General features: G+C 46.1%; 3 protein-coding genes across 12 annotated transcripts in view; 2 read left to right on the forward strand and 1 right to left on the reverse strand.

Annotated features, from left to right (window-relative positions):
- Positions 1–5240: 5240 nt before the first annotated feature.
- On the reverse strand, positions 5241–7768 carry CRYAA (crystallin alpha A). Its single transcript, XM_009959760.2, has 3 exons — positions 7580–7768; positions 6522–6644; positions 5241–5450 (listed from the first exon to the last, which is right to left on the reverse strand). The coding sequence occupies exons 1-3, from the start codon at positions 7766–7768 to the stop codon at positions 5241–5243; spliced, it is 522 nt and encodes a 173-aa protein (XP_009958062.1).
- Positions 7769–33257: 25489 nt separating this feature from the next.
- On the forward strand, positions 33258–48270 carry U2AF1 (U2 small nuclear RNA auxiliary factor 1). 8 transcript variants are annotated; one of them, XM_086477510.1, is made up of 9 exons: positions 35880–35961; positions 36174–36230; positions 37760–37808; positions 38746–38812; positions 43034–43083; positions 43703–43801; positions 45007–45140; positions 45497–45589; positions 48015–48270. In XM_086477510.1, the coding sequence occupies exons 1-9, from the start codon at positions 35915–35917 to the stop codon at positions 48151–48153; spliced, it is 735 nt and encodes a 244-aa protein (XP_086333636.1). In that variant the 5' UTR covers positions 35880–35914; the 3' UTR covers positions 48154–48270. The 8 variants fall into 8 exon arrangements, with proteins under 8 accessions (XP_086333650.1, XP_086333642.1, XP_086333673.1 ...); XM_086477524.1 differs by lacking the exons at positions 36174–36230; positions 37760–37808 and adding an exon at positions 33258–33341 and having other exon boundaries at positions 35874–35961; XM_086477516.1 differs by lacking the exons at positions 36174–36230; positions 37760–37808; positions 38746–38812 and adding exons at positions 33258–33341; positions 39618–39684 and having other exon boundaries at positions 35874–35961.
- A 17321-nt stretch (positions 48271–65591) lies between these two features.
- The window catches only part of LOC104351141 (cystathionine beta-synthase), a 19556-nt gene continuing 15193 nt past the window's right edge, over positions 65592–69954 (forward strand). Inside the window, exons 1-4 of one of the 3 annotated variants that reach the window (XM_086476896.1) lie at positions 65592–65680; positions 66722–66933; positions 67511–67617; positions 68591–68725. In XM_086476896.1, the coding sequence (XP_086333022.1) occupies positions 65639–65680; positions 66722–66933; positions 67511–67617; positions 68591–68725 (496 nt within the window). In that variant the 5' untranslated portion in view covers positions 65592–65638. Of the gene's footprint in view, positions 65681–66721; positions 66934–67507; positions 67618–68590; positions 68726–69954 lie in introns of those variants that run through there. The other 2 variants (XM_086476754.1, XM_086476824.1) reach the window with 2 other exon arrangements.

The raw sequence follows: 69954 nt of genomic DNA on the forward strand, positions 1-69954 counted from the left end.
GTGCCAGGGTTTGCCAAGCCCCTGCCCATCTGCCGTCACCTCTGCTGAGGCAGGGAAACTTCTCCAGGCTGGGCTGAGCCCACCCTTCCCGAGCAGAAAGAACAATTTCTGAAGAGTTCAGGGCCCTCATAGCGTGTGGTAGGTCTCTGCAAGAGAGCTGGAGGATGGCCTTTGAGGCAGGGACAAGGATCCTGAGTTCTGGTCAACTTACATCACTCCATCATCTCGCCTCAGCCCCTCTGACTGAGACTTCATTTTATCTGCTTATGTTACACTCTAAGATACGTCACAAAACCCTGCACCATGTCCCAACCTCACATTTTTCCTTAAAGGTGACAATTAATTGCAAGTTTAGCGCCAGCTACGTAACCCTGCTCCAGCCCTGCTACATGGGCTGTACCTGACTGTACTTCCCCGGCAAAAAGCCCCGCGGCCAGATCAGGAGCCGGGAAACGAGGGACTCTGCAGTTACCTGCTCCTCTCACACGAGCTGGTGGTTTTCCAAGCCAGCCCTGACAGGAAGTCACACTGGAGGGACAAAGTCTGGGTTAGGGAGGGCAGAGCCACGTCATCGCAGTCTCCTCTGGCTGCGTCTCCCAAATCTATGTGCCTGACACAACAGTGATAAACTTCAGAGGTGTGCTACATGTGTCAGTGTTACATGCCTTTGAGAGAATACTGGGGGGGTTTGGACGTGTTTAGAGCCCTTTTTGTTGCCAATGGAGGCAGTTACTGCTTTTTTAACCTCAAATCATAGAGATGCGTGTGGCAGAGCCCAGATCTTAATGACGCTGCCAAGGAGATGAGGGGTCATAGTGGTTTCATGTAACAGAATTTGCTTTAAAGAAAAAAACAAAGGGGGCTTGTAAACTTTCAGACTACTCCCGATCTTTATGTAATGCTGGCTAACTTGCAAATCAGTCAGAAACCAAGAAATGCCAGAGTTGTGCAACCCTCGTTGGTCCATGTGCCTGCTTGCCCTGTGCCCTGGGTTCCCACCTCCCTGTGGAGATGCTGAAACCTGGGGAGGGGGCAAAGGGAGCCCTTCAGTGTGCCAAAGCGTGGGCAAAGCTGACACCCTGCGGGGATCCGGCTTTGCCGGGAAATCCCTCCCTCTCCCCAAGGCTGTCCTTCTGCCAGAAGCCACGGGACAAAAGTCCAAAACTAATGGATAAACCAGGGGCAAGGGGGGAGGGGGGGGGGGGGAATAAGGCATCTGCTGATTGCCCGAGCCCTTGCAGAGAGAGCTGTGTGAACACTGTGTGCCTTCTCCCAAAAAAAGGATGAGGGAGGTCCTCCTTAACCCACTGTCAAGAGAGGCAACAAAGGGAGAGCCCTGGCCCGAGATGCTCAAGGACAGGTTCCCGTCAGGTTGGATCCTGCCAGCCCTTGCTCCCAGCTTTCTCTTGGAGAAAATGGGATACCAGGGTACCTTGCCCAAGCAGTGCAACGCCAAGCAGGGGAGGGGGCAGGTACAGCAGCAGGAGCTGCTGCTGTCCCCCACATCACTGCCACCACCACTGGGTCACTGGGGCCTGTGGAGGGGGGGGAATTGCTTGGAGGAGGATGCATGCCCGTGGACCACTGTCTGGTGCATCCCTCTCAGGACCATTTAACAATTTCTCTGGAGGGGAAGCTCCAGTCATTTCTGCTTTGCTATAGGCAAGCAAGTTTAGCACTCTGACTGGAAACGGACAGCAGGTAATAAAAATGTAGAGCAATAAGGATGAACAGTCACGCTGAGCAGAAACCCCTGGTTACAGGCCACCCTATATCAAACTGCCCAGACACTGGAAGGTGCCTTCAGTGCCCCGTAGGCAGGGTCCTTCGCTGACTTTCTCTCTGTGATAAAATCATCAACTGAGTTTCTAACCAAAAAACTTCCAAGAAATTTTGTTAATCCTTGAACAGTGTTAGCAACATTTTATTAACAGGTGAATTTGCATAGAAAGCTGCGGTGAAGAGCTCCTCTTTGAAACCGTGATCATAGACAAGACTTTCTCTAAAGAAAAATTAATCTTAGCAAAGGGAAACAATAATTTTTGCAGAGCCAAGTGCACAGAAGAGGAGTAGTATCTCAGAATATGTGACTAGGAAGACTTTGGGCTTGAGAAATGTGAAGTATTTTGCGTGACATAGACACTAATAAGCAGGGAGGTGTTATGGCCTATGCTCAAGCTCTTCCGTGGGCAGACAAATCCCTCAGGACCAAGGAAGCTCTGGGCATGGGGACAGGCAGGGGAGTCTTCAGCAACTTATTTCCCCCTGCCCTACTCTAAACAACACCAGCTGCTCGGCGGGTGCTCACACAGAGGCTTTTAACAGCCGCTCATGTTTTTAATTAGCTGATGGATTGCAAAGGGCTTCAAAATCAGCCCTTCTCAGAGCAGTGGGACAGTCGAGGGCTAGTGTCCCCAGGATTTGCCCCAAAAGCAAGGGGCTGCACTGGTCCTTCAGCACCCGCTGCATTGCAGCACCAGAGCCACTGCAAGAATCGCTGCCCCCTCTGCACTGCTCCCAGCTTGCCCCGGACCTCCCTTGCTTTCCTACCATCCAGACAGAAAAAGGGACCTAAAACTGGTTCAACTGTCATTTCGTCAGACAGACAGACAGACACACTGCTCAGACACCTGCAGGTAACGTCTGCATGCAGACGACGCTCCAAATATGTTTCCCTATTTTTATGTCTCTGAGAGGTTTGATTGGGATCTAAATGTTTGTGTCTGGGTTTGGGGTTTTTTTCCTCCTGGCTTTGCTGAGTTTGTGCCAAGGAGAAGACGGATGTCAGCACACAGAGGGTAGATGCCTCTGAGGGGAAAGGAGCGGAGGCCGGGGGCCATTAGCACCAGGCAAAGCAGCAAGAGGCAGCTTCTGTTAAAATGCCTTTTCCCCGCTGGTAGTAATGGCTCGCTCCTGGTATGAAATTGCCCTTTCCCCCAAACGCGCTCCTTCACGCCTCTCCCCTGGAGATGAAAATGCAACAGGCTGCACATTTATTGGTAGAAAGCTTTGGAATTGCCTAATAATTAATCTCAGTAAAAAATAGCTTTGAAATAGTGTCAGATGCCGAGGGGATCCCTTGCTTTCTAATTACCAGAGAGTAATCTCCCTCCTTTACCTCTCACCCCTGCTTCTGCAGCACTTCCCCCCTCCTGCAGCCTTACCCTTCTCCCTGGCTTTCCCCCAGCCACCCTGTTCCTGGCAGACACGGCCACAGATGCTGTGATGTTGGTCCCAGTAACAGTCCCAGCACCCCTGGCCTCAGGGGGTTCAGGCTGGGGACAGGGCTGAGCCCCGGGGCACACTCACTTTCTCCAGATAAGGGGCAATGTCCTCACTCCTGAATCCCAGCTTTCCCTGGGTTTTGGCCTAGATGTGGCAGAAGAAAGTGCTTTTTAATTTAAATAGGCCCAGAGCTTCTGTGTTTATGGCTGACATTAATATTTAAACCCACGCCATGTGAAAAAAACCCTGCACGTATTTTCTCTCTCTTTCACAGCTAATCATCAGCAAAGGGGAGGAGGTTGGCGGGCTCATGTTTTTGGCAGAGCAAACACTCTTTCTCCAGCTGTCCTCACTTCCCAGTGAGGGCATGGAGCTGTGCTCTTTCCTGGGAAAGATGTGATTGTTTTGTTGTTGCTCTGCCTTGTTTTGTAGGCGTGATCCGGGAGCACCCAGAGACATGTTGATTGAGACAAACTTGTCTGCTCCCAGGGAAGCAGTGACTTTCTCTTCTTAGGACCCAAGGTGGACCTCAGAAGCTTCACCTCACATTGCATGTCTTGGATGTGAAGTTCTCTACCGAGAGGAAAAGCAGTCACTGTCCAAGCTGATTTTACCTATGGGCTTAATTATGGGAATGAGGCGTTATCAGTGATGATACGCCTGTCCTAAACACCCCAGATTTCCATCTGTGTGGAAAGCTATTTGAGCCAAGTATGACTGCTGAAACCTCCAGTCTCGATCGCTCACATCTATGCGGGTTTGGGAGCCATGGGTTTCATGCATGGTAATTGCAGGGGGAGCTAGTACCTACACCCCACCCCCTCTGCCATCAAACAGCTTTAATCATTCATTTCAGATGAATCCTTCACATTGTACCATGCAAATGAGGTCTGCATTGCCATCTTTACTGACACAGTGAACTCAAGAAACGGCATGGTTGTTGAGCTGTTGAATCTTTTTCTTTTTTTGATCCTTTTGTTTTGCTTGCATGGAGGATAACAGGAACATGAAAGAAAGGGCAAGTCATCATCACGAAATGTACTTCCCGCAGTGGAAAGCACGTCCTCCAAGCGGTGTTAGGCACCACGCTAACCTTTCAACTTCAAAAGCCTCAGAAAGGAACAAATGAAACCCCCAAAGCCAATTGCGTGTTTCCTATATCTCTTTATTCACCGCCACTGACCGCGTTCTCAGATTGAGTGCCAGATACCAGTGGAAGAGGTGGAGCTACCCTAGAATTACAGCGAGAGCAAGGAAGATGGTGTGTTACGCACAGGCTGGGGAGAGCTGGCTGGGGATGTGAAGCCTCTGCACAGCGGTGAGCCCCCCTCTCTCCCTCGAGGGCCTACTGAGACAGTGGAAAGACATGCTTGTCCTGCTGTCAGTTGTCCCTAAGGGAAACGACAGGGTAGTGGTGTGAACAGATACACTTAAACACTTTGCTGAAGAAAAAATCTATGTTGCAACCCCCGAAGGAAAGATGATGTTATTTCTTCTGCGGTTGCAAGGAACTCGTGGCACGTTCATCACATGTATGCAGGATCTCAGGTGTGGGGCTTGGCTCTGTCGGTTGTTTTTTTTAAGAGTAACCAGTTTAACTCTGCCTGGGGCAGAGCAAGTCTGCAGGGCTTTTTGCCTGCTCCAAGCCTCGCCTCAAGACTTGGTGCACCAGGAGTCAGTGTTACTTGTGCACTCCCTCCTACCTGATGGTGGTCATGGACTACAGCACCGGACGAAGACCCTTTCAGCAAGTACAACAGTGTGGCAGCACGCGCCATCCATGCCATCCCCACAGCACAGCTTGCAGGTTTAAGCTTCAAAGTCCACCAGCCGCTCACCCAGCCCCTCGTCCCATCCAAGGGAAAGGGAAAAAAAAAACCAACAAACCAAAACAACAAAGGGGGGGGGGAACCAACAAAATAAACCCCTCTAGATATTCACTGATATCTATGCAATGGCTCTGGGAATGAGACCTGCAGACGGTGTCAGCCTGCGTACCGCAGCAGCAGGCAGGCTTAGGAGGAAGGCGCAGAGGTGGGCTTCTCCTCGCGGGACACGGGGATGGGCCGCTCGCCGTGGCTGGCGTCCATGTTGGAGGGGACCTTGGGACCCGAGAAGGTCAGCATGCCATCGTTGGACAGGGAGCAGGTGATGGCAGCCTGGTCCACATTGGCGGGCAGGCGGTACCGGCGGTGAAATTCGCGGGAGATGTAGCCGTGGTCATCCTGAGAGGCAGTGGGGAAAGGGGGGAAGGCCCGTCAGAAACCCCCTGGGCACCACGTTGTGCCTCCCTCCACCCAACCCCACAGCTCCACTGGAGGGGGTCCACGTTCGCTCTGGCTTATCGTGACACTGTATCACCAGGCACATCTTTGCTTTTTATTCTATATTACAGGTTTGTAGGGGCAGGTGTCCCCCTCTGATGTCCCTGAAGCTGCAAGAGCTGAGAAGAGCAGCAGGGTGTGATTTTGGCCGTATTATAGATTGGATTTGATTTGGACAGGGGCCCTCAGATTTCAAAGGATGCTTGGAGACAAAGTCTGTGGTTCTGGGAAGGTAAAAGCAATGCGCGTGTGTGCGCCCATGTATTTCCTTACTAGGCAGCAATGCTGTGTCAGCCAAAGTACACAATCCTGGCCCCCTTTTTTTTTTTGGCCAAAAGAATGAGAAATGATTTTTTTTTTTAAGTCGTCCATGAAAATATCTGCTCTCTTCCTCTGGAAAAAATAACTATATTAAAAAATGCATACTGTTTCCAGGCTAGAGCTTTGTCTGGCCAAAAAAGTATATGAGAAGAATTAAACCCCTGCTGGTATAATTCACTTTTCGACCCCCACAGATATTTCCATGACATACGTGTTAAAAGTTTCCAAGCCTGAGGCATTCAGTTGTTTTTCTTTTGTTTTGTTTGCTCTTGCTTTTCTCTCCCAGATCAGCATATGAAAACTCTGTTTTCACTAACGGTTCTGGCTTATGAAAACTCAGCCATGCTTCGGCAGCGCCAGATGATGTTCTTTGTCTGGTCCAGTGTTATTAGTGAACAATGGACATCGTCATCTGACGGTTATGGAAGATGATGATTGAAAATAAACAAAAGAGGAGTGGATTAGCTCGTTATTGTCAGATATCGCGTTAGGGCTCTATGGGAAAAGGCCATGCCAATAATGGAATCAATAAATAACTCCTTCTTCTGGCATATTCTTTTTTTTTTTTTCCTTCAGCTGAGGACCGTTGGAAAGAAAGAAAATGAAGCTCGACTCCCCAGTTGCTCCACCATCACCGTTACTTCCACTTACCTGTCTTTCACTGTGCTTGCCATGGATTTCCACAAAGTCATCGATAATCTTCACACTCAGGTCTTCAGGAGAGAAGTGTTTTACATCCAGCATGATTGTAAACTTGTCCCGGTCAGACCTCACCTGAAACAAACATTGTTACACAGTAAGACCCAAGCTCTAAGTGCAGAGGCAGTGCCAGTGTCGTGGCAGCTTAAAAGCCGGAGAGGGAGTGGTCTGGCAGCGGCACAGTTTCTCCTGTAACCATGGGTCTTCTTCCCATTGCAGGGACCAAGGCACACCAGCAGCATCTGCGCCATTGCTACTGCTCTGGGGAGAGGCATTTCTTCTCACCACTACTCTTGTGCCGGGGACCCCTTTGCACTCAGTGATCTGTCAGATGCACTGGGCATCTGTGCTCAGCAGCAAGAGGGGATGGAAACCAGTGTAACATTCTCTGATAGCACGCATCTCGTCCTTTCAGCAATTTATAGTTTCTTTATGGTCTTAGCTTTGGGAGGAAACCAGCAAGAGAGGTCTAGAGAGAGCAGTGGTGTCCCTGAGCTTCGGACCACAGCCCCCACAGCTACACATTCCTCCTACACACTGCCTTTGGAAAATTGCTCCTGGGTCCTCCAGAACAGGCTTGCAAAAACCACCAAGCTCCTGCGGCAGAGGAGGGGGCTGGAGAAAGCTCCTGCTTGGCAGGATCCTCTCCCATGCCGAGCTGCCCTTGCAGGCTCTTACTCTGGGAGCAGCCTAGCTCTTCCCTCGCCATACAGCCAGTGGGTGCGAGGGCAGCAAAGACAGCCTTTTATGTGTCAGAAACAACCTTCAGGAGCCAAAAGGGTTTCTGTTTCTCGAAGGGAAGCCTTCTCCCCAGCAAGGGTTTCCCTCCATGCCCAAGAAGGGGCGGGTAGGCTGTGCTTGGCGGTGGGATGGAGGTCCTCCTCGCCCCTTGCACCCCAGTACGGGGCTACGGCTGCCAGCCCCTGCCAGTGAGCCGCAGGTGGGGACAAGCAGGCAGAGGCATAAGGGGGCAGAAGAAGGAAAAGGAGAGGAAGCCAAAGGGCCCTTACCTCTGAAATGCCCGACTCCAGCACGCTGCGGAAGAGGGACTGCCTGTAGTAGGGGCTGATAGTGGAAGAGAACAAAGGCAGGAGATCATACTCGAGAAGACCCTCTCCGAAAAACTGGTCGAACAAACGGCTTGGAATGAGGGGTCCCAGAGCACGCTTGAACCAGGGGTGCTGGATGGTAATGTCCATGCTTGCTGCTGCTGCGACCTGTGGCTGCAAGGGGAGAACAGTGGAGACAGTGCAGCTGCTGGGGAGACAGCGATGCCTTGGCTGGACTGCGCAGTGCAGCCCCAGGGAAGCTCCCCCTATATATACCGGTCTCGCAGAATGAAGGCATTAGTGGGATTTCTCTGGAAAGACATGATCTCATGATGGAGGCAACATGGTCAGCAGAAATGCGGAGACTGACCTGGAAATGACAGTCTGGTTGGAATCAGTGCCAGATCTCCCGGAGGGACAATGCCAGGCAGCAGGCTGAGAGACACGGGATGCCCAGGAGTACTGGCAGGTCCTCTACAGGATCAATCAGGCTAAACAGGACACCCTGGTGGGCATCTCAAGGATGCTTGTGAAGGGGGTCTGCTCTGCGGGTCTTTGTAACCCACCCTCAGCTTTTCATTAATTTGCTTCTCTTTCTGCCCCTCCTTGAAACAGAGACACAAGGTCTCTTCCAAATAAATGAAACGGCTTTCTTCCAAGTGAGGAAGAAGCATTTGATTCAGGTTGAAGAAAGGGAAACTTTTTTGTGACATGCTATAAAGTGTCTCTGCCACTTGAGAAGGGCCTGATGTGGAGATCCTGGCAGGGCTGGCAAGGAGGCAGGACTAAAGCACGATGCAGAGCATGAACATGGGTTTGAAAAAACATAAACTTACAACAAGAAAATACTTTGGCAAAAGAAAGAAGAAAAAATAAGTTTAGTCACTGACCATAACAGCAGTCCCAAAGATGTTCTTGAGAGTGTCCTTGTTTTGACTTAGGAGCGTTGCAGGAGATTCCTTTATCTCCCAGTGTCACAACACAGATCCTTCTTAACACACATTTCTGGTTAAGGCTATTTTGCATTTCTATTTCACTCAAAGCCGCCTCGAAGGGTTTGTCCACCATCCTGGACGGACTGGGAAATGGGCACACGGACAGCCCACTGCGGGTGAAGCAAGCTCTGCCAGAGAGCTGAGGTGGCTGGGCAGCAAAAGGGCAGCGAGGCTGCCCGGCTCCAAAGCAAGGCTCAGCACGAGGCCATGGCAACAGCCAAAACTCCATTTCTGCTGGAGCCAGCGATGTAGGAACTGCATCCTAGAGGCCTTCTGGACAGCAGAAGCACCTATGTCAGGAGACTTCTGTTTCTCAGCACCTTTTGCAGTCAGTGAAGAGTGAGGGGGAGAGAGGAGAGGGCACCTCCAAAATGCACTTCAGAGCTGAGGAGCTGAATCATCCTCTCATGGTGCCAGAGACTAAAGAAACTTAGGGTGGCTGAGATCCTGGCATCAGTGCTTCGGGAGAAATGGGATCAACCCAGGCCAGAAAAGCTAAATTCAGAAAAGCACTGAGGCAAAGTGACATTCAGTTGAGCATTGCCTGGCATCTAGGCACCACGTGGTCTTGGAAAGTCCTTGGCCTTGTCTCCTACACATGACCCCTCCACATGCAGTGCATGGAGGCAGGCAAGGAAAAGAGGGAACCAGAGGATCCCGCTTCTGTTACAGAGACTTTCCTTCATGGAAAGCAAAAGGTTGAGTTGAAAAAACACCTAAAAGGGCAGTACAGACTGCTAAGGAGACAGACAAGAGTTTAGGTTCAATCTCACATAGTGCCAGCAAGAAAAGGCCCTGTGGTCTGCTCATGGCTCTCAGGCATAAAGGCTTTTCTAAAATTAGGTGTCAAAATGAGATCAATCCCTCCTCAAGACATGGAAAAAAACCACAACAGACAGACCTAACCCCCTATTCAGTCCCATTGTCCCAAATCTGTCATTTTGCTCGAGAAAATAAAGGGAAGGCAAACAAGAGTCATAAAGCGCTACCAAGATTTTTCTTCAAGAGCTCTATGAGATTTGAGCCTTTGCACCAGTAGAGAAGAAAATCCCTCCTCAGCCACCCAGTACCAGAGACCTCCTAACCTGTATTTAACCAAATGGCAGCAGTGTCCTGATACATGCAGAATGAAAGGAGATACAAATCCCAAGGCACTCACTGGAGCACACAAAGCAAATGATTTATTTGTCTGATAGAGGAGGTGGGAACTGTGCCCTGACACAGAAAGTGAGACAGATTTGGGGGTCTGACACACCATTTGGGCCCCAGCCATGCATGAGGGGTGGATGCAATCCCTGCAGTGTCTTGGGAACATCACCTTCGTGTTTCCCAGAGCAGGGGTTATGCCAGGAGCACTGGGAGCAATGCATACAATGGCAGGCTCCTCTCTGGGCACCTTTCAGTCTTTAAGACACTGCCAAAACCTTGAGGTCTGACCTCCAGCGTGTTCCCCAAGAAGGAACAGGGGTGGATTATTGCGGTGGAGAGGAAGAAGGGAGCCCAAGCAGGCTGTACCTTTCTCAGCAACACTGACAAGCAGCACATTGGTGCTCTTATTTAGGTCCCAGGAATGCAGCTGCTTGCCTACACACCACCACTTATCTCACAGGGAAGCCCGACAAAATCCATCATCTACCCACGGCCTGAAGCTTGCTCCAGGATCGGAGCATGTGTATGTTCATCATGTGATCAGAGCACCCCATATGTTCATCAGGATGATGGGAATGGGCTGTTGAGAGAAAAGTGACAAATACGTCTTCATCTAATTTTCATCTAAGATTATGTATATTACCACACACTGAAATACTTGAAAAGCAAAAGCCAACATTATTGTTTTATGTCTTTAGTTTCTTCTGGACCAATATTTTCATGGCTCTCCCTAGAAATAACCACATCCATGTTTTGTCTTTGACCAACATTTTTGTCTTTTACGGGCAAAATATTTCACTGATATACAAATTTCATTTACAGAAGTTTTTTTCTGATACAGATTTGCACTGCCTGCAAGCCTCTGGGCAACAAGTAATCTCCTGAGACTCACCACATCTAACTTCTGATGGTCTAAAACCTAGGTGTCCGGTCCAAATGAGTTGTCCAGGCTCCCTGTCCAGTCAGTGGAGACAGCCAGATGCCTCCAGATGGCTCACATTATAAGGTAGGTGGGTAGGAAAGGTGAAATGAGACACCTTTCAGCAGCGCCTGTATCTTGACTGACTACGGAGGGAGCCTGGACAGCTGCCTTAGAAGAGGCAATTCTAATTCTAATCTCCTTCTGGACAAGCAGAGCTGGGGAGATGAATCCCATCCAGTGGGAATTCGGTATTAAGAGAAGAAAGCAATCATTTTGTACCTGTTCAGGGGACCAGACTTCTCACAGGATGCACAACATTTGTGCATCATTATCGCCTACTGAGCAAAAGCAGTGAGATTTGTTGGTGCTCCTATAAAAGGAAGAAAAACAACTGCATATGCTCATGAACGCACCCAAAAGCAATGCATTGAAGGCAGGTTTTCCCAAAGCCTCATTGCAAATTTAGAATGCAAGCCCAACTCAAAAGGTCTTCCAGTAGGATCTCCTGCCTGGCTTACCTTTAAAAGAATCCCTTCCTAAACTATCATGCATAATTGACAGAACATGAGACATTTAGTAAAGGATGTTGCCCAGGACAAGCTGCAGAAATCCTAGATCATGTTTCTGAGTAAAGCAGACATCAGTGATCAAGCATAGCCCTTGCTTGTATTTAGCTGCTATTAGTTTGTCCGCATGACTGACTCTCATCTGCCAATTTCTAGGTGAGTCCAGCACTGTTTCCAATGCCCCTGCCAAGCTCTGTACAATCCCAATGTGAAAAGAAAAGCAAGTATTTAAGTGACTGGTCAGGTGTAACTTTGGAGGGTTTGTATGTGATTCTGAAGTGCTAATATAACTGAGATTACTGTTTCCAACTGGCGTGTTGCAGCCCCAGGAGAGCCAAGAAAGGCAACCCCTCTGCTCTGATCTGCTTGTCCTCTCGAGTCGAGTTGCACCCTGCAGAGGGTGGAACTCTTCACATAGTTTGTATAGAAAACAGGAATGAGTTCCAGTGCTTTTTCTTTTGAATAGACCTGAAAAACCAAAAAGGTATGACTGTACTCATTTAGATGATCCTCTGCATTTAGATGCAAGCTGCTTGGTGACAATATAAGGGAGTGAATAATCTCTGCCAATATTTAATGATAAAACCATTGCAGCATGCCAATCAAACTAAATTTTCGCTTTGGAGGAACATTTCTATGAGGTGCAAAAAGGAGTTCATGACAGCCACACTGAGCTAGGGCAGGTAATAATGTGATTTTGTTGCAAGTTTTCTTCCTAGTAATCTTGCAGTGGTGGAAAATACTACATAATGTGCGTGAGGGAGCTGGTGAGTGGGAAAAAATGATCATGCTTTTCTTAATCTTACATAGACCTAGCTTTGGAAAGGATGCAAGAAATCGACAGAAATCAGTATGCAAGCAGTCAAGCTAGAAGGGCAGGCTCACTAGGGAGCCAGCATTACCAGTTCTGGCACCTGAGCTGCTATAAGAACTTACTAAAAGCTCTCCCTAGAAATGAACAGAGAGCATTTATTTCTTTCTTTTTAAGGGAAGAGTCCTTTCTTTAGAGGACTCATTTCCTGCTCCTCCAAACACCCAGGGCAGTGCCATGGTCAGGAGCTCCAAACCTTTCTAACATGTCTGACCTGGGATGCTGCTGGAGGAAGGAGCAACTATAACTGCAGATAGACTCATTTTCCTCTGCACTCAACCCCCACCAAATACCATGGAAAGCACTAAAGTAGTGATTTCTGTCTGAATGCTGTTGATATCTTGCTAAAGTTTATAATGGATGGGAGGAGGCGAGGCCATGTTGTCAGTGTAGTTTGCGCACCATGCTTAACTGTGGTTGGGGCTGCAGGGCTAACGCAACGGGAGGGCTGATATGAGAGAAGGCAGGTGTTATATTCTTTTTTTATTAGATGAAGAAGTATCTCTTGTTAAAAGCCAAGAGAACACTTCAAAACCCCTATTTGAGGATAGTTCATAGCAAGAAAGAAGCCAGTTAGTGGGAGGGTTGCTACATGCTGAGCACCTTTGAAAATCAGGCCATGTATTAAGAAGTTTAAATAGACATCTAGGAGCCTAAATTTCAGCAAGTGTATTAAAAACAAACAAACAAATAACCCAACCTTGGCTTGCCTTTTCTTTTAAGAGAGATCAGCATGTCCCTAGAGAGCTCTGCAAATTCCCATGCCTCCCAAACAGCCACCAGCGGCTCAGCTGGGAGCAGATGAGCAACCCCCTGCGCTCCAGCAGCTCATCATAGCTCTCCCTTCCCTCACCTCTGCACCTCTTGCTTAACGAACGGTCAACCGCTGTACCACCAGTTTTGTCCCAGGTTGTCCCCACTCTTGCTCACAATAGTTTTTGTCCCACAGGGACCATGGTTGCAAAGTTGCTGAAGACTGGAGCCAGGGAGAGAGCGATCACAGAGAGGACAAGTTGTGGAAGTGGCATTTCTAGTTTTCTACCTAAAACATAATCTTTGCCCCACTGTTTTGAGGCACAATCCTGTTTTATTGCTGGCCTTTGGGATTCTTTTCCTACTCCAACATCTCCATCCCTACTTTAGAGGGATGTGGCAATTTTTATTTTCTGGCTTATAGCGATCCACAATCAGATTTACTATTCATCTCTATACTGGAAAAGTTAAATATCCACTCTCCTTATACAAAGACTGATATTTATTTTATCTAAAGAATTAATATAATACCAACAGTCTGCCTTGGTGCAGCCAAAGAGGCTTAAAAAATTACTAGCAATCCCTTTTTTCCACCTCAGAGCCCACATCCTAAACACTGAACAAATCCTATCAGTGTTTAGGGCACATAACATCATTGTTGTCAAATCAATGGTGAATTTACGTGCTGTTAATCCTTGGCATTGATTCAAACAAGCTCAGCAAGTTTTAGCAGCACAATGCATTTTATGTTTTCATCAATGGATTTGCATAGGGAATGAGAGATGCTTTTTGCTTCCCAGTCTGCAGCAGTATGCCCAGAGAGTGGGAGATGCGAGGAGAGCATCTAGCACGCCCAGAGAGCAGGAGAACTGGAACCGGAGCTGTTTGGAAATTTACAGCTGCGAAGCAATGGTGCTTCTCCCCACCTGTAGATCTCAGAGCACTTTCCAGATGGGGTAAGTATCATCATGGTGACTGGGAACAACAAGTAAAATGACTTCTCACTCAGAAAGGCAAAGGTACAATTTGAGCCCTTTTCACTCCCCTAGACTTTTCCGTGAATAAAACTACCTCTCTTGCAACTGCACAGAGCTTGCTGCCGAGAGTCCCTCTGCCTTGCAACCAGATCTCATCTCCATGAGCTTTCCATGGCCCCTCTTCCTGCAGTATAAAATATTCCCTTTTCTCTGGAAATTACACCCATTTTTTTTCAGAGCAGACAATTTGAGAACGTAGGGTTGTTTTGTGACATGATGTTTATTCATCTAAATAATATGCTAAGTGATGTAGCAGTTTGAGGAATTAAAACCTTGACTATTTTTCAGAGGAAAGGAGAAATTATGTTCATTGGTTTTTTGGTATGAACCTCTAGCAAATAAATACATGAATAAATAAATAAATAAATAAATAAGATATACTTTTGGACTGAGACCTCTTTTAAAAAAATTAAAATAAAATAAAATTAAAACCCGCTATATGGTTCTTTGATTTTATAAAATATTTTTTTTTTCTTCCAGTGCTCTTGACAGTTTAGATGTGAGTTTTTCCTGCATGGTCAACATGAGCATTCCTGCATTGAGCAGATCATCCTATAGAGCCTATAGCAGAGTGATCCTATAGATTTTTTTTTCTCCAAAGGATCAATACCCAGCCTCTGCACTGGGAAGGTATGGCATACAGGGAGGAGCAGGGCTATCACACGGAATGCTCAGCCATGGATATTCACTTGGCAAATAGGCAATGTGGAAGGCTTGAGAAGCAGACAAGACTAGGGGCAGTGTCTGGAGAGGGGGAAAAGAGATTGCAGGAGGGGTTAGCCAGGAAGAAACATGGCTTTATCTGCTGGTCCAGGGAAACTGAACAAGTGGTGCTGATGTAGTGGGGAAGGAGAGGCAGGAGCAGGAGGTCTGTGGGAGCACTGGAAGAAGACTGGAAGAGATGAGATGACATCACGGAAGGAGGGTGGTCTAACCAGGACAAGCAGCTCCGTAAGGGACATTCTGCAAACCCTGCAGCCATTTGGTAATCCTGCAGTGAACCACACCATCCTGGTTTGAGTCTGTCTTTCACTGTCTGAGCAGGGCTTGGCAGGAAAGCACTAGACACTGAAGGGAAATGTCATTGTACGAATTGTTAAACCACCTAGGAAAACTCCAAAAATTGCCTAATCACAGGCAATGCAGCAGTAGCTGTCTAGTGCTCAGGTGTAACCTGGCACTGGGAATTGAGATGTTTCTTGGTGCTAGAGAGACCGTGGAGACTGGCTGACAGAGAAGACAGGAGGTGGACAGGACAAGAAGGCACATCAGATCTAAATGGGACACTGATGAAAGGGGGTTTGGGCAGGCAAATCGTATTATTGATTCAGGTTAGAGAGTGAGACGTATTGAGAGACCTGTTGGTACTACAGAAGCTGAAACCAACATGATTCTCCGCCAGGTCCTGTGTGTACACACGCTACCTGTATAAGTAGGTTATTTAAAATTAACCTAGATAACCTACCGTGATTGCACAATACAAACAGCATCCAGATACTCCTGCAGGGAGCACGTCCTTTAGCAGGCAGCCTCTCTGAACCTCCACCGGGTTCAGAAGTACCCGTGCAGCACCAGAGGATCTGCAAATCTCCCTGTGCTGAGAAGAAACACAAAATAATCACAGCTTTCATCTGCCTCAAAGGGATCCACTCTCTTTATCCAGCAGCCTAACTGAGAGCGAAAAAGCTAGCTCGATGGCCTAACGATCCCCGTCCCTTACGCCTGGATGCCAGATGAGTCTGTTACGGTGGCAGCTGTCTGGTGACTTGGAGAATTTATTTTTACAGTAGCTCGGTGATGGGAACCTTAGAAAAAAACATCACTTGGCAAAGAAAGACCCTAATGAACAATTTGTCTAAGCTGCTCCCAAATCCTCTTGCTGGATTTATGTGCGCTCATGTGAGGATGAGCATTAGTATGAGGGTGGTGGAGGTTAGTGGCAAAAAGATTAGCGCGATAGGCTGGCGAGCAAAATGCTGAGACGGGCTCCGCGTGCGTCACTGTGTGCGCGCACTAACAGCGCCAAGGCCTGCTCTCAGCCGTCCTTCTCAGCTGTTACGCACCGCAGGTTTATGGCTGCTTTGCATCACCAGAGGAGGGGAAGGAGGGAAGGAGTCAGTATGAGCCAGCAATCCCCTCGATGGCTCTTACGATCTTGCAAGATAAATAGAGCACACAGGCCGGGGACTGGAGCACACTCCTGGGGAGACAACCACAAACTAAGGGATAATCAAGGTGAAGAGCATCACATTTCCCAGACTTTAACCCACAGGAAAGTGTTATGCTCAGGCACAGCAGATGGGATAAGACTTCAGATGGTTGATGCAGCGACCGTGGCTCTGCTGTGTATAATTAAGTTTAAATGATAAAGATCATCACAGCATCTCCAGTCTAAAACAATCCCTCTTTTCCCTTTCTTTGTTCTTCTCCCCAGATGCCTTATGCATCTTGTCAAAAGGTCATAGCTGGGGGACCAAATACGGTAAGGGAAAACAAGCCAACAGAAAAATCCCCATTGCAGCTGTTGAGTAAAATAAATAAAGGAATACGGTATGTTACAGCTGGGAAGAGTGGTGCAGAGGAGGGAAGTTGCAGCTGTGGGTGCAGTAACAGGAGGGAAATTTAGAGTAATCGTTTTTACATGCAGGGCCCTGAAACTAAACTTACAGCATGCAAACACAAAAGTCCTTGCATAACATTTCTCACTTATGAGGGTGACACAATGACCTGTAGATTACAGAGCAGCTTTTCAGTGACCCCGTGAGGATTCTCTCAGTTATAAAGGTTTAAGCAATGCACTTTATGAGCAGCTGTGAATGTAGGAGAGTGGTTCTGGAGGATTCATATAGCATTCGGGCAGATGAGCAAATAAAAATTTGCATGAAGTAACGTTGACCGATGCTTGGTGTTCTTTCTCCACCTACTGCACGACAAGAGAAATGCTCTACAGCCTCACAGCTACCTGAGAAGTAACTCTCTTCTAGTGCCATGCACTGTTTTGCCACTGACTGAGTGCGTCCCACCTTCTTTCCTCACTCCGAAGTCTTGTCCAGCTCTCCTCTCTGACTCCCCAGTTTTATTCACCGAGATACCTCTGTGTATTTCTGTGCTGCTGAGTGGTTAAAACCTTCCGTCAGTGCTGTTCAGTCCTCCTCTGGGCCTGTGTTGTTTTACAGTCCCGTTCCTCGGTACCTAAAATGTTGTTTCCAAGAGCTGTTTGCTCTTCACAACACCGCCGCAAATAGCAGGCCACCATCCTCTGAAGGGCATGAAGACTTGACTGCTTTTATTGCCCTGTTGTGGCCATCCTCTCTCAGTGTCCCAGCCTATGCTGGAAGCTGGCTCCCACCCCAGGGATGACCTGAGGATAAGAGGGGTAAGAGAAAGAGGGCAGACACTACATCTTCCCCTGGGGTAACAAAATGTGGTGCTGGGGGCTCTATCAGCCCTGCTTCTCTTCTAGGATGGGCAGCACTTCACAGCTGGGAAGGTTTTGCCTGCAAGGAGACATTCAGACATTGGTACTAGTTACCCTGGAAAAGGAAAAAGCTGAACCAGGCACAACCGTGTTGTCTATAGTACTGGACCTGCTTACTGCCCACCGTGCTGCCCCCAGAAGAAGTGTAAAGAAAGCATCCACAGAGGTCAAAGGGATGTCTTCTGATGGGGAAAGTATTCCCAAGAACCTCACAACTCAGCCTCGCATGCAGCACCCTTTCCCCTGCTCTTCCAACCCACACCGCTAACACCAGCCATCACATCAGTTCCTGCTCTCTTGCACTGCTTTCTTCTGGAATTGGGGTTTTTCTTTTTTCTAAAGAGTTTCAAGAGGCTGCAACTGTGAATGGACCAGTCATTCAGCCACCGTGCACTCCTGCACCTGTGCCACTTCATTTCAATGTCCTGCCCTGATCCAGAGGCCTGGGTTATCTTGACCTGCAAGGATCCATCTTGGTTGAAGAAGTAAACAATCAGCAAATTCAATACTTGCTGTAACCAATAAAAGCATGAAAAAAGATGGGCATATTTCTTTAAGAAAATGAGGTCAGCCTTCCTGAAAACTGCTCCAGTCATTTGGGATTCCCAGCGCCTGAGAATTTCAGGCCATGTAAGTAAAAGTGCAGCCCTTGTAAGGCCATGTAATAAATGTCTTCATACAAAGCAGAAGAGGCTGTGCCCTGAAAAAAAATGCCCTTCTTCAGCGAATGTTATAGCAAGCGTTTTGACACGGCCACTCCATGGCTTACCGCAGTTGGCAAGTGCTTTTTATCTCCAGAAACTGTAGCGCCGGCAATTTTTCCAGTGTGTTCACCGCATATCAGAAGCAATGTACAGTCTTCGGTTGAGATCACAATATGTTCTTCATCCATTTGGCATCTATTCCCATAGGTTGCCACACTGCAGAGTTGGCTTTTCCTTTACAAAGCACGGGGGCAAAACATGCTCTAGGGTCTCAAAATTTGTGGCACGCTGGAAGGGGTTGAGCAGGGTCGTTGTTACCATTCCCAGTCACATATAAAAGACTTTTTTGAACCTCTGAAAAGCACGAACACCCAAACTGCCTACAAGATGACCTAATTTAGTCAGGAATCTCATCTATCCCATCAGCGTCCTCTATCAATGTTATTCTCTACATAAGGGACAGACATAGGTGCTAGTTTTCAAATGAGCTCAGCTTTCATTTCTACCCTTAAACCAGGATCTGATTTTCAAAGTGTTCATCTTCCAGCTCAATCTGGGCCACAGACAACCAGATTTTCCCAAGCAGTCCCCAGGCAACGTGCCATGTTCTTCATTAGGAGAATGAAGCCTGGCCCAGATAGGCAAGAGGAGGGAAGCGGTGTTGTCAGTCAAACAAAAGAATGTGCAAAGGAAAGAGCTGAGGTTTCACAAGTGCTGCTGCCTAATTTCACACCTCTTTAGCTTACTATCTTCCAGACAACAGTAGTCTTTGGAGGTAAGCACTGGTTCTTAACTTTCCCCTGCGTGCTTACTTCTCAAGCTGAGTGCATTTCCCTGCCCAAACACCAAAAGTTAAACCCTTCCAGCTGTGAAGGGAGGGTCGGCCGCAGAGCAAAGCCATGTTATGTGACCCTCAGTCTAAAGGCCCTATGATGCCGTACAAAATCCAGAGCTGAAATGTGTAGCTTCAGCTCTCCTCAGCTCTCTCAGCATGGCTGCTGCATTCATGGCCAGGGAGGCTCCTGTTCTCCTGCACGTGCCATCTCCTGACCTTTGCACCAGTCCCCCACTAGCCCAGAAGGTGCACACACACCCCACCCTACATCCAGCATCCTGCCTTTGCATGAAGGGACGGGAGGGGACTTCAACTGCAGCCCATCAGCTCTTCATTGTTGCACGGACTTCTACTGTCTGCAACATCCCAGGGACTCAGTGCCGAAAGAGGGACTGGCACACCATCAGCCCCCTAATCAGAGAGCCCTATGTGCCAGCCTGCTCCACCCCCACCCACTGATACGTGCTGGAGATGGCACTCCCTGCTCAACTGGTCGCAGGCAGCAATAGACTGAGAATGGGGAATCACCAGAAAAGATGAACTGAGCAGCAGTTTCTTTTTTTTTCCCCATCCTTTAGCTGGAGCGCTCAGCACCAGACACACAATATCTACTACATCAAAACAGAGTGAAGAATGACAGCTGTATGATTTGACCTTGTTAATCCAGCTATTTAGTAGAATGTGTAAGTCAACAGCAGCTGTTAATGAGCCTGCATCAATAATACCTGCTCAATAACCAAGCACTGCTAACGGGACATTTTTTGCAGCTGTGATTCTGGTCTAGAAACACTACAGCAAAATTCCCATGACATTCCAGTGAAGACAACTGCTTAGGAAAGCAGTTTATATGGGGATAAAAACAAGCAGGCTCTTTTGTAGGCATTGGCATACTGATTAATGTGCCATGTATCTTGCCTTAGGGTGCTCATTGTAGCTGCCGATTTGTTGAGAGAGACAAAGGGCAGAGAGAGCATGCGTGGAAAAGTGCACAGAAACAGGCCTGGATGGGTATCTGCTGCCGTTCAGCCATTGCAAAGATGGAAACGGTCCGTTTTAATGGCTGCTACAAAGGCAGACCCTCTTTATCTCGTGAAGACACCTCCCTCAACATCCGCTCCAAGGTGGTGAACACCCTGATTACACACCACAAATGCTACTTGCTGCAAAAGAACCTTTTTCACACTGTTCTTTCCAAAACTGTAGCAAGCGCTTACACTTCTTGGGCCAGCAATTCAAGCATTTTCAAATAATTTCAAATGTCCCACGTCAGGTCAGGCTACAGCCAGCCACTTTCAACCTCTGGGTAATAATCTCTTCCCTAGAGGTGTGTCAGGCCATGGAGGGGTCCCAGGCAGAGCCAAGGAGTCAGGTGGTGCCTGGGAGCCCTTTGCTGCAGACACCCTCCAATCTGAGTGCATCTTCAAGTATAAGCAGTAAGTTTTATCTCTTGTTTTGTTAAGGAGAGTAAACGAATACAATTCAGGCCTTTTTTGTGGTAAATGAGACCTGGAAAATCCCTGGGACCTGAGACCAGCTCATTGAGACTGCAACACCACGGCTATAAATTCTCCTGACTGCCGCAGTGTGCTCTCAGCCCACCCTTGCAGCCTCTCTGAGATCAGGCTTGAGGATGTCTGTAGGCTGGAAGCTGGGGGGGAGCAAAGCATGGGCAGCTGAGGCAAGGGACCCTCAGGTCCCTTTGCAGCTGCCAACCCACTGCTGGCAGCTGCCCGGGCTCTTCCACCAGGTCCACAGGGAGGCTTTCAGCCATTCAATACAACAAGAAGCAATATGGGCCAAAGAACGGAACTCAGCAGCGTACATCTGAGCCTAATGAGTGCCAGGGGCTACAGGAAAGCTGTTCCAGATGACAGGAGGTGCAACGGTAAAAAACGTTTCAGCAGCATCAGTGAAGGGACAGGGTAGCCTCTTTCTTTAACTTAGGATCAGCTGAATGCCTTGAGTTGCCTCTTGCCAGTTGCCAAGCTACTGAGCCACGCTGCAGCTTCAGCTGCCCTGTCCTAGCAGAGCTCAGGTTCCCTCTTCATGACATTGTCACCTTCCAGGTCTCTCTCTACCTCATACCAACAAAGTTAGCAGAAACTAATGCTCTTGCTGTGGTTGTTTTAAATAGATTTCAATCTTGTGGGAAAATAGTTGTCTAGTATTACTCCAGTGTTCAGTATTGCTCAGCTCTGAAAACTAACTCTAAAACTGGGCTCCTGGGAAGCTCCCTTTGTCTTTTGCTAATCCAGATAAGGAAGGGAGCTCCTTTCCAGTACGCTGGTTGTGCTACACCCAAAGGACATTTCAACAGCTGTGCAGTGTTGCATAGGTTTCCTGCAGTAGACTTACACCCCTAGTGTTACTTAGTGAGATAGTGTTATTTCAGCTAGAGCTACTACACAGTGCTAAAACTAGCACTGTAAATACTATCGATCTTGGCCCCTGTTCCGAAAAAAAAAAAACAGTTCTGCTAGATGTTGTGAGCATTTACTTCTTGCTAAGCTCCAGGCAAATGCTTTAAGAGCGTATAGCTTAGCATTAACAACATGGACCTTTTTTTTCTAAGCCTCATTGGTTCCTTAGTCAGGTGGTAGCACAGAAGCCTGTTGTTGCAGTTACTGCCCTGAAATTAAGGGCTAAAACAACAACAAGAAGAATTCACACAAGGCAACACAGCTCTTCAGCTGTGTCAAAGCCAGCAGCTTTGATGCTTGTGCTTTCACAGGACTGGCTAAACAGATCGATTAGATCTGCATCAGCCATTCTGCAAATCATAACTGGAAAATAATATTTTCACACGATTAGAGCTTCTTGCTTTGAAAACAAGCAGCTTGGCTTTGGGTAAATTTTTCCAAGGCACCTATGTGATGCAGAGAGCAAAGCGCAATTGCAGCACGGCTCATCAGACCCATGGCAGCTTACCTGGCCTCTGAAGGGCAATGGTGGCAGTGGAGAAATGACAGCTTGGGCTTGGGCTTCACTTCACACTGCCCCCCTGAACCTGCTTGCTGACAGGTTTCTACTGCAATTGCTTTTGCGGAGTGTATCTCCTCCTCTGCGTCTTTACCTGTGCTTTAACTATGGCTCTCTGACAAAGGCCACAAACACAGCCCCACATGCAGGTTCGTCTGCCGTCCACGTTATGTACCTGCACATTCACGTCGGACAGGGACAGCCTAACCCGGACTGGCCCCGACCTCTCGCTCACATCGGGGCACGATTTGTGTGAAGGCAGGATGAGCCCACCACAGTGCGGATATCTGGGCAGTGCAGCTGTGTAGGGCAGAGCAAACCCCTGGGAGACGAGCAAAACCCCACGGCAAAACCGCAGCTTCCCTTGCCCAGCTCTGGCCCCCTGGGGAAGTGAGAAGGCTTGCAGGCAGGCTCCATCCCAGCCCACTGGCCTCTGGAGGGGCTGCCTGCTGCCACGGGACTCTGCAGGGAGCTGGGAAAGCAGAGCTCACATGCCACAGCCTCTTTAGGTCAGGCGCACCACACAAGGCAAGGGGGTCCTGTTTTCCTCCCATGACCTCCTGAGGTGTCACATTCCCAACCCCTCTCAGGGCCTCGCTGCAACCACCCTGCTTCTCTCTGCACCAACGGTTTCCCCAGAGATGTCACCTCACAACTCGAGCTGGTCTGGTAACACTTTCCTAAGTGCTCCCGTGCCAGTACAGGGTCAGGCAGCCTTTCACAAGTTATCCCTCCCTCCCCAAAAGCGGATCCCACATTCGAGTCCCCTCACAGGCATCTTCTGTTCCCCCAAGATCTCCATTCCGCCCAATTGATACATCAGGCTCCCCCAGGATCACTCAGCATCTATGTCCTCAGGTGAATGTAGGCAGCAAAACCCTTGGTGCCTTGTTTCACACAGCAGCAGAGAGCTGGGAGCATTAAGCTCCCCCGTGTGCTGTGCATTGCCAGGGCCTTCCTACTGCTCAGAGAGGGTCCCAGGTGAGGACAGCGCAGCAGCACGTACGTTGCAGCTGCATCGGGGGGAGGCCACACTGCAGAAGAGGGAGAGGCAGACTCCAAAGGAGCAAATTGCATGCCTAACGTGCAAATACTGGGGCAGTGTGGGTCCCCTGTCCAGGCTGCTGGGGCTTTCAGGAGGGGTGTCTGGACCCACCACCTCGTTGAAGCTACTCTCCTGCTTCTGGAGCGCAGGGGTCACTCGCCACCCTGCGCTGGGCCATGCAACGTGCTCTGCCAGCCCCTCAACGCCCACCCGAAGTGCCTTATGCCGTCAGCAGGGTCATCGTGGGAAACACTGCCCTGGGTTATGTCCAGCTCACTTTCTGCCGAGGGTTTGCAGCGCTGCGTTGGGTGAGCCCTTCTAGCTGACAGCCTCCGGAGGGAGCCCCAGCAAAGCAAATGAAGGCTCACAGGAGTTTCTGCATCCATCGTTTTCAGCAGTGGCTCTCACCCAGTCAGCCCCAGGCCCTTCGGAGTCAGGGGATTACTTCGTGTGGGGGCCACAGAAAGCAAACCGAAAACAGCACGTCTGCTGTCAGGAGGTGTCCATCACTGCACGCCAGTCTGCCTCTTTACTAGACCACAGGGCACGGTGATGTAGAAAAGCTCTAGACCGCGCTCTGAACACATGTGCCACAAGGTAATGGAACGGCCCGTTCACCTGCGCTTCTCACCCATGTCTGGCCCAGGAGAACTCCTGCCGGATTTGGTGGGAGGTTTGTCTGACACAGGGAAGCAGCAAGAAGGTTGTTGTAGGTGTATTGTGCCTTGCCTTTCTGCAGGCTGTTATGACTGGGCAATTTTCCTAAACAAAACATCTTCTGCAAATGTGTTTTAGGATAAATCTGGCACACTCCTTTTTTTTTGTGGAGCTGTGAACAGAGTTCAACTGCAGACAGTGCAGGGGATGTTCAGGAGGTTTCCTTCCCACCTACAATAACTGGCTCACTGGCAGAAATACCTGCTATTTTTAGGTCTAATATTTGCTGATAAAAAAAATTCCACTGTGAGGGTACAGCCCTATGATGGGCTTGAGCTGAACAACTTTGCTGCTACAGAAACGGAGAAGCCTTTACACTTTGTCTTCCTCCTTCTACCCCATCCTTCCGGCTTTCCCTCCCTCCTCCTGCCTTGTTCTCCCATCTGTGCAGCGCAGCGTAGCGTCATTTCTCCTTGCAAATTCTGATTGCAAGATAAAATGATTCAGCTTATTAACCCGGACATTTGAGCAAGTTCAATCCGCTTACCATGCAGTCAGGCAAGTATGAGAGATGGAACAAAACAAGCACTGGGAGGGGTGGAGAGAAACCTGCCCCTTACACCATGGCTGAACTAATGTTAGCTAAGCTCCTGCTGTATCAGGAAACCACAACCAAACGAAGCCAGCTGGAGCCAGGCTGAAAACAAACAAAATGATGCAAAGGGGATAGCAGATCTGCAAGCTGCTTTCCAGAGGACGGTGTATGCAAAGAACTTGCATGGGCTTAGGGGGCACAAGCCCTTGGAGGAGAGATAGAATAAGGGGTACTAAACTGATGAACCACTAAAGGCTCAGGAGGTCCCCTGAGCTGAAAAAATTTGGAGGCCGGGAGCATACCTGGAGAGACAGGCAGCTCAAGTATGCATACCCTGCTCTTCCTTTCTCTTGGGGATATGCCTTTTCTTTTGCCAGGCACACACACCCGCTAGCGATCTGCTGCCTCCTGCCAGAAGGCAGAGAGTCCTCCTCCAGACAGGGAGGGGATTCTCAGCATTTTCCATGCAGACTGACCCATCCCTCCTAATAATCATGCAGCCACAGAAGAGCCTGCACCAGCCTGGGCTCCACCACCATGCTGCAACAGCTGCTGGCAGGAGAACCTACGGACGTTTCACCACTGCTGCTGGCACCTCCATGCACACAGTCACCTGCGCTGAGCTGGAAGCAGCCTCTGAACGTGGATGACACAGTCCCCGTGGCCTTATCAGCAAGCTCCTGCTGCACACCCAGTGCCTCGCCTTGAGAACTGCTTCCAACAAACAGCCAGGCAACTGGGAGGGCCCCTGGTGCTCCAGCCAAGGCCAGATCAGACAACTCTCATGATGGGCCTCCCACCACAGAACACGGCAGTGTGACTGGCGGGGCTCCCTCCAAATTTGCCAAGGTTTCCACCAAATTCTGCTTTTGCTGCCTGTCTGTCCTCAAAGTACCTGGGGGCAGCAAGCAAGCAATACCTGGAGAAGTTTTCCAAGAGTATTCAGAGAAGTCCAAAGAGATCAGATTCTCCCACAAAACGCTCCATGCAAACTGCCCAGGACAGCACAGAGAGGAATCTCCCTCAAAGGAGCAGCTGGATTTGCTTGTCAGATGGACTTTGATTACTTTCCAGTCAATCCTTTTGGCCCTTGGGTGTGTGACAGGAGGAAGGTGGATCAGGGACAGCCCTGGGACAGCACTTCACAAGGCTGGGAAAACAGCTCCGAGCCAGGAGAGCCAGGATTACACTCACAGGGGCGGACACTGAGTGGAAGTAAAAAAAAAAAAAAGGTTTTTCTCCTTTTTCTGGGGAACAACAGGGATGTCATCCCCTCACAACCACAGCACAGTGATGCCGCTGAGTTGCCCAGATTTGGGGAAAGCACAGGGGCTGGCACAGCCAGAGGGCAAGGGATGAGGCTCCCCTTGGAAAAACCACCTCCCTGGTCTTAGAGCTCTCCTGCCAGGTCAGTGTTGCTACTGTCTCTACTGACTTCTCTTCAGGGCCAGTCTAGCACACGTCCCGAACAAAATTTGAATCCTTGCTTAGAAAGGGGGGCTAGAGGGCTAAAGGGAAAAAAAAAAAAAAAAAACAGGGAGAAACCGAGTGATTTGCAGTGCAAAGGAGAGTGTAAATGATGGAGTGCAAAAAAATCAAGGCTCAAAAAGTGGTTCTGGGGGAGCCAGAAATGAGGCTGCAGCCCTGAGCACTAGATGTACTTCTGTGCTGAGGTTTCCCTCTTGGCACGGATGAGGGGATGCCACAGGCACACCAGGGCTCACTGCTCTGTGCAGAATGTTCCCCCTTCTGCCCCCTGGCCTGTGGGACCAGGTCTGTGCCCCTTGCCAGGGTGCTTCACCCTCAGTGCCAGCTAACAAGTCCTACCGCTCCGTGTGTGAGCAAGGAGACGGAGAGAGTGCAGCATGAGTGTGGAGAGGTGCCTTCACAGCACCATTTGGAGGTGGAGGGGCTGGATGTAAGACCTCCCTCCCTGTGAGCCTGGGCTTGGTGAACCCTCTGTATGAACCACCAAGGGTGTTCCTAAATTTTATCCTGGCTCCGAACATCTCCTCTCCCTCTTGCTGTTGGGAAAATCACCTGATTTCTATCCCTCCTCTGTAAAGGGAGGAGGATGGCGTTCACATCTAGCTTGTGAGCTCCTCTGGGCAGGGAGGGAGGGCCCTTTGTATAAAGCAACCAGCATAATGAGGGTCTTGACCCCAGACCACACAGCAGCTTGCTGGACCAGTGCTAAACACGACATCAAATAATGTGCTGAACTTAAAAGTCCTGCAGCTTTATTAATTTTCCTGGTTTTCAGTTGTAAGGCACTCTCTCATAGCAATAGCTGACAAATCAGCAGTGCTCCTCAACATGGGTTGCATCTCAAAAACCCTTCAACAAAAAGTTTCCATAGGACACCCAAATCTCTCAACCATACTCTGCAGTCTCTGCACCATTGCTTCTCTAACACTGTTCTTTGACTCAGCATTTCCTCTCCTCTTCCTTGCCATTCATCCTACCCCACTGACTGCCCCTCATACCAGACTAGTGAAATTTACCTTCACCCACAGCATCAAAGCAGTGCCCTCACACCACCGATGGTGATCAGCACTCAACTGTGAGTGACCTGGAGGCTCAAAGAGGGTCCGTCCCCACGCACTCAGTGCCATGGTCCCTCATGCCTGTGTATGTTGCCTCGACAGACGAAACAAAGCCACAACCAGTTTGCACCAGACACGCTCCGCCCCCAGGCCCATATGGAGAATATGGCTACAAAGACCTTCACCCTTCCCTCTGCTGCGCTGTGTAGCTTTACTGGGGTTGCTATAATTAAGGATCTTTGATAAGATCTGCTTATATAACCATGGTGATTAGTGAAGTATAGGCAGGGAAGTAGATTAGATGAGATTACTAACTACAGCTCTGTTGTAATGTACACGAGTTGCCTTCTCTCATTATTTTTTTGACGTTATATCTTAAATTGGTTCTCTTTCCTCATGGTTGTGCCTTGTTCCAAGAGGTGTCAAGTAGAGAGCTGGTAAAAACTGTTCAAACGGCTTGCTGGCTGTGGGTTACTAATTACCCTCACACATGCACTGTTAGCGAAATCCCTTTAACTTGAGAAACCAGGTCCTGTGCACTGGCCTGGAACTTCAGGTACTTCTTTAATTAACGCAGAGTTCTGGGCATTTGCAACAAGAATGTGCTGGTTTCCAGTGAATGCATTAAGTACCTTACGTACTGACCCCCAGGATGTGTTTTGGTTTTGGTTTAATCTCTTTTTTCTATATCCAAGCATTGTTGTCTTTTGTTTCACAACCATTTTTCTTCCCCTTTCCTCTTTGCTCTGCCTCTCCTAAAACTGGCTGCTTCCCTACCACCTTATTTTTTTCTCCTACCTCTTTATCTCCAAACCAAATCTGTGTGGCACCATTTTCTCCACACCGTGTGTTAGTTGGTACCCAGCGATGACACTGGGCTTAAGAAGGCAAGCCAAAACAGAGGAGGGTTTGTGGCAGTATTCAACCCAATAGATCTAAGCAAGTTGCGGTGGGGGAGTAACCTGCATTAAGTCACTAACCTGAACAACCCTGTAGCGGTGGAGAGTATATATAAAGCCCAGGAACACATCCAAGCTGTGCTTCTCTCTCTCGAGTCCTGCAAATGTCCTCATTTAGATTTGGGCAAAATAAAATACGCAGTAATGAGTAGCTACACGGAATTCTGCCTCTGATTCCTGCTTTTCTCTGCAGCCCTTTCCTTCATGTTTCCTTTACGTTGCTGGCTTCTGCCTTGCCTCCCACCTTTCCAGCTGTGCTGCCAACATCAACTTCAAAGGGTCTTCTTCCCTCTCCCTCTCTTCTCATACTCGCTGGTTTCTGTCCCAGGTCCCCTTCTTTCTTCTAAGCTTGGCCATGTATGCAAGGTGAAGACACTCAAGGAAGCTGAGAAGGAGCCTTTTATTCTCACTGTGACACATCCACACGATGTTGCCTCCAGTGTCCGCAGGCTCTGCCCGCACCGCTGCCCTTCCGTTAGGCAGGTGTGCTGCAGCAGCTATTTCTTCCGGCAGTGGTTTGGCTACATTGACACAAGGGGAAGACATCCCACTTCTCAGACAACCCCTTGCAATACTGCCCACACTTCTTCGACACTGGATTAATTACAAGCTCATTGACGTCTCATGAACTCACAGAGAGACATTTTGTTTCATTTCTCGATTCGTTCTCAGGTACCTACAGAAGCAAGAAACACGTGAAAAGGCTGGCTGCTGTTACTATGCAAAGCACAGAGATCCCCCCGCCCTGACACACCCCGGGAACTGTGCAGAAGCAGCACCCTCCCTCTCTGGTGTGTTGTGGTGACGGTCCTGTTGTTGGCACATGCACAGCCGGGCTGAGCACAGGGGGGAAAGGGGACACAGTCAGAAGTGGAAGGCTGCTGTGTGGAGTCCCACACAACGAGTCGCTGACACAGCTCAGGGAGAAGGTGAATCAAGTCAGTTTGCTGAGGTAAAAGCCATCCAGCTGGCCTTGGACATTGCTGAATGGGAAAATGGCCAGTTCTCTATCTTTACACTGACTCATGGATGGCAGCTAATGCCTTGTGGGGTTAGTTGAAAGAGTGGAAGCAGAATAACTGGCAGCTCAGAGGTAAACCAATTTGGGCTGCTGCACTGTGGCAAGACATTGCTGCCCAGCTAGAGAAACTAGTTGTCAAGGTACATCATGTAGATGCTCATGTACCTAAAACTTGGGCCACTGAGGAACATCGAAACAATCAGTGAGTGGATCGGGTTGCTAAAGTGTTCCAAACAGACCTAGACTGGGAACATAAGGGTGGACTATTTCTAGCTCGGTGGGCCCATGACACTTCAGGACATCGGGGAAGAGATGCAACGTACAAGTGGGCTCATGACCGAGGGGTGGATTGAACTACGGACGCTCTTGCGCAGGTTATCCATGACTGTGAAACATGCGCCGCAATCAAGCAAGCTAAACGGTTGAAACCCTTGTGGTATGGGGGGCGATGGCTGAAATGTAAGCATGGAGAGGCCTGGCAGATTGATTATAGCAGACTGCCTCAAACCCACCAGGGTAAGCGTTACATGCTTACAATGGTGGAAGCAACCACTGGATGGCTGGAAACATATCCAGTACCTCATGCCACTGCATGGAACACCATCCTGGGCCTTGAAAAGCAAATCTTGTGGCAACATGGTACTCTAGAAAGAATTGAGTTGGATAATGGGACTCATTTCAAAAACAGTCTTACACACAACTGGGCCAAAGAACATGGCATCGAGTGGGTTTATCATATTCCCTACCATGCTCCAGCCTCTGGAAAAATTGAACAGTACAGTGGACTGTTAAAGACTACCCTGAAAGCAACGGGTGGTGGAACTCTTAAAAATTGGGACAAGCACTTAGCACAAGCCACCTGGTTAGTTAAACACAGGGGATCTATCAATCAAGCAGGTCCTGCCCAATCTGACCTTTCACATACAGTCGACGGGGATGAAGTCCCTGTGCTGTGTGAAAGGAATTTGTTGGGAAAAACTGTGTGGGTATTCCCTGCTTCGGGCAAAGACAAACCCATTTGTGGGGTTGCTTTCGCTCAAGGACCTGGTCGTACTGGGTGGGTAACGACGAAGGATGGTGAAGTCCTGTGTGTACCTCAAGGCAATTTAACTCTGGGTGAGAACACTTCATTCTTACCTGCACGCTGTTAACTGCTACATAATACTAACAGTGTTCAATAAGTGTCTTTCAGGATAACCAGAGCTAGCCTCATCGAGTGACGTCCAACAACTTCCTCGACGTGAACTTGCAACCCGTGGGCATGAACTGCAATGAACTTCACACCGTCTTTCCTGCCCTGAGAGACTCCTATGAAAGATGGAAACCCATAATCATGAACTAAACAAACTTATTGAACTTTTACATAAAAAGGCAAATCATAAGCTAGTGATGAGTATGATGTAACTGGTATGGAATAAGGGATGGAATGTCCTGGTTTGTGCTAAACCAGAACTAATTCTGTTTCAGTGCTTTCACTTTTCAGTTAAGTCTCCTCTAACTAACTGCACTTTCTGAAATACAGCAGCATGTTTTTCCAGACAGTGACTGCTTCTAGCAGTGATAAGGCCTGATGTTTACAGTTCGTACCAAGGAATGGTGTGCAGAGAGGCCCTTGCTTGTACTTGTTCTTGTAGCGACCGAGGTCACTGCTAAATCTTGTACTCCATGTTGGGGTGCTGGGAGTGAAAAGGGGCGCAAGCACATAAAGGGTTGCACCTGCAGGGAGGTGCAAACTGGACAAGTGACCCAAACTTGACCAACAGAGTATTCCATCCCATATACGTCATATTCACTGTAGAGCTGAATTAGTTTTGGTTTAGCCCAAACCAGGACAGCTCATCATGTACAAAGGCATATTTCCAACATGGGAGCAGCTGGTTTGGTTTGTTTTCCAATAGCATCTCTGGGTCAAGTCACTTGTCTGTGAAGCATGGATCCCAGGGACAGCAGGCTTCAGCACAACACCTGACTTACAGAGTGTCTAAGTTAAAGACACGGTCTGGAAAACGTTTCTTGCTCTCAGCAGTACATCACGCAAGCTAGAGCAAAGGGAAATCTAAAGTGAATGGGGTCTTTACAAGATAAGGAGTGAGAACCCAGTACATTTCAAACAGCGAAACCAGGTTTTAGTTCTTTCAACATAATTTTAACTGAAGGCTTTAACAAAAACATTAAAGAAAAACCCAGTGCAAGTTTGTTCTGCTTATTATGTAAAGCATATACTGCGTGAGCACAGATTACAGGCTGCTTTCAGTGATGAATGAAAATCACCAGGAACAACTACTTTGTCAGAGCTCATTGCAGGCCACTGCAGTTGTTGTTCCCTTGACAACTTGGGCGAGGTCAGGACTCACAGCAGGTTCCCACCAGGTGACTGAGCTGAACACCTTGCTACTGAAAGGGGGTGTCACACTCCATCACCCCCACTCCAAGCTACAGCTGCAGCTGTCCTGATCGTCCCTTGTGCTGGCTCTGGCACCCATTGAACTGCTCAGTGAGCCTTTTCTGTTCACTACGTGAGCAGGAAATCACTCTCTTCTTTGCAGGGCTTGGCTTCTGCTGGTTTAGTGAGTTTAAACTGCAGTGGTAAGCCTAGGTGGGAGGCAGACCAACAGTGAGCAACCGAGGCAAAGAAAGTGCATCCTCTAACACACAAACCTGACTGGGCACAGGCACTGCAAGGCAAAGCTAAGCAGCAGTACCTGTTCTCTGGTAAGAAGATCTTATGATTTTGACGGGAATTTCTGCTTTGAACACCTGGATCACAGTTGTGAATTTGAAGGAAAGTCGGGGAGTGCAGGAGGAAGCAGCGAAGGGAGGTTAATCTGTACCTGGCAGAAGTTCTAGCAGAGAGCTTGTGTCATCTCAGTAAGGAGCAGTGGAGAGCAGGTGAGCTTTACATCCCAAAAGAGTATATACAGAAAGAACACAGCAGGACATACAGCGGTGCCAAGAGGACCGTCCTTGTGACGGGTCATAGCACCTTTAAATCAGCTCAAACCAACTGAGGAATTCCAGGGGGTGTCATAGAAAGCAACTAGACTCCCCTCATCAAGTGCAACGAACGTCAAAGTAGTGAAATGTTACTAAAACTGCTGTTTCATTTTTAAAGTAGATGCATTTCAAAAATCTTTTGGAGTCAGACAGAAAAACATTCAGCTTACTTCCTTGGAACTAGACTTGCTGTTAAGTTTCAATTGTATTGTGTTAGGGCACAACGCAGCGAGCACTTGTGCTTGCGAACAGTCCTGTCGACTACACCTGGGGCTGAGAACCGTATGTGAAATAAAGCACATTGGTAAATGTTTCGGGGAATTCCAAAATGTCCAGGAGACAAATTTTACTTTTAATACTCTTGAGTGCTCAGTCTTTGTTTTCGCATCAATAAAATGAGTAAGTTCTCTTTCCTGCAATGATTTTCAGACTTCGATTTGTGTGATTCAAATTCACAGCTTTTGGTCAGTAATTCCATTATATATCTCATAATGACCAGAAAGAACTTGGTCCTACCCTCACTTTGCAGCTCATCCAACTTTTAACTCCTTCAGAACATGTACCTTCCTGCCTTTGAGCAATTATTTTATTCCAGCACTTGAAGTCACCATGACAAAGGTCTAATTTGGATTTCTTGTCAGTGTCCTTTGGACCAATGACTAATTGCAGGAAGCCCCTTTAGCTTCTGAGCAGGATCCTTTATCTTCTCTGCAATCACGTAACTTCTCTTAATGCTGTGCCCCAGCAAGCCCTTCTTTAACGTCTGCCTTCAGTCATTTTTTATCAGACTGCCACCTTTTGAGTGTGTTTAGCCATGTGCTTCAATACCGGTCTCAGTTGCTTTGAACCACTGGCTAAGCTATCTTCTGCTCTGAGCTTGCTCTAGCAACGTTCAGATTGCATCAGAAGTTTGGGTGCAACACCCCGATGGCCCCACCACGCTACAGAATGGGAGGAGGGCACAATTAGGAAACTCGGGCTCACCCCTAGACACGGAGGCACAATACACACTTCAGTAACTCCCCCAGTTGAACCACTGGGAGAACATAACGCGCGTTACGACTGACACAACAGCCCCGAGAGACACACGCGAGCCTCTGTGGGCACAGGAGAGGCCTTCAGCTCTCCCTGGCGGGCAGCCGGCGCCCCTCCCCAAAGCAGCACCACTTCCCTGGCTCCCGCGGTGACCAGCACCGCTTTAGCAGGCCTCTAGCCCCGGCGGCAGCCGGACAGCAGCCCGACGGGCGGGCGACAAGCCCTCGCCACGGCCCGGCCCGGCCCGCTCGGCTCCTGCTCAGCGGCCCCACGGCAGCCCCTGCGCATGCGCGCCAACGGCACCGCGTGGCGCGAGCGGGACCCGCGCGCCCTGCCCCCGCCCCGCCAGAGGGGAAGAGAAGAAGCCCACACCGCTCCCCCAATGAGGGGGCTGGCGGCCTCGCACGCATGCGCAGAGAGCCGTTTACCCCCCCCCCATCCCCCCGCCCGTCGGGCTCGGTAGAAGTGTTTCCGGCGCGGCGGCTGTGACGTGCGCGATCGGCGCCGGGCTGTCCGGCAGGCGGGCGGGCGGTGGGAGATGGCGGAGTATCTGGCCTCCATCTTCGGAACAGAGAAGGACAAGTGAGTGGCCCATCCCCCCCTTCCCGCGCTGTTCCCGCGGCTTCGGCGCCCCGGGGAGGGAGCTGGAGGGGGGCCGGAGGCCGGTGGCGCGTTCCGCGGGGCGCGAGGACGCGCAGCGCCCGCCTGGGCCGGCCTGTTCCGATCGCGGCGGTCAGCCCTCCCTCCCCTTCCCCTCTCTTCCCCGCGGTGGGGGGAGGGGGGGCGCTGCCCGGCCCGGCCCGGCCCGGCCCGACCCGTTTCTTCCACTCCCGCGTCAAGGGCCTGGGTGCCGCCGCCACCGGGGGCGCGCGACCGGGAGTTCCCCGCCACCACTGCGCGCTGGAACGTGGCGGCGCGCGGCCGCCGAGGGAAGAGGAAGCGAGGAGCGCGCCCCCCCCCCTCCCCCCCCCCCCCTTCCCCCAGGCCCGCGGCGGCGGCGGCCCTCCTCCCCTCCCCCGCCGGAGCGCGCGCACGCGCGCACCCCTCTTTCCTCCCTCTCGAGGAAGGGGGGGCGCGCGCGCGCGCGCGCTCGTCTCGCCGCTTGGGGCCTACGCGTGCCCGCGCCGCCGGCCCCGCCCGTGCGGTTCGCTCTCTTCCTTCCCCCCCCCCCCCGCCGGGCCGGGCTGGGTCTGTTCTTCCTCGGGGACTTCCTCCTCCTCCCCACTCCCCCGGCCGCCATGCGGGTGTGCCCGCGCCTCGTGGCGCGCTGCCGGCCCCCGTCCTCCCCGCCCTCCCCTCCCCCCTCCCGTCCCCGGCGGCTGCGCCTTTCTGGCGGCGGGCGGGAGCGGCGGGGGCCGCTGGGTGCCGAGCTTCCCGCCGCCACCGCCTCCTGCCAGAAAGGGCCTCCTCTTCCCCTTTTGTTCGCGTCTCTGCGCCTCGCAGCGGCCCGAGAGCTTCCGCTCCGCTGCAAGGACAGCGACTGGTTATTTCTCCCCCCTCCCCAGGGTGCGGAGGATTTCCCCGACTGCTGCATCCTGATCCTCAGGCTTCTGCCTGCAGCCTTCCACGCGTCGGGAACGCCTCTAGTTTCTCTGGTTGTTGGAAGCGTACTTACAAAACCCTCCTCACGAAAATTTGGTCACCGTCGGCCTGACCAAACCAACGTGTTTTTCCACTCGTAAAAAATGAAAGGGGGCATCGACGTGCTACTGGACTAAATTACTCATGTCAGCCCCTGGCCGTGAGGCTCCTGATTTCTTTCTGTGTTGTAGTGCCACATTCCAGTTCGCTCGCAGAAAAGCAATATCCGCGGCCTCTCTTGAGCTCCGTTCCCGTAGCATCCTTGCTGATAGAATGCCTCACAGTTTGACAGCATTAGGATGTGCCAGTACAGCAGGCACGAAATTCCTGTGCTGGCCTTGTTTTTTGTTCAAAAAGCGAGCAGAACTCTCCAGGGAGTGTTCAAGTTGGAGGCCCTATTGGAAATTTCATAGTTAGGTTTTTTTTTTTTTTTTTTGTTTCAGGATAGAGTTCAGAAAAGACAGTAAGTATATTGTAATGCTAAGTGTATATGTTCAAAAACGTAATGAAGAGTAAGCATGTTACAACTTTGCAGTAGAATGTTTTGCTGGAGATCAGATATGCTTTAGTACTCTGATATTTCTCCGCTTCATGTTCAGGGTTGTGGAAAGAATTGATGTTAACAATGAGTATGGGAATATTAATCTTTCTTACAGGAGAATTCTTATATTTCACATACCCATATATAGCCCGTAATAGTTTTCTTGCCCTTCAGAATTTTGCATTCAGTTTTCCCAGTCAAGGTAATCAAACTCCTTATGGTTTTCTTTCATCATTCCATGTGAGTTACACTTATATGTGAGAGTTTTACTGGCATTCCTAAACCAGCAGAGTTTTGAAGGTGTCATGAGATGATAGTTAATTCAAGAAAAGCTTTTGGTGTAAAAAAGATGTTAAATGCTTAAATATTAAAATTATTAACTACATTTGTGGAAATGGCTTAATTAAATGCATTTGTTTTGCATATGTGTATTCTCTCTGTAACATGATTTTTCTCTTACCTGAATTATTTCAAATACTGTGTTGGCAGCAGTCTGAGTTACCCTTAGAGCCTAACTTTAAACGAGTGGTTTGTAAAACATTGGGTAGGTGCAACTGTACGAGCTTTAAAGCAGGTTTTATTGCGTAGAGTAGGGGGTTGCATGAGCTAAGACACAACCGTACAGCTCATAGTGTAACTTTCCAGACTGTTTTTCACACTATTTCCCATCCCGTCACCCAGTGAAACTGATACAAAGACAAGAATGGAGAACTGGAAGGCTAAAACAGTCCTGATGGCTTCTGTCCGTGTCATGAATGCACTGTGGGTTTGGGTGAAATTGGTTAGGTGACTCGCTGTAAATTGGGGGTGAAGAGGAAAGAACATGAACAGGTTTGCTGTAATGCTTTCCTACACTGTTTGATTTTTTTGGTTGTTGTTGTTACTTCTCCACATCAAGATAAAGGCATTTAGGGCATGTGTTTTATAGGAATTGCATACAAATGTTTTCTGTTCCAATATGTAACTACTTTGTTTTTTTTTTTTACTTGCAGAGTCAACTGTTCATTTTATTTCAAAATTGGAGCTTGTCGTCATGGAGACAGATGTTCTCGATTGCACAACAAACCAACATTTAGCCAGGTTTGTCTTCTTTTTGTTTTCTTGTTCTTGTGGAAGTATATTCTTGCTGCTTTAAAACGTAGATTCTCAGATACAAGTGAATAATTACCGAGCTCCGGATTAACTAGTTCAATTTTGGCCCCAGTTTATATGGGTTTTTGCTTTTTTTGGGGGTATTCCATTTACTTCTCCCAGCATTTCTAATTATCTCCTGTCACCCTTAATGGCTGCAGGAAGCGATGCTGTTGTAAGCTTGCCTGTAGTAGAGACCAACCAGTGCTAACTTTCAGGTGAGTGTGCCTCCTCAGTGGTGTTTAGGCACTTAAACCATCCCAGATTTTTTAAATCACAGACAAAGGCAGCATGTTCTGCCTGTCTCAAAGGTGTGAACTTGAGTCTTTGATGCATATAATAGAAGAAAACTGATGAATAAATAAAAGTGACTCATCTGTCACTATGTTTGCTCTCTGACCCAGGCTCTTAAGTTTTGAGAGTAACTTAACATACTTCCTTTGAGTGTGGAAAAAAATTGGTTCTTGAAAACAACTTGCCTGGTTGCCGAGGGTGTATATGTCAGTTGATTTGACAGATTATTTAATCTTTGGCTATGTGAGTGTTGTTAGAGACGTGAGGTGTGACTGCACGCCCGCCAGAAAGGAGAGAAACAAAAGGTGCCGTGGGTGATAGGGGGTTTATATTACTGTGAGCTCTCTAGTTTTCCAGAATTACGTCCCTGGAGAACTGTATGCTCTGTCTCTTTCTATCACTGCTGATTGTCAAGGTATGCAGGTAAATAGATTTCTTTGGGAATATTGTATATGTTAAGAAGTGCCTATGAAAGTTGTTGCATTATCAGCAGTTTAACTGACAAAGGTAAAGTTTACACAGCAGTGGAGTCCTCTGCAAGTTCGTTTTGGCCGACTTGGAGCAGAGCTGATGGGAATGGTGGGCTGGTGTTGGCTTGGGGAGAATTAGGGAGGCGGGTGCTAGCCACGTGACTGGGGTTCAGAGCGGTGGTGCTCATGAAGTTAAACTTCGCGAGTGCGTGAGAGGGCAGGGGGGAGTTCAAGGGGGCGACTGCCTAGGTTACTGATCGATAGGGACCGCTGCTGGTGCTTCATCTAAGAAACCAGATTTTTGCTTCTGGGAATTTAATAATTTTTAATGTAAATATCGTATCTCAAAAAGAATATTGTCCATTTTCAGAACTACTCCATGTTGCTGACCTACATGGAGAGCCTGCTGAAATGCAGTGGGTTTAGAGACCTGAATTTAAGTCATTGGCTTACTGGAAAATAGTTCTAAATCAGACAACTTCCACAGTAGTTGTCTTTAAGTAAAACAAACAAACAAAGCCAAATTACATACTTTTGTTAACAGAGAAGCTTCACGTGCGACAATGGTTTCCTTTGTCCATGCAGCCTTTAGCTTGGCTTTGGAAATGGTGGGTAGCAGCGCCAGCTGAAGTGGGTCAGCAGGGCGTGTCGCGTTCATCCAGTGATGGCCGGGACAGCTACAGCATCGCACCTGGCAGCCGTGCTGTGCTGTAACGTCCCTCACGTGCCTGGCAGGTGTGCGGGGTTCACTACAGAAATCTTTATTTGTATGCAGATTGATAATCAGCCGTGATAGAAGAACAGATATCTTGGTAATGGAAGTTACTGGCACAATATTTTTATCCTGTGTTGCTATTGCTGGTGCAGCTACTTTATAGAAGAGCTGTGTTAGGAAAGGTCGTGCAGTCCAGGGTGATCAAATTACCAGCAATCAGCAGAAACACTGTAACTATATGCATGTTTCTGGCTCTCTCCAATTGTAGGCTAAAACATAGTTATTTTAAACCTGGGCCGCAGAAGCACAAAGCTTTGGTTGGTATGAGTATATCCATTATAAAACAAGTGTGTGATTTTAAATGTGATGTGACGGATTTTTTTTACATGCTAAGTGGGCAGCATATGTAGGTATGACATTGCTGGTCCTGTGACTTCTTTAAGCTCTGAATTGTTAATGCGACTAATAATAAAGTGTAAGCTAAAATTATTTGGGGATTGCGATTGATACTAACTAACGTTGAGCTTGTATTTTAAGTAATCAAATTTCAATTTTTGAGCTGCTTACCGTGATATGGACGTTTGGAATTCTTTTGTAATATTAGTTTACTAACTTAAACATGGTTTGTTTTTTCAGACAACTTGATTTTAAGAAGAACGGTACAAATGTAAGGTTTCAAGTCTGCCTGGGCTAATTCTTCAAGTAAAAAGCAGAAGGGCTAAAAGGATATTGTCCTTATTTGAAGGATCGGAAACATGTGAACCTATGATGCTATTATATTATTTAAACAGAAATTCCACCAAGAAATTCCTGATGCACAAAATGAGACGTAGCTCTTGCCTAAAAACCTTACTGTCCGGCGTAACACTTTAGACCCTGTGGCATTATGTACTACATGCTGTGCACATAACACTATTTTTTTTTTCCCCTAGACTGACAGTATGAATCTGGTCTTGAAAGCTAGGCATCTCCATTACACGATGTAGTTCGACGTTTTAGGTTACTGTGCCTCACAACTCCCATTTTGAGGACAGCTGTTGAGACAAATGCAGCTCTTTCTTGGTGGTTAATTAAAGCTGTTTTCATAATATGATGGTCTGGATGCAATTTTGGAAGATATTCTGCAAATACAAAAGGAAGTCTTAAGAATAAAATATTACTTTTAGCTGTTTGCAAACAAGTTGTCTCTTTGCAATTGTCTATTATATGCACAGCAGCCAGTAGAATTCCCCTTTTTATTTTTTTTCCCCGCAGACCATCTTGATTCAAAACATCTATCGTAACCCCCAAAACAGTGCACAGACGGCTGACGGCTCACACTGTAAGTCCCACAGTTGGAGAAATTTTTTTAAAGAATGGTGTTAAAGAGCCCACTCCTAATTATGAGAAAATAATGTTGGCTTCTGAGCTGCTGACATAAAGCTGTTGCAAACAGGACAAGTGATGGAACTCTTCTTGCGCATAGATCAAGAACTTGTCAAATGTGTGCAATTCGGAATGCAGAATTGACTGCATAAATTGGACTTGATGCAGGTTCTCTCTTGCACTGCCAAGTGAAACTTGGTTGCTTAGTAGCACTGCATTCTTTTTAAAGGGTTAAACCGCAGACATTTCTCAAATTCTTGATTTAACAACAACAAAAAAAAATAGGTGTATATGTCATGTACGGTAAGTTTTCCCCAAACTGTGGGTTTTCTTTCATCTTAACTTTTTTAGGAAAATGGAGATTTCATGTTATGCTTTAATTATTGTATTACTTCCTTTCCTGGGGTTTTGCTACTGTTCAGTAAAACCAAATCCAAATGAATTACTGTGCTTGTAATTTGAATACTGCGTTTGGATGCCATCTGTTACATATCTGCCTGAAATCGTGCAAAATCCCTCTGTAGTAGTATTGGGGAATGAAATAAAAACAAAAATACAATAATGGAGTATCATGAGATCTCTATTACTTTACAGTGTTAGGTTGATTCAGAAAGGTCACCAGCTAAGTGAAAGTTCTCCTTCTTGGGAGAGAATAACCACCTCTCTTTCAGCACAGGCTCGGCTAAAGCGACCCTAAAGGAAACCGGTTTCTTGTTAAAATTATTTTCCATAATATAAAGTTGTTGCGTTTTGTATTTCAGACCATTGCCCTCTTGAACATTTACCGTAACCCTCAAAACTCTTCCCAGTCTGCTGACGGTTTGCGCTGTAAGTTCATACAAGTTCCTTCACTGGTTCCCTGGGCTTGATTGTCAGAGCTCAGTGTCGACTTAAGATGGTCTGCCATTTTAGTTTAACAGATCAAACTGACCACGTTTCATTAAATGTGTCCAAAACAAACACACCAAAAAAAAAAAAAACCCAAACACTTTTTTTTTTGTCCCATTCACCTTCCTCCCTATTCCCAAAACTATGAGGTGAATCAGAATGCCTTCTATTAAATCAGAAAGCGTGGAAATTTTACTTCCCTTGCAAAGCAGTCTTGGTTGCACTGCTTTCTTCCCTCTGCCTTTCTCCCTGCCAGTTGCCCCCATCCTAGGAATGCTTTTCTGTATGTTTTGTGCTATCCGTGAGGTTCCACTGTCTAAAAGAGCAGGACAATGACACGCTGACTTCATCCAGAACAAATATCCTGCTCTGTAAATGTTAAGAGAACTGGAATTTGAAACTTTACAGATTGCATGCAGAAATTTGTCCTAGGTTAATGCAGATTCCATTTAGAGTACTTTGGAAGAATACTCTTTGACTGACAAATGCTTCCCTTCTGGCAGCTGTCCTTTTTGGATAGGTGCATGCTTAACATTCCTTCCATGCTTTGAAAATTCAAATTCCAAAACCAAGTTGCATATTTACCTAGGAAAATATATCTTTAAAAGTACTTTTGAGGAGGGGAAGGCATTTGGGTATGGTCATGAACTAATTTAATGACTCCTCATGAGGTAGGGATGGGCATAAGAAAATACACATGCTGCGAGACTGGCAGAAGTTAAATGACCAGGATTGCTGATCGGCGATTACTGAGATATCATTGTGATTGCATCATCAATATTAGAATAAGATTTAAAAAAAAAAAAAAAAAAAAAATTTTAGGACCAAAATGGATCGATGTTACTTTCTAACTAATATTTCTTGTTGAAGTGGATATTGACTGTGTGGAAATAAAGCTTTGTTTGGCTATTCCTATTTTTGACTGTTGGGTTATAGACTAGTTCAGATTAGTTACCAGCATTTGATTAGACGTGCTTTGTGAAATCAGCCGCTAACTTAAAAGTCAACACTGCCTCTTCTGCTTCTAAAAGTAATAATGGCCCAATTAAGTAATTTGAGTTTTTTGTTACACAATCAAGCTAGATACGTAACGAGCTACGTAAGTTTGCCTAGATGCTTAAATGGTTCTATTGGTTTGTAGGCTTCCTTGTTGCAGATGCTTAGTCATTAATGCTGTTTCAGTAAACCAAAAAAAGTACAGTTGGGTATTTCCACTCCATCCCTAAATTCTCAATGCGCTGGTAACTAATTTGCACAGAGTTACAGCCGTTCGGTCTGCGGAGCTGTTTGGATTGTACAGCTGCGCCAGGCTCGAACAGATTCTCTAGTGTTCTAGATGCTGGTGTCCGACTCCAGTTGGACTTCACGAGCGGGCAGCTCCTTAACAGAGCCTGACTGTACCTTCTGTGGTAGAGTTGGAGCTCTGTTATCAGTAGGTTTGCTGAAACTCCTGGCTCCCTGATTTTTCGGTATTTGTCCCTACTTAAGTACTGCATGTATTTTAAATGGATAACTTGGGTAGCTATTTAATGCTTTTGTGGTTGTTGCTTAACTGTCTTCCTTTCTATTGCCGTCGTAGAGGATTAACCGTAGTTTTGAACAGCAATAGTTTTCCTGAGTATTTTAACTAGTAATTGGGCTTCTCAAGGTTCAGATACCGGTAGCCCTGGCGTACGAATGTTTGTAAAGCCTGTGCATATGTATGCTTCCCACTTCAGAAGGACATTCAAGTAGTCATTAACTAACTGTTGCTTATGGTCTCCTAATTTGACAATGGAATCTCCTTAGGAGTTTTTAGCACTTCTCCATCTGGTAAAAAGTAGTTATTCCCAGTGTGGCTTACAGAGCCCCTGTCTGATACCTTTTCAAAAAGAAAAAAATAAAACCCACAATCCTTGGGTACTAGTAAGCTGTTATCAGTGGTGTTGGCAGAACCTTGGGAATATCGTTAAGTATTAAACTGTCTAGAAATACTGGTTTAATGTTTGATATTCCTTAATTTGCTGTATAACTGTGGGGAAGAAGAAAGTTCTTTAAAGCGAATGTGTTTCAAACGCAGAAGCATTGTTAGCCTAAACTATATAACAAATGCCCCTTAGCCTTCTTCAGGAGGTGAGCTGGGTGAAAGAAAGTAATTACAGTTCCGGAGAGTGTGGCTGGTTAATATTAGAGGCTTTGAAGGAAAATTTTGGTAATATTAGCCAAAAATGTCTGAGCCCAAAGCATCTTTTTTTTTTCATAGCAGCTTGCAGTGAATAAACTCAGCTTTGTTGGCTCGGTTTCTTGCCTTTCACGTTCTGTGAACTGAAACAGTAGTGTTTGTAATTGAAAGGCTGCAGTATTTTTCTAGCATAAAATGCAGGGTTCATTTTAAAACCACTCCGCTTGATCTTAATAAACCACTTAACTGCTGAAGAGCTGATACATTAGGCTTTAATGTATATAGCTTAATGTAGTTTAAAGTGCTGTAGACTGGAAGAAATAAATGAAATTCACTTTTATATTCTTAATGCTTTGAAAAATCAGCCAAACTTACGTTGTTTTTTCATAGCAGCAGGCAAGCAGCGCTCATTTGTAAAGTCCAGCATGGAACATGAAAATAATCTAACCAGAATATATGGCTGGCTTGTCTTGCATTAAAAGGTGTTCTGCAGGACTACAGAAAAATTGAGCGATGTTCAAAATTAAACTAGAAAATTGCTCTCTATTGCAAAGCATTGTGGTACCCTTCTTTGAGGGCACTGGGAAAAGTGTGTAATTTCAATAACTGTTTTGAGCAAATTGGAAAGAAAAAAAAAATCTGGGCTATGTTACCTGAGAATTTGAGAGTTCACAATGTATATTGTGGAGAGGTGGACATGTTAAAATGCAATTCTGCCTTTAGGAAGAGGAACTCTAAATTGTAATCATGCTTTAAAATATGCAAATGTAACAAAGCACTTGCCTTCTGTTTAGGTAAAATTGTTGATAGCTAGAGGGCGGGACTGTACCTTAAACTGAAGTGATATTTCAAAGTAATTCCTTTCCCCTTCCTTTAAATTCGTGGCATACAAGTTTGGCTCTCGTCAAAACTTGATTTGATTTGATCATGTCAATGTAATGTCTTGACATATACTTTGGGGGCTCAAAGCTCTTGACACATACTTACTTTTAATATTCCTATTAGTTAGCTCCATGCTATATGGTGTCTTATGCTCCAGATGACCTCTCTAGATTGTTTTGTAGTATGATCAAAATCTCTTCTTCCTTATTATAGGCGCTAATCGATATGACTCTTGGATTTTTACAGGTGCTGTGAGCGATGTTGAGATGCAGGAACATTATGATGAATTCTTTGAGGTATGTAAAAGGTGTAAAAAGGCATTAAAGTGTTTGTGGATTTGTCGACACGAATGAGTTAGATGGATTCAGTGTATAGCACAATTAGATGGATTCAGAGAAAAGTGCTTGTTTCTCAGGTGTTTTATATAAAGCTTACAGCTTCCCATGCTAAATGCTTCCTGTTATAACCTTTGGTTAGTTTGGCTTTAACTGTAGTGTTTAGAGTAGACTGTGTTCAAAAATCACCAACTTAAGCAACGTAGCATTTTGATTCCATAATCCCTTTTCCTGTAGATTTAAAATATACTTAATAATTTGTATAGGAGCAAGTTAAGTGAAACTGTAACATCAAGGCTTGTATGTAGTGTCTTCAGTGCATCTGACATATTCTGTAAATACCGTATGCATAATATTTTCCATGGCTGCTTCTCGTATCCTGTTAGTGCTGTACTTACAGATGGACACAGTAGAGGCCAAGCAAGTACTAATTTTAAAATCAGATGTAAAGAAAAAAGTTTTGCCTTTTTTTTTTTTTTAAAGGAAGGCCTTTTGTTTGTACTTCCTAACAGCTGAATGCAGTACTTCTGTACTTAGAGCTAATGTGCTGCAGACTTTTAATTGGTTGCTTTGTGCTTAGGAGGTCTTCACGGAAATGGAAGAAAAATACGGTGAAGTTGAGGAGATGAACGTTTGTGATAACCTTGGAGATCATCTAGTTGGAAACGTATACGTAAAGGTAGGATAGAGAGAGACACGTTTATGTAATCAATGGGGGTGTTACTTACTGAATTATAACTTTAAAAGCTACTGTATGCTCGTAGGTCTTGCGAGAGTAGCTCTTCAAGATATAAGCTCCTCTCCAACTTCACGATTTAAAGTAGAAAGAGTAAAAATGTGAATGGAATCTGAAAGAAATTTTAAGAGATAATGAGAATCTTTTGTGATCGTCAAAATCCGTGTCATTTTTGTAGAGATTAACACTTTTTTTTTTTACGTTGTTATAAACACGGTCACCACTGTTGGGCTGTTCAGTATGCCAGGATTAATTTGGGGTCTGTCTTCTCATCACACTGCCTTTTTAGTGCTTCAATGGGAGCAGAGGTTTATTTGCAACAGGTGTGTTTATTTTCAACAGGTGCATTTATTTTCTAACTTCCCAGTTAAACAAAACATCTTGTAACCATGTTATAGTTGGCAGCAGCTAGGTGGTTTAAGGTGCAAACTGGAGCACTTAAGTTTAGCTCTTGAAAGTCATTGGTATTTCTTGAATAATGAGTACAAAGTTGTCACCTGCAGAAATGCTATTGCATGTACACAGTGTTGGGGAGGTGTGAGAGTGTTTGAATATTTTTACTGTACATTCCTCTAGCTGGAAAGTATTTTCATGCCTAAACTTCTCAGCTGTGTAGGTCATAATAAGAAATAAACTTGGTTTTAAAAATTTGCAAGTGGTTAGCTGTGAAAAGGAATTTCAAATCTAAGTTTTACATTCATCATAAAACAGGATCAGATTTTTGTGAATTCTAATATAAATGAATGAGAGCTTCAGTTCTCATGCAGGTTTCTCTTAAATGTTTCGAAAAAATCTATTACATTTGGAGCGCTAGTGTTCTAGAAAGTACTCTTAAAGATTCTCTTAAGTCATACTAAGCAAACACAGAATCTTCTATCATACCTTTTAATACAAGCCACAAAACTTGAAAGACCAAATAAATTATAATTAAGAGAAAATATGGATGTTTTGGTTAGCTCTGAGTCCTGATCAATGAAAAGCTAGCATCTTTACCCTTGATTTGATGGGCTGTCCCAGGAACTCTGAAGTAGCTTCTAGTTGGATTACTAGTCCTAAGCCTCAGATATTGCACAACTGATTTGACAGGAGTGTTTGATCTACTTTTGTTGCTTCTCTGTAATGTGAGAAAATGTTAATTTTGCCTTTAGTTTCGCCGTGAAGAAGATGCAGAAAAGGCTGTGATTGACCTGAACAATCGCTGGTTCAATGGACAGCCCATTCATGCTGAGCTTTCACCTGTGACTGACTTCAGAGAGGCCTGTTGCCGTCAATACGAAATGGGGTAAGAAGTGACTTCCTCTTTGCCTGTGACGGTATCTTTGATATGCTTGCACAGACAGGGTGGTTGCTCGAGGGTGGTTGCTCGGGTGTGGCTTTTATATGTAGCTTAGCGTAGGAAGAACACCACTTCAGGTAACATTAATGTGGAAGACCTGCAGTCACTCTCTTGACTTCTTCCGTCTTTTTAGGATTTTGGTCTGGGAGTGAGTCAGTGTCAGTCTATGATGCTTGTAATTTACTGGGTTTAATGTTAGAGGTGATTAACTTTTAGATGGCTGGAGGTCCACTAGGGCTTAGGGCAAACAGATACAGTGTAGAGCTGTGAATTTTAACTGTGCCTCTTGAATTCTGTTTCAGAGAGTGTACACGAGGAGGTTTCTGCAACTTTATGCATTTGAAGCCCATTTCTCGAGAGTTAAGACGCGAGTTGTATGGGCGGCGTCGTAAAAAGTAAGTTTGCTTTTGAACACAATTAAAATGGGTAAATTAAGGATCACTTGCTGAAAATTCTGAAGGCAATTCTTTACTTTAAACTTAAAAATTCTTTAAGTCCTCTCTTTTTTCTAACACGCTTCTGACCTATGCCAGTGAAAGGGCATCAAGTAAAGCTACCAGGTGGCCAGTTTAGAACAAAGGAGTAGGTCTTTGGTTAAAAAAAAAAAGTTACAGTTCTTCCGCAGTGCTGTGGGTGCTGAAGGTTTACGTGGCTTTAAGAGAAAGCAGGGTTCAAGGAGAAGAGTATTCCCTGAGTTACTGAGTAGGACGTACCCGCGATTCAGATCTCTTAAACCGTGAACTGTTGCAGGCAGATGTTATTTGGGAGAAGCACTGCTTTATGCCTCTTCTCTGCTTTATTGTCTTCTAGATGTATTTGCCTGTGGCCTCCACTAGAAGCGGGCTGCTTGGCCAGCGGGCGTTTTGGCAGGGTCAGCTTGGCCACCACTTTCAACGTTACGCACAATTAAGCGTATCTATAGATTATATTCAGGACCCAACCTTACTTGTTTTTAACAGTTAATGGCTAACTTTGCCAGCCTGGGTTCGTTCCTCAGTGTTAGGCAGTTGCTGTATTGAGCTCTGTTTTTATTAACGCCAGCCTCACAATGTGACCCTTGATATGAATTCTCAGGAGGGCAAAGGAATAGTAATTTTGCTTAATTGCAAAAAAAGATTGTGATAAATACAATGTGTTATATTTATATTAAATTATTTATTTAAGGTACCTTGTAGAAAGGCTTCTACCACTGCTCTTATTATGATACCTGTCTTGTGGATGGTTCACTTTGAGCTTAATCTGCTTTTAGGACCTTGCTATTTAGGATAGGTGTATAAAGTTGTTGAGCTTCCTTTCATATAAAGCGCAATTTTGTAGGTTTCTTGAATCACAGAAGGAGCCTGGGATTACGAACATGGTTTTTCTTATAAATGTCTCTAGTGGGCAGTGTTTTAGGATTTGTGAGGGTTAATTTAACTTGGGAAAGTGTAGATTGTGTTGCTTACGCGCGTGTATTTGTGCCTAAATACTTTCCTAAAATATCCCAATTAATATTAATTTAAACTAAAATATAAGCTTTTAAGATGTTTGACTATTTTATGAAAAAGATGAAGCATGCTCTTGTATTAGCCTTTTGGTCACTTTTATGAATCTGGATCTCTCAGACTTAGTAATGCTGATTAAAAGGTATCACCTTTTATTGCAAGAAAGATCAGACTCGTGTTTGGCTTTGGAATGTGGTTGTTTTACCCATAGCCCAGTTTCAGTCTGTGATAAAACAAATAACACAGCTGAATCTTCCATCCAGTTTTGTCTTTATTGGCCCTGTTTAAATTCTTTGTGCAGCTAAAGCTGTCACAGGTGAGCAGTAAGGCTTGATTAACAGCAACAATGAAAAATCAGTTCTGTGTCAGTGGGGTTTCACAGGTAGATTGTATAAACTAGGATGACCTGAAAGTAGTTCTGCACAGAATGAAATACATCAAAGTTTTTCCAGCAGAAAAAAAGGAGGATAAACCAGAACTTTTGAATAATAGGTTAATCTGGTCATTCTGAACAGCTCAGTATGTGCGCGTCTGTTACAGAAAAATTTGTCACCACGCACACTCCCACCCCAAAACATCTCACTGTGGAACAAAACTCTGCAAACTTAAGACTTGTAGCCCTGAGATTTTTAGTTCTGCTGTAATTTCTACAGCTATTTAAAACTGTACTGTTTACCTGGTTTATAAAATTGTTTTCAAGCATTTTAGAGAAGTCATTCAAAGCACTGTTTTCATTGACAAGCGCCATGTAAGCTATAAATCCATAGTAGCTGTGTGTTAGCATTACATTCTGAGTGGGTTTAGCTTTTCCTGAATTTAAGTCATTGATCTCAGAGGCACAGAAGATTATTTATTTACAAATGCTGATGGCTTCTGGAAGGAGGGGCGGGGAAGGGGAAGAGAACTGGGTTGTAATTGCTAATTAATGAAGTTGATTTAATAGCAGCGGACTGACAAACAGCTGTAGGCTTTGGCTGTGTGTGTTGCTGAGAGCTATTCTAACTGCAAAAGCAGGTGTCTCCTTCTCGTGCTGCTTTAATTAACAGCTGGGCAACAGTGCATTGGGCTCCTCCGTGTGCCTTAAGTTTTGCACATCCATTGTAACGGATGACTGGCAGTGAACAGTTGAGTCTCTTAACACTGTGTGTTGACTCCTCAGTATGAGGTTTGTTCTGTTTGTAAACTCACAGCCTGAGTGCTAATTTACCAATCCTTCTAATGCCACACTGTCTTTCTTCTCCCTCATTATTTACGTCATTAAGTGTTCCGCTGTGTGGTACTGCGAGTAAAATGCTGAATGTGATGAAACAATAAAATGTTCAAACTTTCTTTGAAGGCATAGATCCAGGTCGAGGTCCCGTGAACGTCGGTCTAGATCCAGAGATCGTGGTCGTGGAGGTGGTGGTGGTGGAGGAGGAGGACGTGAACGTGATAGGAGGCGGTCAAGAGATCGTGAAAGATCTGGTCGATTCTGAGCCATGCCATTTTTACTGTATGTCTGCTAGAAAGTGTTGTAGTTTGACCAAACAAGTTCATAATGAGATTTTTTTTAAAGATGGGCTTCTGAATAAAAAATTTGTAGTGATACAGTATTCTTTGTGTAACTTGTTTCTTGTGGGGGGAGTCTTTTTAACTGTCATTCCTCTATCTTGACAAATACTTGGATTAACTATGCCTGAGGGAAAGGTGGTAAATGTATCGGAGGAGCGCCAGTTTTTGTTTTGGGTTTTTTTTTTATTCGAGTATAATTTGAACTGTTGATGAAAATGTGTGTGTATATAATATAAAATATTATATACATAGTAAAAATAATATACTGCTTAAGAAACAGTTACTCACATAAGTTTCCCTTTTCTGCTATGCTGTCTGCTTATTTAGGTTAGTTTAGGCACGTTTAAAAGGAAGGCTGTGCGAAATGCATTTATTTACCAAGTAGAAGCGCTTAGTTACAAAAATGTATGTTTGTTTGTTACCAGAAGTCTGTGCTCTGTCTATCAATGTGACTGTGGCATTTACAATAAATCCAATTTCTTGGTGTAAAATCTAGAGCCTATTTTCTAAGCACTCTGGAGTAGTTGAGTTGCTACTCCTGGCTGTGCCAGAGTTCATAGTTCAATTTTTTTATGATTCTTGACTAAATTCCTTGTCTTTGGCTGGAAAGTTGCCTAGTGCAGTGTGGAGAGAAAAAAAAAAAGGCAATATTTTTATTGCAATGATTCATAATAGGCAGGTGAGGCTTTTAAAGAAAAAAACCAACAAAACTCATGCTCCATGCAGTATGATATATAGGATCTATTGAAGGAAATCCAAGGTCCTAAATACAAGGACCAAATTTCTTAACAGACTGATTATTTTTTTCTTCAGTCTATGTTCTCTTAGCTGTCATTTAATGAAAAGCATTTCATTAGTGTTCAAGATCATAGGAAACTAATTGGATGCTAGTGGAAAATAATTTTTTTTCCCACCTTTACTCGCTTTCTGATAGTCTGAAGTGTGATAAAAGCTAATGGATAGATGGCAGTTTCTTCACAAACAGGACATCCTTCTGTCCGAGTCTTCACCAAATTGCACAGTAGCTCTGTGTCATAGGTTGTGTATCTCTTGAGTTAGAGATCTAAGTGAAACGTTGCTGGAACATCTTGAAAGGGAGTTTGTACAATGGCTAACTTGCAGTTTAACTTCATTCGTGTTTGCTTTTATTCAGTGTGTGACATAGTAAGAAATTTGTCAGTGGCCCTATTTCTGCAAGACACTTTATGTACATGCAGCTATATAATACAGTATAGCTTTTCAGTGGGGGAGAGAATTCACTAGTGCTTTTTTAGTTCTGCTAAATGATAAATCTGCTCCTTGATTATTATTTAAAAAAAAAAGGAAAGAAATAGAAAGGATATGGAAGCATAACATAGCCAGATGAACAAACCAACTTCTCTCTGCCTCCAAAATAAGTATAAAACCATTTTGCTCACTGAAACTTGGAGCTGGCAAACAAAATACTATTGGGAAATGAGCTTTTCTAAATGAATCTCTTATAACTAAATCCTTGCACCAAGTCAATTTGAATTTATTTTGTTCACCCTGGATGGTTTGGCCAACCAGATTGTGGAACTTATTTTGCCAGTAACCTTTTCAAAGGAACGTGTTGCTCTATGTGAAGGTGGCTTCACTGCTTACATTTTGTTGCAAGTACATAAATCAAATTATGCTTTCTTTTCACTGAAAGAAATTGAGCAGTGCCTGGCAATAAATGGCTGAACTGAAACCTGTGGTAGGCATTAGGAATTTAACATTGATAACTTAGTTCTTGCCATTTACAGGATATTAATCCAGTTCTATTTCCTCTTCAGCAAGATTCAGGATTATTAGTGAGCTAATTTAAATCTCAAGCTCAAAAAGGTGAGGATAGTCTGGTTTTTAAAACAATATCTAGAATAATGTGGACACTATTTAAAAAGGTTTAAAATCACTTTTACACAGATTAATGATACAAGCCGATTTGCTGTATAAACAAATTCATTTTAAACTAGTATAAATGTGTCCCTGTAATGGCTTTCATCTGTTATCTAAACCCTGTTAAACTGCAGGTGCATTTTTGTGTGAACAGATGGCAGAAGGTTAATTTCTGCCTTCCCCCCCCAATACAGTTTTTTTTTCTGAAGAAAACACTCCTGAGTTTCACCAAATGCATCATTTTATGATCTGATTGCACAGCTACCCAAAAATTAACCATGTAACTGGAATATGTCATAACGGGCACTGAAAGCAATGGATTTTACTTGATACTCGGAAGGAAAAAAAAAAACTCGTGCACTGATCATTACCTGATCATGTGATGATTACCTAGTGACAGCATTCAGCATATAAACTAAGTTTATGACATATCTTCAGTTAGGTTCACCTTTTAAGACTATACTACCACTAAAATTAATCAAACTTGACATTTAAACTGCACAGATTTGGTTAAATGCTTATATATATGGTTGTCCAAACCGTACTGGTTTACCAATACAAACCAAGTGGAAATCCTACCTCCCCCTTCTATGGTTGCTTACAATGTTGTAGAGTAAAATTTTTTTTTTTTTTTCCCCTCCTTCCCAAAGGTACCTACTTCTCACAAATACTTCATTGTTGACTCTTCTGTTAAACAGTGGATATTAAGTTATGGAATTCCTTTACCTCAAATAAGTGACAGCATACAGTATTTTCTGAAGTCTGAGTCAATTAGGTTGAAACTGTTAATCCCAAGTGGCTTCCTCTTCTTTGTATTTGGCTCTTATTCTGTGAAAATGCTGCTTGTCCATGAATATGATGTATGTTGAGACTGTAAAACCAAATGGAGAAAACTTGTTCAAAATAAAGCCTTTTTTATAAGAATCTGACAAAAATTATCCCTTTCCTTTAGATGGGATGCTGCTCTTTAAATGACTAATGAGGACATAGACTACAAGTTTCAAATTCTTAGCTCTTGTCTTGAGCTATTTTTTGTGTGATTCTTTCCCTTCTGTTTTTTTTTTGAGCTATTGGAGCATTTCTTCAACTAAAAAAAAAAAAAACACAACCACCCCCAAACAAACCACAACAGAAACCACAGCCTCTCCATATTTACTTGATGAAGTATCAAAAGAGTGCAACTTGGGGTTGGGAGCTGGGGTTTGTTTTGGTTTTACATTGGTAAAAGTTCTGGTTGAGAGATCCTTCAGGTTTCTCTTGTGGTGGTCTGTAGGGAACAAGAGGGCTCATGTTTGACAGAAGGAGCATGTTTAATTGAAGAAATGGATTTTTAGAGGTGAATCTTCCTAGTGTTGCATCGCTCAAGCTGCAAATCTTCGGGCATTAACAGCTGTGTCCATTGCCACTATATAACAGCACCTTAAGCTGCATATATGGTCTTTAACATATTAGAAGTTAGACCGCTTTCATAGCGGTTGGGAGGGGGAGAACGTTAATTGCTCCGTTCTCCAAACATTTGTAACTGCTGCTGCACTGATGACTGCCCCAAAAACCTAGTCCTATTCAGGAAAAGTCAAGAGCTGAAAAATGAAACTGAGTTGGTGTGCGCTCACTTCAGCTGGTAAGGAAGTAATGCCTCGGTGGTAAGGCTGTCATAGAAGAGAATGTTTGTAGCTGTATTGGTATGTCATTTATTGCAAGGATGAAGCTGAGCTGTGTTACTGTAGAGCACAGTTTCACCTTGGAGTGCATGAATTTCAATTTGGAAAAAAAAATAAGAATTACAGCCAAATGTCTAGAATAAATCAATGTATCTTCATGTTGAACTGATACATGATGCATTCTGAAACTATGCATGAGTACTTCTGAATTCATCCGATTAGCCAATGTTTCATTTTTACAAAAGTCTCCAAATTTTTGCAATACTCATTTTGTTAGATCCACACATATGGAAAATGGAGCATGTCTCCTGAACTGTGTGGACAGTTCTTTCTTGTCAGCAAGGTGCTCAGCGGTCATAAACATCTAATCCCCTGTTAATTCATGTCATGTTTTAGTTCTTAGGAAATTGTAACCTCCAGCTTGAACAACCGCTCTAGTGGAAGGGCACTGCTGTCCTGTACTGCAGTCCCACGGTACTTCCGGAGCAGCGGCAGAACCACTTTAGAAGGTCCCTGTTTTCCTGCTAGGGGTTACTGTCAAAAAGGTGTTAATTCAATTGATCTATAGTTTCAACTGTATATTTGATTTGTGGAATTGGGTTGAGTGGTGGGAGCTAACAAACCACATCTGCTGCCAACAGACCAATGGTAGCCTGTGGCTTCATTTCAACGTAGGCAAAGTGGGAGGGGGAAGGGTGTGCTTGTCTCATCTCTAACTGTTCAGACACAAATGCCTGCTTCTCAGCAGTGCTCTGATAACCATGGGATTGGGTACTTTTTCGTCATTTCAGTTCTGGCATTTGGTTTCCAACTAGATTGTTTTGACAGGACCAAAGGCAAGTTACTTGCATTCGTGCATCAGCAGAGCAGAAAGGTGCTAACTTCTAATGAAATGGCGGGTATGGGGACAGCAACTTGGGTGAGTTGGAGCCCTGTAGCAGCTTGTGTGAGTATGGTTGCCTCTTTGATCTGAGTACCTTAAAAATATTCAGAGCTCTGGAAGCTGTTCCCACTAGGAAGAGAAAATTAATAGGGTTCAGGTGTTCCTTTGGGAAAAACCTACACTGTTTTCCTGAGCACTGTGAAATTGTTGCACTGTAGGCTGCTTCCAGCTCTCCGTTTCCAAAACTGCATGTTTAGTTAGGTCTGAAGGGAAAAAATAAAATAATTTCTGCTCTGGTTTCAGTGAGCCACAAGACAAAGTGGGGAGAAAGGCAGCAGAGAGCAATCAAGCCTGTCTCCCTGCCTCTGTTTTTCACAGAAAAGCCTTTAGTCTACCAGGCCTAGGCTTGTACTTTTGCCAGCGCCTGGCTTGGTTTCAAGTCTTGCTACCAAGTCTTGCTGCCTATGCAGCTGAATATTGGATGTGTTTCAGATCGTTCTCACTTTCTTCCTGGAGCTGTCTGGGAGTCTAGCCAGAGGGAGGGAGGTGCTCCCACTGCAGCCTGTGCACCAGCCTGCCTCTTGGGCCTGAGAGCTGTGGGAAGAGCCAGGGGGAGTGACTGCTCCTCCCTTTTCTACCCACCCCAGTTTCCTCGAGAGCTGATGCTGCTTGTGTCTAAGGGAAAGATGAGAGAGAGCTTCACAGATCAAAACAGTCCTGCATCTTCCATCATTTCCTCTTCCTCTCTAGTGAACACAGAAGATGCTTCCTCTCTGCTTCCCCTCATGTTGGAGAAAAAAGTCCTGGAGCTGCAGCAGGAAGATGCTTGATAAAAGGACTCCGAGGCAGGACATGAAGAACTGATTTCTGGACAAAGCACAAGTGGAAAGTGAGCAGACAGCCTTACTGACTTTGGGATTGCATGCAACATTAATCATTGCATTGCTGGATTTGGGATGGGCAAGGGAAATTCCAAAGTCTAAGACAGGCCAAAATCTGACCAAGTAGTAGTCTCATTAATGTCTGGGCCAGTCTTTTCATTCTGGAGGGGTTTGACTCATTAGTTTTGATGCTTTCATGTGACCGTATTGACCACAACAAAGAGATATTTGATTGCCCTTCTTGCTCAGCCTCCAAGGAGGCAAGTCTTCGGTCTTTTGGACAACTCTCTGACTCTCAAACACGCATGTGGTGGCAGCTGTAACACCTTAGAGAAAAAACATCTTCAGCAAAGGGAATAGATCTGTAGTGAAGAGAGAGCAACCCATTATGTCTTCCTTGTAGTATTAGTAGGAGATCTGAGCAAGGTTTCTGAGTTTCTCACTCCATCCTGGTATCCAAGGTGGGTTATTACAGTCTGCATAGGTGGCTTGCCAAATGGAGAGAAAAACTGGCTGGGTCATTTAGCTTAGAGAGCAGTGATTAATAGTTCATACCCTACCTGGAGACCAGTTACAAGTACCATATGGGTCTGTGCAAGTATCTGTCCTGGTTTAATATTTTTATCAGTGACTTAGAGGAGAAAATGAGTGCATCCTCACTGGGTTTGTGGATGACACCAAACTGGGGCAAGGTAGTCATCCACAAGGACCTGGACAGGCTGGAGGGATGGGCCAGCAGGAACCTCATTAAAATTTGCCAAGGACAAAGACAAAGTCCTGCCCCTCGGCTGGACCAACCCCTGGCAGGGTGCAGGCTGGGGACTGTTTAGCAGGGGGGTGGCTCTGCAGGTAAGGCCCTGGGGGTCACAGTGGGCAGCAAGCTGGACAGGAGGCCACAGTGTGTCCTGGGAGCAAAGAAGGCGAACTGCATCCTTGGTGAGATGAACAGGGACCGCCAAGAGACTGAGGGAAGTGATTACGCCCTCTACTTGGCGTCCATTAGATCAAACCCAATACTGTCTATCGTTATGGGCCCCCAGTATGGAAAAGACAGTAAGTTGAAGTGAGTTTGGGGCAGGGGAGAGGGCCTTCAAGACAGTCAGGGGCTGGAGTGGTGGCCCTGGAGGACAGGCCAAGTGAGCAGGGCTTGCTTAGCCTGGGGGAAGGATGACTGGGGGGGACCCTAACAGCCACCTCCTGTGCCTGCAGGGAGGCCAGCAAGAGGAAAAGTCAGGATCTTTACTGAAGTCCTAAATTGAAAAATGGGAGGTTCCAGCTGGGTGCAGGGAAAGCATTTTCCCTACAAGCATAGTCAGGCACTGGACTGGCTGTGCAGTCTCTGTCCTGGGAGGCCTTCAAGACCTGACAGGACAAAGCCTGAGCAACCTGGGTTGATCTCTAGATGGACCCTGTGTTGAGCAGGAGGCTGGACTGCAGATGTCCTGAGGTACCTTCCAGCCTGAGCAATGCTATGGTTCAGATGTTCAGCGTAAATCCTTGTCGCTGTAACTTTGACCCTTTCCGCTTTCTCCTACTCAGAAGGAACAAGAAAAATGGTTTACCCTCTTCCTCATTGCCCTTTAGCTCAATGAAGGCAGTTCTACCTTTTTTCAGTTTTCTCTTCTCTGAACAACTCCACTTCTTTCAGTCCTTACTCCTGGGCCTTGTTTCTCTACATCTTCTTGTTGTGCTTCTCAGGCCATGTCCCACATGGGCCGTATCTTTTATGAAGTGCAGTATTCTAGATGGCACAAGGCACACCAGTGCTGACTGTGCCATATGTCCTGCAGACTATATTCCTGTTTGCATAACCCTGTATGATGTTTGCTTTTTTCACAACAGCAGGGCCTTGTTGACGCACATTGAGTTTGCATAGCACTGTAGTCGTACCTTCTGCTCCACACAATTGCTGCCCAGGTAGTGGCTACTTGAGCAGTTGATTGCTCCTGCCTGGCTGTAAAATTTTGCATTTGTCCTTACTGGCCAACTTCCTATTTTACTTTCTCATCTCATTTGTCCAGTCTGTCAAAGATCGTTTTGAACAATGATTCTGTCCTCCAAATTGTTTGTGACTTCTGTCATGCAGTTAAAATATGGAGTGGTTCTTCCTGGGCTGCTTTTAACTTCCTTTGTATAAAAACATTTTCATGAGCTTTTACGATAGCCTTATGCTCTCCTTTCCCAAATGGGCTCTGGGTCCCACCAAAGCACCGTTGGTTCTTTGGGTGACTTCCATTAGTCGCTCACAAAAAGCCTCCTCTACCTGATGATCTTCCAGTGATCCTACCACAACAGCATTTACATTTTAGCCCCTTCCTTTGATCACTGCATTTGTCCAAGGGATCTCTCTCCTCAACCTTTCAGTCTTCAGCACATCTACTCATCACTAATAAAAGAAACAACATTCTCTCTTGCCATTCCTAAACAAGCTGTTTATTTCTATGTTAATATTCTGGTCGGTGTCACATCACTGCTATGCTGATCAAATCATAATTTTGATTACATACTAACCCTCACCGCAACTCCTCTTGTTCCTTGGGAGAAAAATAATCCTAAGCGTTGGCAAATCTCAGGAGCCCCATTTACGAAACTGGTAGTGATCTGCTGATTTACAGGAGCTATTCACATGGCTAGGTTGAAGCATAATCTAAGTGTCCTGCTGATTTGGCTCAGCCATAATGGGTGTAATTAGCGGGCGCTGGGGTGGAGAAAAGCTTTGTGTATTCATTCCCAGCCACCATGACAGATTGTAATGCCACTAATGTCAATGGCACAGTGTGGGCTGGTGTTGCTGTGGATATCTTTAAAGTCAGGGGTTTTTAAAGTCACAACTCCCATTTTCTTGCACGTGTTGCCAGTTTACCTTTACCTGGCTGCTGCCATGGTGAAGGAGCTTGAATTTTGAGTGCAGAGCTGTGGTGCAATTACAAATCCCTCTCATTAGCCTCACACATGATGTTCAGAGAGTTTCCAACATGCCTAGTGCTGTCACTTGGCCTTACAAGTCTCCTCTGAGGTATGTGGTTTACGTTTTACAGGATCTGGCAAATCCATCTGTGCTGCTGATTTCATATCTCAACACTCATCTGCCTGAAGGTGCAGTGGTTGCTGCAAGGCTGGCGCTTTTTTAGGCAGAACAGCTGACTCGGTGCCTCTTCTCTCAGTCCCTCCTGAAAGGCATGGTTATCCCTCCTTGGCTACCCTCTCTGGGTACAACTTCAGTTTTCAAACACTTGAACCCATTCTGTTCCAAATATTTATGGATTTTTGCTTCGCTCTGCTTTGTGGCTGGGCCTCACGTGTGCCTGGGTGGTCACGGTTTTTCTGATACCCCTTTCAAGGGCCAGGTGTTCTTAGCATCGCTGTTTTCACACTCTGCATTCCTTTTGTGCCATTCTGTAATTTAGCTGCACCAAATGCAGGCTAGAATCTGATTCCACATGCTTTTCCAGTCGATGTTTTTCCAGTGGGGCTAATGGTTACTTGTTCAAACCTCACTTAACATGCGTATTTCAGACATAATTAACTAGGCAAACTGTGAGTTAAAGTAAATAATTGTCCTGTTTAACAGCAGTATTTTCTAGTGAAGCTTTCTTTAGGAAAATGAGAATAACAACATGGAATTCAAAGTAGGTTTACAGCTACTTCGATCCAGAAAGGGGCAGGGAAAAAAGCCATGTGATTTGTCATCAACATGGATTTTTCTCTGTAATTTGTGCGGATTTTTAGCACATGTAATGAAACAGCTGCTTCAGTGTTGCTGTTTATTTAAGGCCAACATAACACACCTGGCTCTTCTCTTGATTTAATTGTTCAGTGTTTTCCCTGTGGTTTTTTCATAAATTTCATCTCACATTCTAGTCACAGCCCATTTTCTTACCAGAAAGACCCTTGACCTTGTAACCCTAAGACTGGTCATTCAGCTTCAGACCAGTCACATCTAGTTATGAAGTCTCTTCTGTCATTTTTACCACTTGATTAAAACATCCTGTTCCTTTTTATTTTTATACAGCATACAATACTCTCCAAACAGCTATACTATATAGTATCTACATGTACAGGTGAAGAACATACACTTGTCTCCAGTCCTTTGATTACCTAAAACACGTGGAACACCTCAGGGTGAATCATGTTCTAAAACAAAGCTACCTTGAATTTCTTTTATCTTTAGTGCTGTTTTTTATAGATACAGAAGAAGTTGCTGCCTGGACTTTCTACAGCAACACGCTATTTCACTCTGGTAAGCCTTTTTGGTGTCTCATGCTTTCATGCAAGGATTTGGTTTGTTTTTTAACTTTGTGCATAACCTGGAGCACCTTGCGGTTGTCAAGAATTACTCTGAGAGAATTTGTACTAAGTGCATGAAATCCACCTACACGCCGTAGTGCTCCATTCACAACAGTTTGGGTGCAGCCGTTGTGACACTGAGCGACTTCGCAGGCGAATACCTCATTCTCAGACACCATTGGAAGTGTATTGATTCCATCAGAGCATAATAACTATCCATTGCATTGGTGCCATAAACACTCGCTGAGATGAAGCCAATTCAGCTAGGGCACAGTCCCTGCGAGGCTCAAGATGGCCGCTCCTTCTTCACAAGCAGCGCACAGCCTGCCTCTGTGCCAGCAAGCGCACCAGCAGGTGAGTGCCAAACTGTAGGCAACACGGCAGCTTCAAAAGAGAAAGTGTTTTGGTGTTTTCCGGAGTCAAGCTTAGGGCTTGGCACCTCTTAGGACAAACCCATTTCCTGGCCTGTGGCACAATTACCACTAGTGGAATGACCGGTGTGGGTTTATCTCAGCGACACGCTTGCGCTTGCAGCACCATTTCCAACCTGAGGCTTCCGGGTGGGGGATTCACCAGCTCTTCCCAGTCCGGCGCTGGGTATTTCCAAGCTTTGAAATGAGACCGAGAGATGCCTGGGCCCTTTCTCTTCCCCGATCGGGGAAAGCCGGGGCAGGGCCGCAGTGCTGGCGGCACAGGGCCGGGTGCCCTGGCACAGCGCAGCCCCGAGGCCTTTTCAGGGGGTTCAGGGGCCAGGGGGAGCATCCGGCTGCGGGCCCAGCCGTGAAACTCCCCTAGCAGCAACCCCCTCCGACGCGGTAATTTTTTTTCCCAAATTCGACAAGCAGCCCGTCACACAGGCAGCGCCGGGCCGTTACCAGCCGTCCCTGCCCCTGTTGCTCCCGCGGCCCGTGCTCACCAGCGCACGGTTAAACGCCGCCTTCGAAGGCCGGCGCCTGGGCACGCCCGCTCCGGTTCGCGCCCCCAAAGACCTCGCTCCGGGCTCTGCGGGGACCCTTTGGAGAAACCCGGGCCTTTTGGCCCCGGTTTCCCCTCAGAGCTCCGGCTGGGCCGAGCACCACGACGGCGCGGCGCGGCGCGGCCCGGCCACCACACGGCTGCAGGGGGCAGCGCCCCGTCGCCGCGCGCCGCCTTCCCATTAGCTGTCTCTGTCTCGCCGACGCCCCCGTAGTGGCCAATCGCCGCGCTTCCTCCCGCTACCCTCCCCTGGGAGGGCGGGGCTGGGGGGGCGGGGCCGGCGCGAGGCGTGGCGGGGCGGGGCCACGGGGCTCGTGGGCTCTTCTTAACCCCCGCGCCCCGGCTGGTATCCTCTCCGCCTCTTCCTCCCCCTCCTCCTTCTTCTTCTTCTCCTCCTCCTTCTCCTCCTCTTCCTCCGCCTCCTCCTCCTCGCCGCTGTGCTGCGCCGGTGTCCTGAGGAGCTCCTGGCTCGCGTGGGTGAGGTAGCGGCGGCGGGGCAGGCGGGTGCGTCTCCCTTGCCGGGCGTTGCATCATCCGCGGGCGTGGGGCGGAGGAGCGGGGCTGGGGGTGGCTGGACTTGTCGTGAGCGAGGGGAGCCCTGGAGCCAGCCCTAGTGCTGGCGTGCCTGCGGGGAGGACGGGAGTGCAGGCCTCGAGGGGGTGCCGGCGGCTGGGGATGCTGTGGGCAGGCCCGGAGGGTGCCTGCGGAGTGCCTCCCCCCCCAGCAGGAAGCGGGGAAGAGGGGCTTTCCGCTTCTCATGCGGGCTTGCAAGGTGGTACTGTGCCTTTTGTGGTTCTCTCTGGGTTTGGCACCGGCTCTTCCACCGTTCTTGGCCTGTCATCCGTTGTTCTCTTGGGTACCATGAGGGTCTCTTGCTAATGTTTTGTGGCAAGTCTGGCTAATGTGGTGGACCAAGAAGCTTCTTTTCTTACGTTTTATTTCATACCTTGCCCTTCCATTATTCGGAAGGGTCTGGACTTGACTAAAACTTGAGAGAGCTACTTCAACAGCAGCATTGGTAATGAGCAGGTCTCATTTTCCCAGGAAATTCCTTTCTGACATAAAATCCCCAGGTTTCACTTATCTCCATACTCCGAGTTTTCCCTCCTTTCTACAGCACAAGTTTTGCAGAAGATGGAGCTCTCATGCCTCAAATCAGCAGACTCATTTGTTGAAAGGGTAAATAGCCTGAGCAACTTTGCTGGAACAGGGCCCAGCACTCCAAAACCTCCATGGTCAAAGGCTTTAGGATCAGAGACACACGGAAGACTAGATACTCAATATGCTGCTGGCATATTGAACTAGCCACTGCTTGAAAGACAAGTGATTCTTCTCCTATTCATCTTTGAGTATCTAGTCTTCCGTGTGTCTCTGATCCTAAAGCCTTTGACCATGGAGGTTTTGGAGTGCTGGGCCCTGTTCCAGCAAAGTTGCTCAGGCTATTTACCCTTTCAACAAATGAGTCTGCTGATTTGAGGCATGAGAGCTCCATCTTCTGCAAAACTTGTGCTGTAGAAAGGAGGGAAAACTCGGAGTATGGAGATAAGTGAAACCTGGGGATTTTATGTCAGAAAGGAATTTCCTGGGAAAATGAGACCTGCTCAGAACCTGGTATTTTTTGGCGGGAAAATGGCTGTAGTGAGATCACTACTGATGAAGTACAGTTTAGGTGCTAGGTTAGGTCCAGTACTTGGGGCATTTGGACAGGTCATCCTTTTTGATATCAGTTGGTGGCTCTTTAGTGTCCTATTGTGACCATCCACATGTGAGTTAACCAGCCTGCTTTCCTGAAGCCAGAACAGTACTTCTAAAAATTGTGGTTGGTAGCCAGGGTCATGGGGGGGACCGTGTCCTGGAGCGTGCACACTGGCTCAGGTACGTCACTAGTCTGGTACTGACAGCATAGCAGGCTGCCAGGACGGCTGAGATGCGCTGGCCTCTTGGCTGTCAGCAGGTGCCTGCTGTCTGCATGTGAGATACATAGGATCTAGGCAAGCAGCAGGGTGTACTGTGCTCATGGTTGCACGTGGATGCCTGCCAAAACCTCTACAGATGTAGCCAGAGTGGGTGGCAGCTGGTCTTTCCCACAAAACATGCATCAGCCAAAAAGCCGGCTTCCTGCCCAGGCAGTCATGACCAGCGGTTCTCTGCCAGCTTTTATCAGAGGTCCCTGGCTAACAAAGATGTGGTGCCTTGTGCGGGGGGGGGGGGGCACACGACAGACCATAATGCTGGGGAAGGGGAGCTGTGCTTCTACCTGTCTTTGTAGACCTGGTCAGAAATTGAAAGCAGAGCTCCAACTCCCTCTTTTCATCATGCTGGGCAACTTGCTTAATCTCTGAGCCTCTGTAACCCTACCTGTAAGGCTTCTCTCCCTGTACTTGGTGAGCTTGGCAGATCAAGAGCGCTGTTCAGGCTGCAGTGTTGGTCCATCTCTGTGTGCTGACTAAGGAGAGGGAACTACAAGTAGGGAAAGAAATAATGAGAGCTACTGACTGCAGCTGGTAAAAATGCAGATAAAGCATTCTCCTTTTTTTTTTTTTTTTCTAATGCTCTTATGCTCCTTGAAGACATCAGTCTTCGCTCAGAAGGCTTATCAGGTGAGGGTTGGAGTGAACTCAGGAAATGGAGTTGTCAGAGGACCCCTGCATCAGGGCTGCACGTACAGCTTCCCTTCTGTGGGAGGAGGGCAGACCAAACACTTTCACGTTCTCGCAGGCTAATCTCTAGCATAACAATTGCCATAGCAGTGGAAGTAGCTGTGCTGTGAAGTTTTAATATCTTTGCAATATTACGGAGGTGGGGGCATTAAAGAACTACCTAATGCGTGTCAGGAAGTTACGTGTATGCCTGTCTGGCCCTGAAAGACAGAGTGATCACTGAGAGGCTACACATGTGCTTGTCTGCTCCATAGGTGAAAATGGAAATAAGACTTTTGATTCTTGAAGGATCTCTTCCTAAAGCCACAGTTGTTGATTCATACTGCAGTTACTTCAGGTCACTTGATATCTCCTGACACAGAAGCGATGGCTGCCAGCTACTGAGGAAGTAGCAAGGGGACACACACAGATGCACAAAAAACCCCAACAACAAAAACCCAAATGGCTGACTGTCTCCTGAATCACTTATAGCTGTCATGTCTCTGAACAGCTTCCACAGGCCAGATGGGTACTGCTACATCTGGCAACCTGTAAAGATCCTAAAGCTCTCTAAGACCCCGTGATACTCAGTGAGCAGAACAACTGGTTTGTAGTGGTTTACTTGTTCAGAGTAAAGTGCCTGCTTAATGTGAAAGTTTCCAGTTCTCAGGCTGCAGCGTAATGAAATCCTGTATCTCATCTCTGGCTGAGTAGTCAGCCCTTGCGGCATCTCTCTCTGATCCACCTCTTACACCTGCCTTTTAAACAGCTTCCTTTCTGCTTCAGACAAGACTCAAGTTAATTAGGTTCTTGCTTACATGATACTCTTTAAATATCTACATTAGTGCTGACATCATATGCTGTAAACAGCCTTAGAAACTGTAACTCCTAACATATCCATGGAGTGAGTTCAGTTCAGGCTGTCTGGGGTTTAATTTCACTCACTGGCCTTCAATCCTGTTCTGTAGGAATTGAGAAATAGTTTAGGTCTCAGGTTCCCTGTAGAGATGGATCCAGAGATGTGAGCCTTGCCCATGAATTTCTGGGTCTTATTCCTCTGTCTATGTCCCAGTCCCCTTTGTGACTTAGTTTAAGTGACTTTGTAAATTGTCTTTCAGATTTTTCTGCCTCGTGCTCTGCAGATATGATGGCAGAAGTTAGTCAGGCTTTTCTAGTTAGACTCTGCCCACACCACCAGCTAGTTATGGGAGAGTTCCCTTTTACAGCAAACTTGAATTTAGTCTGTCAGAATTTCTTTCCTGAAAATAGGCAACTCTTCCTGCAGCTCGTCTCCCTCAGACTCTTCTGGGCCATGTTCAGTTGCAGTTAGAGAAGCAGAGTTGCTGTTCTCATGTCTCCCCTGTCTGCATTCCCAGAAGAAAGGCTGAGAAGAGAATCAGGCTAGCGAAGAAGTTGCTGTCATTCTCTGTTTTGGTCATTTCTGCTCACTCTTTCCCTTATTCCCCAAAGATCTCCCCAGTAGAATGGTACATCAGCTTGCTATGGCCTGATTTGGGCCTATAGGCAGGATCATGGGGGGAATTTGGATGTCCTAGACTGACCACCTCTGCCTCCTGTTTTGCTGAAGTTGCATCATCTAGGGCTGTAAGCACCAGTTGGATGTTCTGGGTGGTATGTCAGGACGCTCATCAGTAGCACTGAAGCAGCCTGAAGATCTGAGGTCTTCCTGCTGGTTCTGAACATGACAAGTCATTCTTGGGCTCTTGACCTGTTTCTTGGGTATAACTGTAAGCCACTGCAGGTGCTTTTATGTCTCCGTTGAGTGCTGTAGTAAGAATTCCCCTTGGAGAACAACCAAGTCTGTCCTAGGATTTTGTCCTTCTTTAAAACCTTGAGATACTAGGTTGACCATAGCTGGGACTGATTCTCTACTAGCATGATTAGAATTTGACTTTATAAGTGTATATATGCATGCCTGTTTGCTTTAAGCTGGGTGGGTGTGGGGTTGTTTAAATAATGCCTAATAAAATGCTTTGAAGGGATTTATTGAACAGGAGCTTGTGTTCCTTGTTTGATGTTTGATCAAAGCTTCAATGATGGGGCTAGAATCTCACAGCTTAGTTGAAGGCAATAAATATAACTTTCCCTGCGTTTCTGCTGTTTCTAGTTCAAGAGGTGGTGGGTGTTGCTGTTAGTGGATTGTGGATTTTTTTGTCTTACAGTAGAGGACGTGAGATGGTATTGTCTTGCCCGATTTGGAGGGAATCCTCCAAAAGGCAGCTTTTGAAGAGAGCCACATTTATGTCTTTCCTGCTGTCAATCAAAGAACAAATACTTGTTTTTTGAAACCTCTGAAACTTTTACTGCAGCAAATTTCTCTCCCTTTCTCCTCAATATTTGGACCCTCTTGAAGGACACTGAAGATTGGTGATAAAGAACTTTTAAAGATTTTGCACTCCTGTTTTATGAGAACCTAGAAGATGAACAAAACTACTGTTGCCTCTCTATAACCCCTTGCTGCTTTCCTCCTGCATGTTGAAATGGTTTGATCCTTTGGCAGCAAGGTACCCTTATTAGGTGGACTTTGTAAATATTGACAGGGTTACCTGTGAGCGGAGGCAGTTGTTGTTTATTTCTAGTATTGCATGCCAACAGTCTAAAGGAGCATGTGGATATGGCTCATAGGAAGCCTTGAAACTTCTTCAGTATTTTTCTCTTTGCTAAAAAAAGTGCTGATATGCTGAACTGTGAACCAGGCACCTTCTAGAAATAGAAATGAAAGCTGGGTTTCACTCTGGAACTGGCAGTAAGCTAATTTCTGGGAAAAAAGTCTGGTTGGTGTTTGATTATGTATATTTATGGGATGTTAGCTTTCTTGGACTGGTGTCTCTCAGTCTAGTCCTGGTCAGTAGTCCAGGACAGGATGTAATCCATCTTGGCTTCTGGGCATGTGTTAACCTAAATAAAGTAGAATTGTATCATTCTGGTGGCATGAAAGTCTTTATATCCAGAAGGATAATTATTTCAAGCCTTAGTCTGAAAAGTTGGCACTGTCAGAGGCTTTTTTTCCTGGAGGAGGGCAGTTTAAATGGCTTAGGCATTTTCTTCAAATCAGCATGCAAGAAAGGAATTGGTGTGCATAAGGCAGTAGTGGTTAGTGGTGCATGTTAACTTGCAGGATCAAATGATAAAGTTCACTGATCCTGTGGTTCAGATTTTTTTTTCCAGTGTGTCACCAGACCATCAACTCTGCCTGATCCAAGCTGTATCTGTTTTGTGTGCAATCGTCAGAAGAAGGAGGATGAGGCCAGGGACCCTTTCCAGGCCTGGCACAATTCAGTAATGGAAAGAGCTGAACCTTGCTGCAAAATGGTGAAGGGAAAAACAAATACTAGGAAACCCTGCCCACCACTTTCCGAGACTTCAGCCAGATTTTTGTCTTCAGTGGAAAGGAAGCAGGCAGGCTCTACGGAAAGCTGGCTGGAGCTGGAGAAATTGACTTACTGTTTCCACTTTATATTTACTAATTTCTGAAACAAAAAGCCTGCTAGAAGGCTTCCATGCTTCCTTGTGGTTGAAGTGTTTGCTATGTGTGTTATATCCAGCATCGCTATAGTTGTGTATGCAATGCTAATTCAGTTCGGGTGGGAACTTGTGAGATTTTTGGCTCCTCAAGGGTAGAGAGGCCTCTGCAAGTGTTCCTGTATAAAGCCTTTTCCTAAGTTGTGTGCAGGGTCTTTCAGTGATGGCACCGTGAAGCCCTTTCACCCTTGGTGTCTCTAGAAGTATATATCCTGTGAACTGGAGTATTTTCCATTATTTTGTGTGGCTTTCAAGCTTATGGAATTGCAGACAATCCAACAGAGATATTTTCTGCTTACTTTACTGTGTCTGAGCTATGGAGGGAATATCACGTAATGTGGGAAGATCAGGGTCAGGAGACCTTCCACTGGTCTTGCGCAATACCTCTGCTGCATGATTTTTTTTTTTTTTTAATCCTGTTTATACAAGTTATCTTCACTTTGTTTTGCAGCTTCTTTTTTTCTTCCTGTGAAAGTGGAACATGTCGTGCCCCTATGAAAGGCTGTTTCCTGATAGGTGGCTTTTTTTTTTTATATCTTGCATGATCTGCAGCTTTGAAGAGGATTCCAGTCTTGTGACCCACAGTACTCGATCTCCTGAAGAAAGTCCAGGCTACTGTGCCATCACCTTCACCAAAGAACATGGAGAATCTGGAATCAGAAAGGCCTGTTTCTGTGTCTAAGGTACTCATTGCTCTTTGGGGAATCCTGTTTGCCTGTCTTTCTGTCACCAGAATTTGGGAAAGCCCTATCTGTTTTCAGAGGATTTTCTAGTTGTGGTTTTTTTTTTTTTTTTTCTGGAATGCTGCAGAGGTAGGTGCTGTTGAAACAAGTGGCCTTTCTGGAAGAGTTTTTCTTCATGACCACACGTAGCAATGCAGAGTCTTTTGGCACCATTTTCTAATTAGTCAGCCAGAGTTTTGCTCTGTTCCTCTCTTGGAATGGGGAGGTTTTATTTCAGAGAACTGTTTTTTTGGTGTGGGAGGGATGTCTCCAGTAAGGCTAGTCCTGTTCTCTTGATATTTATGGAGACTGGTTACAGTAAGCACATGCTTCAGTGTGTTTAAGTTTTCTTAATGTACGGCACTCTATTGAGCTTTTGCACTTGGTGTTGCAGTGCAAGATTCTCATTTGGTGATAAGAATTTGGCAAATCAGAATTATTCTGAAATGCTTTCCCATCTTCACAGTACTATGGAAACATCAACTGACCATTAAAATACCCATTTGTTGTGCCTTTTTCCATGTAAGGGAAAAACAAGACTGGGACACTTGAGGATGAGATTTGTCTGAGACGTGGTACGCTCTCTCCCCTAATACCTGGGTCTTGGGTATAATGGCAGAACCTGTGCTTGGATATTAAAAGGTACTTGTTGCCATTGCCCCTTTTGGCTTATAGGCAATGTACTGGTCTCTTGAAATTTAACACCAGGATAGTTTCTGTTCAGGCTTCCTTCTGAAGAACTGCATACTGAAACTGTAAACTGGAAATAGATATGCTGGTGAAGGGACAGTGACAAGAATAAGGGTTATTAGTAACGTGATTTTTACCTATTGTAGGGGGGCAATGATGTGAATGGGTGATTTCCCATGGTGCAGAACTTGAATAACTTTGATAGTCTCAAAAGATGCTCTGACCCTGTTACAGCAGGGCATACGAATCACTTTCTTTTGTTTCCCCCCCCCCCCTTTTTTTTTTTTTTTTTTTTCTTTTTCTTCCCCCAAGGATGGAATACTTATGCTTCCTTCCCAGGAGAAGCCAGATACGAACTCATGCCCTCATGAACCTCGCAAATGTTATCTACCTGGTGGGGTGGACACTGAGAACTGCAAGACTAATGACAAGGAAAGGGAGTGGATCCGCCCTGATACACCTAGCAAATGCACATGGAAGCTTGGGAAGCCCCCCTCTGCCTCCCCACATCATCATACCACTCTGTAAGTATTACTTTTGTTTGCTGATTTTCAGTACAGTGCTAATCCACGTCCCCTCAGAGCCATGTGGATTTAGCAAAAGATGACTGATTTAAATTGATGCTGTTTAGCATGTAGATATGCTGGTGCTTCTTAGTTTCCATGTATAAGCATACGAGGGGCCTCGCACCAAAGATGTGAAAGCACATGGACTGGAACTAACTTATTTTAAGTAACCTGGCAAGCAGTTTCCTGGCCAGATGAAAGATTTAACTGTTAATGCCTTTTGCTTGTAAAATAGCTGACTCTGAGCAATGCTAAGCTACTTCATGCCAGGAGGAAGTGCAGAGCATTTCATTCTTGCCTCAGCACTTGGCTTGATGTCTGATTAATTCTTGTTTTGGATCAAGGACTTGATGTTTTGTGAATTTGTATCCAATGGACATTCTTTTAAACCAAACTAAAATAACTAGCCTGATAAAGGGGAGGGAGAAAGCTGGTTGAAATAAAAAGCATTGGAAATGCTGTGTTGCTTTTGTGTGACCTGCCTGTCGCCCCTTCTGTGAATACGCTGAATTTTTTTTTTTTTTAGATGTACCAGGCCAGAGCCTCTGAAAATCATGCCAAGCATCCTGAATAAAATTGGCGATACACCCATGGTGCGAATCAACAAGATTGGGAAGCAGTATGGGCTCAAGTGTGAACTCTGTGAGTACTGTTGCAGGCAGAAAATCAAAATAAGAAACACTGTTTCAGAAACTTGGGTAGTCCTGGTTAGTAGTGTCATGTAACCTGGGCATAGCAGCAGTGCAGGTACCCTGCAGAAAATGGTTAGAAAATTTCCTGGTTTTCTTTGGCAGATTTTCAGGTTTTTAGGATTTGGTCATCTAAATCGTCTTTCAATTTGTACTTCATGAGGACATTTCCTGCAGCTTTTCCATTTTTGTAGAAAAAGTAAAACTTTTTTCATAGAAAACAATTTTTTAGTTTTAAAGAAGTCGTATGACGTTTTTGACTGCTTCTGGTATTTGGAGTATTCATCAGAATGTGTAAAATGCAGATCTGCAATTACCACCAAAGATCACTGAAAATGATGAAAGGGATCAAGCTGTCAGTGAATGGGATTTTTTTGTACTTGTTTATTTTTAACCCACCCATGCTGGAGATACCTGGAGGCTCTGATCAGTGTCCTGAAAGGTGGTGTTTAACACCGTTGAGGGGATTAACGCTGGAAGTACTAAAGTGAAAGTGTAGTCTGAACAAGGGGAGAAACTTCCAGTTTGTCCTTTGGCTGGAGAATGTAGCAGCAAAAAGGCAAGGCATGTTGGTAGAGTTTTCTTCCCCAGTGCTGTTGCACTGGAAGAGCCCTGGGGGTTTTTATACTAATGACTGGGCTGTAATAAAGAGGAAAGATGAAAGGAAGGGTCATACTTTGAGGAGACTGACAGAGTATGGGTTCCTGGCTTCTGTGGCCAGCATCAAGTACCAAACTTGCTGTGTTGTTGTGACCCATAATAGTGGAAAAGCTGTGAACTGAATCCCTGTCCCTGGTGTTGTAAAGTAGGGAGGTGAATTGGGCAGACATGTTAACAGAGTTGCTCTTGCAGATATGTTAGGGATCAGCAGCCTGTTCAGCAGATGACTGCTGCTTACGAACTCTGCTTGGTTTCTTTGTTTCCAGTGGCAAAATGTGAGTTCTTCAATGCTGGGGGCAGTGTGAAGGACCGCATCAGCCTGAGGATGGTAGAGGATGCTGAGAAGGCTGGAATCTTGAAGCCTGGGGACACGATCATAGAGCCAACCTCTGGAAACACAGGTAGGGAGTGGAGAGACCCTAGCAAACTGTGTGGGGGGAAAATGCTGTGGTGGTTTTCCTGGAAGAGGCAGACTTGAGATTGGAGCATGGAGGCCTACTGTGCAAGGAAGAAAGGGGGTCTTTTCCTGCCTTCATAGTGTCGGGAGCAGTGCTTCTTCCATCTTGCACAAGGGACAATTCTATGCTGTCCTATGCTGACCAGAACAGCTGGGAAGGAGGTCTTTTTGCTGGGGCTCTTTGCTTCAAAAGAAAAAAAGTGTTGGGTCAGATTTACTAGGGCCTTTATGTCTTAGTCAGGAATTAAAGTATGACTGAAATGATTGGAAATCAAGCACCAAAAGGCTGGTGTGAATCTGGATCTTCCCCTTCTGTTTAGGAAGTTGCATGGTCCTTGTTCCTATTCTTTGTCAGGTGAGGTGGGCCTGTTTTAGAAACAGCCTTTCCCACATGGTGCAGCTGAGATGGGAGATAAGCTGCATCCCTACAGAGCATCTGATGATCTGGGTGGACTGGATTTACCTCTGGGCTTCTGCATCATAGCTGTTGTACTTCTGTTAAGCTACTCTACTGGTGGGGAGTAAACATGCCTGCCATGTTCTACCTTGAGTTAGTTAAATAGAAAATATACCGTCTCCTCTGAGGAGGTTCCTGAGCTGAACTACAAACTACTTCCCTGCTTGATGTGTTCTGGAGAGGCATCTTGCCTTCTTCTTAAACTCTTTCCTAGGCATCCATCTGTTGCCTTCTGATAGACACCGGTCAGGCAGATCTTTCTGTTGTTCTTTTGATCCAGTCCAGCCTTTGTTAATGGAGGGACTGGGATGATAAGCTGATCTGTGACCGGTTCCCCTGCTTTCAGCAGAGAACTGGGAAGACTTATCTGTTGCTGTTTGCTCAGCAGGTGCTCTGTGGGTGGAGCTGTGCAACTGAAGCCCTTGTGGCTGTAGCTGTACTTCTTGCCTGAGCAGTGGCATGTAGTGGAAAATATCCATATATTGCATTCCTCCAGTGTCTGAGGTCATACTGTGACATCCTGCTTTCTGTGTCAGTACCTGATAAATGTTTCTCCTTGCCACAGAGTCCAAAAGATAGGAAGAAAGCAGAACTGAAGGAGATACAGGACAATTACTTCAGAAAGCTGTCTCTTTTCATGTAAAAGCACAGACCAGGGCAGACAGTTACCTGAAAGAATTGGCTTTTGCTGTGAGCTACTGCTCGGAGCTACTGAG

The sequence above is a fragment of the Leptosomus discolor genome, chromosome 1 (genome assembly GCF_034619465.1).
Source record: "Leptosomus discolor isolate bLepDis1 chromosome 1, bLepDis1.hap2, whole genome shotgun sequence".
Classification (NCBI taxonomy): Eukaryota; Metazoa; Chordata; class Aves; order Leptosomiformes; family Leptosomidae; genus Leptosomus; species Leptosomus discolor.

Coding starts and splice junctions, on each gene's coding strand:
- CRYAA (XM_009959760.2), bottom strand. CDS start 7,768: ATGGACATTACCATCCAGCACCCCTGGTTCAAGCGTGCTCTGGGACCC. Junction 6,645..7,579: donor TGGAGTCGGGCATTTCAGAG/GTAAGGGCCCTT, acceptor TGTTTGTTTCAG/GTGAGGTCTGACCGGGACAA. Junction 5,451..6,521: donor GCAAGCACAGTGAAAGACAG/GTAAGTGGAAGT, acceptor ACTGCCTCTCAG/GATGACCACGGCTACATCTC.
- U2AF1 (XM_086477510.1), top strand. CDS start 35,915: ATGGAGACAGATGTTCTCGATTGCACAACAAACCAACATTTAGCCAG. Junction 36,231..37,759: donor CAACCAGTGCTAACTTTCAG/GTGAGTGTGCCT, acceptor CTCCAATTGTAG/GCTAAAACATAGTTATTTTA. Junction 45,590..48,014: donor TATGGGCGGCGTCGTAAAAA/GTAAGTTTGCTT, acceptor CTTTCTTTGAAG/GCATAGATCCAGGTCGAGGT.